Source organism: Staurois parvus, unplaced genomic scaffold (genome assembly GCF_062004578.1).
Source record: "Staurois parvus isolate SC_StPar_1 unplaced genomic scaffold, SC_StPar_1.0 ptg000006l, whole genome shotgun sequence".
Classification (NCBI taxonomy): domain Eukaryota; kingdom Metazoa; phylum Chordata; class Amphibia; order Anura; family Ranidae; genus Staurois; species Staurois parvus.
The window spans coordinates 18,986,110-19,058,198 of record NW_028317802.1 but is presented as its reverse complement, the minus strand read 5'-3'; positions in this window follow the sequence as shown (position 1 = coordinate 19,058,198).

Below are 72,089 nucleotides of genomic sequence, written 5' to 3'. Positions count from 1 at the left end.
GACATGTGTAAATCAAAAGTCTCTGTATGTCAGAGATCATTCTGAACAGCCCAGCTGTCTCCTGGCTTGGATAAGGCATATTTGGAATTTCATAGTGAGAAATCTGTGCAGGCTCTGAGCTCACAATGTCAGTGGAGAGCTCCCACAGTGATCACTGGAGGAGCTGATGTCAGTCATGTAGTTAGTACTGTCTACATGACTGGCAGCATGCCTATGACATGAGCCGCTGAGAGATGGAATGGGACACATCATTCTGTGCAAAGGATTGGCTTTTTTTTCTTTTTCAGAAACAACTAATAGATCAGTAATGAGCAGGATTAACAGATAGCTTTTCAATGCTGATTGCAGTTTCAAACAGGGGCCAAGTTAGAAGCAAAAATGCAAAACAGACTCAGGATGGTAAATACATGGATACACTGTAGAATAATGCAAAACATATTATTAATTACTGGTTGCCAGCTGAATGACAGGGCATGGATGCCTCATGAGTTGGTAGGAAACTGGAGGCTGCTAAATGTGTCCCTGGAGTAGGATCTGGGAGTTCTGGTAGATCACAAGCTTAATAATGGCATGCAATGCCAAGCTGCAGTTTCTAAAGCAAGCAAAACCCTCTCTTGTATTAAAAGAGGAGAGAGAGAATGAGAATGAGAATGAATTTTACCCCTGTACAAATCATTAGTAATGCCTCATCTTGAATATGCAGTTCAATTTTGGGAACCAATTCATAAAAAGAACATTGGGGAACTGGAGAAAGTACAGAGAAGGGCAACCAAACTGATAAGAGGCATGGAGGAGCTCAGCTATGAGGAAAGATTAGAGGAACTTAATTTATTCTCTCTTGAGAAGAGGAGATTAAAGGGGGATATGATCAACATGTATAAATATATTAGTAGTTCATATGGTGAATTTGGTGTAGAGTTATTGACCCTGAGGTCATCACAGAGGACAAGGGGGCTTTCTTTACGTGTGGAGGAGAAGAAATTTGATCTCCAAACATGGAAGGATTTCTTCACAATAAGAGCTGTGAAAATGTGGAATAGACTCCCTCAAGAGTTGGTTCTGGCCAGCTCAGTGGATTGCTTTAAAAAAGGCCTGGATTCTTTCTTGGATACACAGAATATAAGTGGATACTAACATTTATAGGTAAGGTTGATCCAGGGAGTATCTGATTGCCCCTCGGGGGATCAGGAAGGAATTCTTTTCCACTGTAGGAGAAAATTGGATCATGCTTTGCTGCGGTTTTTTTGCCTTCCTCTGGATCAATTGTGGGTGTAGGATTACAACTTTTTTTTTAATGGTTGAACTGGATGGACATTTGTCTTTTTTCAGCCAGACTAACTATGTAACTATGTTTCATTTCATTTATTCATTTTCTAACAAATTTTTGGTACGATTAGAGAATGTATTCAACTGAACCAAATTCTGTTTGAAGAATAACTGGCTGCTAAGGAGCAAGCCGTCCGCAGCATCCTTAGCAACCGATGACTCATCAGCTGTCTGTGGGGTTCCCCATTGACAGCTAAATATATATATATTTCTGGCAATGAAAAATTGTGGAAAAAACTGTGTGTGGGTCCCCCCAAATCCGTACCAGACCCTTATCTGAGCATGCAGCCTCCTGAACCATACCAGACCACATGCCCTCAAAATGGGGATGGTGCTTTGGGGTAAGGGGAGGATCATCTCCTCAAAGCACCTTGTCCCCATGTCAAGGAGGACAATGGCCTCTTCCCCACAACCCTGGCCCAGTTATTCTGGGGGTGCAGGAGGTGACTTTCATGAATCTGCAAGCTCCCTTTAGCAAGGGGGCCCCCAGATCCAGCCCCCCCATAGTACCCTCTACTCATTCACCAAAAATTAAAAAAAATGAATAAAAACACAACAGTTTTTGATAAGTCCTTTATTAAAAAATCCAAATGAAGTGTATATTCTGCTCAGGTGAGGCAAATTTTGCATGGGTGCCTGCCCCGGACACTGTGCAAACTGAAGAAAAGAGTAAATGGCCACACACCACCATGGAGCTGATGCAAAACAAAATCTAATATCTTCACAGTCGGAGACACAATACAGGGCAAATTGTTAACTTGTTTCACACTAAAATAACATGCTTATTCATAATAAAGATTGTGTCAAAAAGCACAACTATTTAAATACTCAACCAAGCGGCTGCACACCTGTATCAGTTTAGGCTCTTAACCCCATTTTGCCAACCATCTTGACACAATCGTTTAAAATCATTAATTAATAAATTAACCAATGCTCAAAAAATAGAAATAATATACAAAAATTAAATATAAAGAAAAAGAAGAAAGAAAATGAGACCAAAAAGAGCATAAACAAAAATAAAAATGAAAGATAGAAAAGACAAGAATGTAATTAAATATAAATAACAATTGTTAACCAAATTGACAAAGTTAAATTCACATACATGTAACCAAAATAAATAAAAACTAAATATTTACACACTAATATAATGTTCATACCTTTTGGGTCTAGTCCAGTGGTGGGCAACCTTTTTTTTCAACTGAGCCAAATCTTGCCAAAACCACGATTGAAATTTATTTTGAGAGGCACATTTTTAAAACTGAAAATACATCCCCCATATAGTAATTCATCCCCCATATAGTAATTCATCCCCCATAGTAATTCATCCCCCATATAGTAATTCATCCCCCATAGTAATTCATCCCCCATATAGTAATTCATCCCCCATATAGTAATTCATCCCCCATATAGTAATTCATCTCCCATAGTAATTCATCCCCCATAGTAATTCATCCCCCATATAGTAATTCAGCCCCCATAGTAATTCATCCCCCATATAGTAATTCATCCCCCATATAGTAATTCATCCCCCATAGTAATTCATCCCCCATATAGTAATTCATCCCCCATAGTAATTCATCCCCCATATAGTAATTCATCCCCCATATAGTAATTCATCCCCCATATAATAATTCATCCCCCATAGTAATTCATCCCCCATATAGTAATTCATCCCCCATATAGTAATTCATCCCCCATATAGTAATTCATCCCCCATATAGTAATTCATCCCCCATATAGTAATTCATCCCCCATATAGTAATTCATCCCCCATAGTAATTCATCCCCCATATAGTAATTCATCCCCCATATAGTAATTCATCCCCCATATAGTAATTCATCCCCCATATAGTAATTCATCTCCCATATAGTAATTCATCCCCCATAGTAATTCATCCCCCATATAGTAATTCAGCCCCCATAGTAATTCATCCCCCATATAGTAATTCAGCCCCCATAGTAATTCATCCCCCATATAGTAATTCATCCCCCATAGTAATTCATCCCCCATATAGTAATTCATCCCCCATAGTAATTCATCCCCCATATAGTAATTCATCCCCCATATAGTAATTCATCCCCCATATAATAATTCATCCCCCATAGTAATTCATCCCCCATAGTAATTCATCCCCCATATAGTAATTCATCCCCCATATAGTAATTCATCCCCCATATAGTAATTCATCCCCCATATAGTAATTCATCCCCCATAGTAATTCATCCCCCATATAGTAATCCCCCATATAGTAATTCATCCCCCATAGTAATTCATCCCCCATATAGTAATTCATCCCCCATATAGTAATTCATCCCCCCTATAGTAATTCATCCCCCATATAGTAATTCATTCCCCATATAGTAATTCATTCCCCATATTATTTAATCCCCCATATAGTAATTCATCCCCCCTATAGTAATTCATTCCCCATATTGTGTCAATTCACTTACCTTTGCCCCGCGCGTTCCTCTCGCCGTGTTCCCGTGCCGTTCCGGTCTTCAGGGCGGACTGTGAGAGGAGAGGAGTTCGTCACGCTGCCCCGCCTACATCCTGACATCCAATGTTTGCCACGCTCTGCGGGATTAAAAGGTCCGTCTGGCCGTATACGGCCCGCGGGCCGTAGTTTGCCCATTGCTGGGCTAGCTGCAGAGTCCTGACTTTTGGGGCGGCCGCCCGAGAGGAGGGAGGGGAGCGGGTGCCCGACACACAGAAGAGCCGCATTAAAATGTGTAAAGAGCCGCATGTGGCTCGCGAGCCGCGGCTTGCCGACCACTGGTCTAGTCCAATTGCTGAGAGTAACTAATGACACTCATAAAAAAAAAAAAAATGAATATGAGTAAATGAATATAAATAAAGGGTGTATGCCACTAAACAGCAAATAGACTAATAATGATCTGAATACCGAGCCACAGAAAATGGAACAAGAAACAAGAGGCAAACCGAGGGGAATGTCCTCAAATGGGGGAGAACCATAAATTCCACTCACTCATAAACAACATCCAAATGAAGTGTATATACTGTTCAAGTGAGACACATAGTTGCAATTCTCTGTGGGTGCCCTCCCGAGCTTACCACCGTACAAACTACACACTAGTGTACTTTTCATACCTCTGGGTCTAGTCCAATTGCTGAGAGTAACTAACCACTTGCCCTCCAGAGGATTTACCCCCCTTCCTGACCAAGCTACGTTTTGCGTTACGGCGCTGCGTTACTTTAACTGACAATTGCGCAGTCATGCAACACTGCACCCAACTGAAATATTTACGTCCTTTTTTCCCGAGGAATAGAGCTTTCTTTCAGTAGTATTTGATTGCCTGTGCGTTTTTTTTTTTTGCGCACTAAAAAAAAGACAATTTAGAGAAAAAAAACAATATTTTTGACTTCTTGCTATTAAACATGTCCTGTAAAAAATATTTAAAAAATCTAATTTCGTCATAGATTTAGGCCAAAATGTATTCTGCTACATGTCTTTGCTAAAAAAAATCCCAATATGCGTAAATTAATTGGAAGTTATAGCGTTTACAAATGGCGGTATATATACTGGGATTTGTTTATCATTTTTACTAGTAATGGCAGCGATCAGCTACTTATAGCGGGACTACGGCAGGCATTCTGACACTGGGGGGGGGACTGACTTGGTGTCACTGACATGCCCAGTGGCACCAATACAGTGATCAGTGCTAATAAAAAGCCCTGACACTGTACTAATGGCACTGAGCAGGAAGAGGTTAACATCTGGGGTTATCAAAGGGTTAACCTGTGTCCTGTTTTACTGTGTGCTGTGTGTGTGCTTTACACTGTAATCACATTGCTTTGCATGGAACTGTGCTCGAGCAGACAGGGGAGAGAACTGTATTTTTTACATACAGTTCTCTCCCTCCGTCGGTTATGCTCCTCGATCACCGGGTGCCGGCAAGTAATCACCAGCCAGGGCCTGGTGATTGACAGCCGAGGTCGCGAATAGCGGCAGGTTTCCTACAAAGAAATGTGAAATCACGTATATATATGTGATTTTGCGCACCCGTGCTGCCCTGTAGCAGTATTATTGCTATAGGGCAGACGGGAAGCAGCTAATGCCACCCACAAAAGAAAAAAATAAACAAATGAACAATATGAGTAAATGAATATAAAGGGTGTACATCACTAAATTGGCCTAAGTAGTGCACCAGTTGGGAGGAGAAGGAAACAGGAGTGAGATTGAGCTGACTGACACACACTAACACACAGCTTACAGCTTTCAGCTGCCAAGCCACTCTGAACTGTGAGCAGGGGCGATCACATGAGGCTACTGAAACTCAGTTGCACAAGTAGTTTCTGACTATTTTAAGCACTTGTTAGCTACTCACAGTAAATATACTGCGAGCAGGTGGCAGGTACAGGCACAGCCATCTTCTGGGTTAGGGGAGCACATGCAGCAGATTTCAACCAATGATTTTGGCTGAAACCTGCTGATCGGCTGTGTCCAATCACAAACATACAGAACTTTATGTACACAGGAACAGCAATCTAAAAAACAGGGAGAAAAAACAGCCAGATTAGTAAGTAAAAGCAACACACGTTACACTTGTTAGGCACACAGTTACCTCCTTGATTGCCCCAAATGTAAACCCCTTCCCAGCCAGTGTCATTAGTACAGTGTCAGTGTACAGTATTATCACTGATCACTGTATTAGTGTCAGTAGCGATGTCAGTGACCCTCCCAGCCAGTGTCTGTTAGCACCAGATTGCCCGCCATCCTATCACAGTCCCAGTATATGTGATCAATAGTCATTACAGTATAGAGCCTACAGCTGAGTAAACTCCAGTTATTGTTTTTTTGTTTTTTTTTGCCAAAGACCTGTAGAAGAATAAATGTTGGCCTACATTTAGGAAGAAATTTGATTTTATGGAGGTAGAAAATATTGTTTCTTTTTTCACGATTTGCAGTCTTTTTTCATTTATAATAAAAAAATTAAAAGCTAGTGTCGGTCAAATACCAGCAAAGAAAGCTCTATTTATATGAAAAATTATATAAATTTAATTTGTGTACAGTGTTGCATGACCCCAAAATTGCCCATTAAAGTATCACCATGCTGAATAGCAAGTAATGAAGGGGGTAAAAGTGGTTAAAAGTGGTTAATGAAGTTCTTTTTTAATATAGACTCAGAAGTAGTCAGGAAACTGGATATTGCATTTTGAGAGACCCTAAAATTCTAGAAAGTTGACTTTATTAAACAAAAGTAAAAAAAAATAGAAAAAACAAAAATATTTGTTTTATTGAGTTAATGTTCTGTTGTTACTGTGTTTTATTGTTAACCATTGTTTTCTTAGCAGAAACGCCAACTTGTTCTGACAGTAACAGGGCATGCTCTCAGAATATACGTCAGTGAATGTAGCGCTGCTGGATGAGATTTCTCATCTGCAGTTAAAAAAAAAATCAAAAAAACATGGGGTCCTGGGGTCGTCAGTGGGTGGAACACTCCTATGCTTCGGCATATATTTAAAAAAAAATATATTTTTTGGCAGAGATTTCTTCAACTACTGTATATTGATCAACGTGAATGGAGGAATCTGTTAGGTTATTTTTTTTCATTCAGCCTGTGGGCTAAACATTTCATGTATTCCCAACATTAGAAGTGAGTGGATCTAAGGCAGTATATTGTAATGGTAGGCATACCACACACTTTTTCTGGCAGATATTTCTTCTTTTTTCATTCAGCCCACAGGCTGCATAAAATAAGAACAACTTATAAACCCAACAAGGAACAGCGACATACTGGTACATCACTGGACTTTGAGTGGTTATACCAGGATGATGCCTGAAGCTGCAAGCATCATCCTGGTATCATTTTTTCCAGCTGGCAGTTGACTTTCATGTAAAAGCAATCCTAGTGAATACCTGTCACTGCCTATTGCTATGACAGGTGATATTTACATTCCCTGTGACAACAATAAAAGTGATCAAAAAAAAAATTGAAAGGGACAGTTTAAAAATACAAAAAAAAAATGAAAGCACCCTTGTCCCCCTGCGCTCGCGTGCAATGGCGTACGCAAGCGCTGGTCCTGTGTTGATATGTAAACAGCGGTTGCACCATGCATGTGAGGTATTGCCACAAATATTAGATTGAGGGCAGTAATTCTAGAACTAGACCTCCTGTGTAAATCTAAAATGGTAGCCTGTAAAGGCTTTTAAAGCATTACCTATGGATATTAAAGATGTATGTAATTTGTCGCCCTTGCATGGGGCGTGCATAGTTTTAAAGCATGTCATGTTTGGTATCTATTTACTTGGAATAACATCATCTTATTTTTTAAATCAGGTAAATTTTATTAACCAGATTTTTACAAAGATATAAAAAAAAAACAAAAACTACACAGTATATATAGAAAAAGAAAAGTAAAAAAAAGAGACAGTACACTTCACATTCCAAATGATAAACGTAAAATCTAGCACATAGATGGATATTGTCAGGAATGGACTTGCCAGTGGTGGTGGGACTCACCTACCTTGTGGGCTGCAGTACCAGGGCTTGCCAGCGGGTGCTCTCAGCAACCAGAGGCTCACTCCTGCAATGAGCCATCACCTGAGGCTGATTACAGCAGGTGTATTTAAGGAATGGCCAGGCCTGTGATCAGGGCCTTGGTGTATGTTTCCCATGAGCCCCTGTACCTGCATCCTGACTGCTTCCTGCCTGATCCTGATTCTGCTTTAATCCTGACTCTGCATGAACTCTGCCTGTCCTGACCTCGGCTATTCCTGACTACGCCTCCGCCTGCTCCTTGTACCTTGCCTGCCCGTTTGCTACCGCCCCGACCTGCCCGACTACGTTTAGTATTGTTCTTATTGTTATCTGTTGGAGGTTTGGTTGCACTGTGTTTATGTTTAGTCTTGCACTGCGTTTATGTACTGTTTAGTCTTTAATAAATTGTATTGTTTATACTATACCTGGAGCCTGTGTTTCCCTGTGTCAGTCCACACATTTATGGTCTTACCCGGATCCCTAACAGAACACCAAGGCCATTCCTGAGCAGAAGTGGCTGCACAGGGAAGCCATGTTGGCTTATTGTTGCTGGGAAGGATGCATCTTGATGAGGTGGTATATTTGTCTCTGCTAGTCTTTGATGACAGAGATTATGCTTATCAGACTCTGAAGGAGTATACCAGGGATCAACTACTAGAATGCATAAGGATCGCTCATTGCCTAGTAGATCAGGGCACAGAGTTCTCTGAAGTGCAACCATTGATTCAGGTTTGTGCAGAGTTGGCTTCATCTGGTACCCCCAAATGCAAGGATGAATTTTTGCCGCCATTTAGTGCCGACCAGGTAGAGTCCCTGGTGTGGTTATTGGAGGATGATGTGGATTACTTCTTGGAGCGTTATTCTGCATGTTCACAACAGGTGCTAAGAGATTGTATAAACACAGTGCAGTCTTTGACCAGACAGGCTTTGTGTAAGCTGAGCTTTGTTCAACCCATACTGCAGACATGGTCAGGCTTGTTGCACCCAGCCTCAGTCAGCTTGCAACGTCATTCCTCTGCTCAAGGCACTCTTCCTGCATCCCCGACAGCACCCCCAGTGACGGCCCAGTATACTCTGCTAACTACCACATATCAGTCCCCTGCTCCCACTCGCTGCACCTATCTTATCTTTAACCCTGTAAAGAAGTCCTCTGTAGCAACTGCTCCCTCCTTTGTTCCATCCCTCAGCTCTTCTCTGCCTACAGCTGCTCTATCCACTTACAAACCTGCGCTTACTTCCTGCGCTCCAGTAAACCAGGAAAAAGCGCAAATTCTTTCCAACCAATACCATCCTGCCAGTATCCAAACCGGTCAGCCTGCCGTCTGAGAACCCGCCTTCCGTGGTTCAGCCTGATACCCTGATGCCCGATGACCCAGTGTACCCTACCCAGCTTGATGTGTCTACCCAGCCTGATGGTCCTATTATGCCAGATGACTCGGTGCCCACTGTCGAGCCAGATGACCCCATGCCTGATGACCCGGTGCCCGCTGTCGAACCAGATGACCTGGTACCCACTGTCGAGCCAGATGACCTGATGCCAGATGACCCGATGCCCGCTGTCGAGCCAGACGATCCAATGCCTGATGACCCGGTGCCCGCTGTCGAACCAGATGACCCGGTACACGCTGTCGAGCCAGATGACCTGATGCCAGATGACCCGATGCCCGCCGTTGAGCCAGATGACCCGGTACCCACTGTCGAGCCAGATGACCCGATGCCTGATGGCCCGCTGTCAAGCTTGGTGACCCAGTGCCCGCGGTTCTGCCAGATGACTCGGTGCCCGCTGTCCTGCCAGATGACTCGTGCCCGCTGTCGAGCTTGGTGACCCAGTGCCCGCGGTTCTGCCAGATGACTCGGTGCCTGCTGCTCCGCCTGATGGCCCGGTGCCCGCTGCTCCGCCTGATGGCCCGGTGCCCACTGCCCTGCCTGATGGCCCGGTGCCCGCTGCCTTGCCTGCTGCTCCGCCTGATGGCCCGATGCCCGCTGCTCCACCTAATGGCCCGGTACCCGCTGCTCCGCCTGATGGCCCGGTGCCCACTGCCTTGCCTGCTGCTCCGCCTGATGGCCCAGTGCCCGCTGCTCCGCCTGATGGCCCGGTGCCCGCTGCTCTGTCTGATGGCCCGGTGCCCGCTGCCTTGCCTGCTGCTCCACCTGATGGCCCGGTGCCCGCTGCTCCACCTAATGGCCCGGTACCCGCTGCTTTGCCTGATGGCCCGGTGCCCGCTGCTCCGCCTGATGGCCCGGTGCTCGCTGCTCCGCCTGATGGCCCGGTGCCCGCTGCCTTGCCTGCTGCTCCGTCTAATGGCCCGGTGCCCGCTGCTCCGCCTGATGGCCTGGTGCCCGCTGCCTTGCCTGCTGCTCCGCCTGATGGCTTGGTGCCCGCTGCTCTGCTGATGGCCCGGTGCACGCTGCCTTGCCTGCTGCCCAGCCTGACGTGCCTCTGCCTGCTGCCCCGCCTGACGTGCCTCTGCCTGCTGCCCCGCCTGACGTGCCTCTGCCTGCTGCCCCGCCTGACGTGCCTCTGCCTGCTGCCCCGCCTGACGTGCCTCTGCCTGCTGCCCCGCCTGACGTGCCTCTGCCTGCTGCCCAGCCTGACGTGCCTCTGCCTGCTGCCCAGCCTGACGTGCCTCTGCCTGCTGCCCAGCCTGACGTGCCTCTGCCTGCTGCCCAGCCTGACGTGCCTCTGCCTGCTGCCCCGCCTGACGTGCCTCTGCCTGCTGCCCCGCCTGACGTGCCTCTGCCTGCTGCCCCGCCTGACGTGCCTCTGCCTGCTGCCCCGCCTGACGTGCCTCTGCCTGCTGCCCCGCCTGACGTGCCTCTGCCTGCTGCCCCGCCTGACGTGCCTCTGCCTGCTGCCCCGCCTGACGTGCCTCTGCCTGCTGCCCAGCCTGACGTGCCTCTGCCTGCTGCCCAGCCTGACGTGCCTCTGCCTGCTGCCCAGCCGGACGTGCCTCTGCCTGCTGCCCAGCCGGACGTGCCTCTGCCTGCTGCCCAGCCGGACGTGCCTCTGCCTGCTGCCCAGCCTGACGTGCCTCTGCCTGCTGCCCAGCCTGACGTGCCTCTGCCTGCTGCCCAGCCTGACGTACCAGCTCCTGATGCCCAGCCTGCTTCTGGAAATCCTATGTCTAGCAATCTGCCTTCCTGCAGTCTCCTACAAAAAGATAGGCCTATCAGCAGGAGACCCAGCCAATCGCTTGATTCCGGCAGTGGGATGTCCAGCCAGTTGCCGGACCCAGGCGGTGGAACATTTGGGCCATTACGGACTGTTTGGAGCGTCCTGAGGCCGCTCCTTGAGGGGGGGTACTGTCAGGAATGGACTTGCCAGTGGTGGTGGGACTCACCTACCTTGTGGGCTGCAGTACCAGGGCTGGCCAGCGGGTGCTCTCAGCAACCAGAGGCTCACTCCTGCAATGAGCCATCACCTGAGGCTGATTACAGCAGGTGTATTTAAGGAATGGCCAGGCCTGTGATCAGGGCCTTGGTGTATGTTTCTCATGAGCCCCTGTACCTGCATCCTGTCTGCTTCCTGCCTGATCCTGATTCTGCTTTAATCCTGACTCTGCATGAACTCTGCCTGTCCTGACCTCGGCTATTCCTGACTACGCTTCCGCCTGCTCCTTGTACCTTGCCTGCCCGTTTGCTACCGACCCGGCCTGCCCGACTACGTTTGGTATTGTTCTTATTGTTATCTGTTGGAGGTTTGGTTGCACTCTGTTTATGTTTAGTCTTGCACTGCGTTTATTTACTGTTTAGTCTTTAATAAATTGTATTGTTTATACTATACCTGGAGCTTGTGTTTCCCTGTGTCAGTCCACACATTTCTGGTCATACCCGGATCCCGAACAGATATGCTGGACAGGTACATAACACTGTTTCAATATATGCATATTGTGCAATACATATGAGACACTGAGCAGTTATCAAAGAAAAGGAGAGGTTAATCACAGACCACTCAATTTGGCTATATCAGAAGTACCAAGATTTGCTTGCTGTCTTCACTCTCTACCCCTATTTTATGTTGGCTAAGCACATAACACGGCTCTGCAGCTTACGCATGTATTTGCAAATGTGTGCTAACTAAACCCCTATTTTTAACGCATACTGTTAGAGAGGCTCATTCAGTTTGCTTGCAAGCTGGTTGGTAAGTTGAGCTGGGAATTTTTATCTCTTATTGTTTGACATGCGTCGCCCTTCCATGTGTTCCTTACTGTGAAGGCTAGTTATACTATGCTAAAACTAAAAAAAAAGTACTAAAACTGGAGCTCTCAGAATCTGGTACAGCTGTGCATGGTAGCCAATCAGCTTCTAACTTCAGCTTTTTCAATTGGAATGGATGGAACACATTGCAAGTGATTACGTCCAGATTGGGTAAAGGGATAGGCACATTGTGAGCTCACCTACTGTGAGTAATTTTTATTTTTGGGTACTTACAACACTCGCTCTGGAGTGAATAAGGAGGATTTTCCTATAAAGAGAATATGACATATAGAGACGGGTGAAGACAAGACAACTCAGCAGTTTTTGAAAGCCTGTTTTGAGCGTTGAAGGGTAAGAGTATATAGAAAGGGACACATGAGCAGATTAATTGAATGTGAGCACCTTTAATGGGATTTTGAGCACATTTATTTTAGTGTGGAAAATATAACACCATATAGTTTTTTTTTTCTAGCGTGGTCATCATGTCAATGGGATTTGCATCCAAGGATCAAGGGAGTGGAAGACTTTTATGATTGGTATAGAGGTACTTAATTCGATATATTAGATATAAAAGTTAATGAAGAATATTCTAAGGGAACATAGTGAACTAACTTAAGAGGCATATGGGTCTATGAGAGCTGGTTAACATTAACATTTTTTTCTACGGGGGGCAGAGTGTTTCCAGCTGCTGTGACTATTGGAGAGATCATAGCTCTAGTGGGCTGATACCAGGGGTGGACTGACTATTTGACCACTCGGGCACTGCCCGAGGGCCCGGGGTCAGTAGGGGGCCCCATGAGATGCCTCTGGTACCTTTTATTGGCTTTTTCATAGGCTTTTTTGGGTGTGGGCGAGGACACAGGGGCCCCATGATCCCTTATTGCCCGGGGGCCCCACGAGTTGTCAGTCCACCCCTGGCTGATACTTAACGTTTTCAGCATGAGTTAAACTAACCTGGGTTAGTTTTGAGCAGAGCCAAACCTGAACCCCTTTTGAAATCAATGGGAGGTGAGGGGGTGTCAAAAATAGGATGGGGCTGTGGGCAGGCAGGAGCAGTAATTTTTAAATGCTTAACCACTTGCTGCCCACATGCCCGAATTGTACTGCGGATGGGTGGCAGCTACAGGCAGAGTGACATACCTGTACCTTGCTCTGCTCTTCCAGATTCACGCACAATACAGGCACAGGATCTAGCTGGATCTTCTCTCCCTGGAACCTTTTCATTCCAGCTAGAGAAGAAAGAGACACCACACTTGAGTAAAAGCAGCACATTTGCACCCACACGTTAGACACATTTTAACTCCCTGATTGCCATTTTTAACCCTTTGATCACCCCACCACCCAACCAGTGTCATTAGTACAGTGTCAGTGTTTAGTATTTTTCACCGATCACTGTACTGCCACTAGCAAAATCAGATAGCGGCAAGGTCAGTTAGCGACGCTCCCAGCCAGGGTCAGTTAGCATTAGATTGCCCCCACATTATCGCACTCATGCTATAGGTCACTGACCACCACCATTACTAGTATACTGTTTGTATAGATCAATATATTGATCATGAACAGAACTATACTAGTGCCTCCTTAGTATTAGTGTCCCCAAAAATGCAGTGTAAGCAGGATCAGCCCCGTTCACTGTCAGCACATGCATTTAGCCCCTTTGCCCCCCCCTCCCAACAAGAAGTGCAGTGTCAGTGTATTTTTTCATCACTGTCACCTGTGATACATTGCACACAAAACAGTATTAGCAGAATCAGACCTGATCTCTGCTAGCACTAGCAGGGGATTTTATTGGTAGCATTTCAAGCAGTCCTTGACAGCCAGGTGCTCTTTTTCCTGTGAGTAGCTAGGTACCTGTAAATTTAGTGCCCAAAATGCCCAAAAAGAGGTACAATAGTGAAGAGGCCTACAGGACTCTAAGCATGTCAGATGAGAGCAAAGGGGAAGCCTCTCTGACAGAATCTGCAACACCCCAACAGGTAGTTCGGACGATGGAGAAGAGGTCCCTGTTAAGATCAGGTGTACCTCGACCCCATGTACTGTAGCTGAAGTGCTAGGAATGCATGACTTGTCTCAACAGGAAGTTAGTACTAGTGCCACACTAACTTTTAGTGAAGTGGTGAGCACCAGCGGCCTAGTACATCCTGTCATTTTACATACCAGCACGGCAGTATCACTTAGTGATGTGGCGAGTCCCATAAGTGCATTACAAGCAGCGTCCCACAGCCACCAAGAATTCTTACTTCTCCCATTCACTGCCCAACCCCGAATTCAGGTGGAATCAGCAAATGTAACTGCTCCCCTTTTTTAGCTATTTTTCACAGAAGATTTGTATACTTTGATTGTGGGCCAAAGCAATTTATATACAATATATCACTGCCAACCCAAATTCAGCTCTTGCCATTTGCATGGAAATATATTGTGGTTTCCAAAGTGAAAACTTTATTGGGCCTAACCCTTAACATGGGCATTACAAAAAAAATAAGTTGCGGTCATATTAGTCCACAGACCCAATTCATCATATGGCCATGTTTTTTGTTGCCATGGCCAGGAGACGATAATGCTCTTCATGCATTTCAGTGACAACACACTCTGTTGTCCTCAGGATGACCCTGAACAAGACCAGCTCTACAAAATTTGACCCTTCATAAACAACCTCAGTGAGAAATTTGCAGATGCCCCAGCAAAACATCTGTGTGAATGAGTCCCTCATTAATTTTACTGACCATCTTGCATTCAAACAGTGCCTCTCCAGCAAGCCTGCCAGATCTGTGGTTAAACTGTATAAGCTCTGTGAGAGGGCCACAGGCTATACATGTAGTTTTAGGGTTTATGAGGAAAAAGACAGTGAAGTAGAGCCCCCCCCCCCCCCGACTGCCCAGACTGCATGGGAAGCAGTGGCAAGATAGTATGGGACATGGTGTCGTCTTTGCTCTGCAAGGGGTACCACTTATATGGACAACTTCTATATAAGCGTGCCACTATTTGGACATTTATACAATCTTGAAATTGGCTCATGTGGCACTGCATGACCCTATAGCCGGAGCTTTCCCCAACGGCTTGTAAACACCCGACTTAGAAAGGGGGAGAAAGCCTGCTTGAGTAATGATGAATTGCTCTCAGTAAAGTGGAAAAGCAAATGGAATGTTTTCGTTCCTGTCTTCCATTCATGCAGACGTGATGGCCAAAGTTAGTATGGCATCTGGCATTGTTGAAAAACCCCTCTATGTCCACGACTATAACCCTAACATAGGAGGGGTGGACCTCAACGACCAAATGATGAATTCATGCCTAGTTTCACACAAAGTGTCTCGACGCTGGTACAAAAAGGTGTCAATTTCAATTCGCTACATATAACACTTTTGTCATTTACACAGCAACTGGATGAAGTGGATCCTTCTTAAAATTTCAGGCAGAGATCACCACAGTCCTTTCATATCCAAAAGGTGCTGTGGCCCAATCCCCAAATCCAGATGTAGTGAACTGGCTGCATTAGAGGCATTTCCCTGATGTCCTCTCTGGTACCCCAACCCAAAGAAGATGTGTTTGTAGCAGACACAGAATAAGACATGACACCTGCATTTTTTGTCCCTCCTGTCCTGCCCAACCTGGTCTCTGTACCGAGGACTGCTTCTGTCACTAAAACACAAGTGGAGTTTTAGTATAGGGTACAGCATGGCAAAGTCTAGGGCACATTTTCACAATTCTCACACAAGGGTCTCGAAAGATGTTAGATAGTCAGGAAACTGTTTATCGCATTTTGAGGGACCCTAAAATCAGAGGCTCTTCTTCAAAGATACAAAAAAAGGAAAATGACTGGCATGACTTATTGAGTGGCAATCATCTCCATAGTCTGGAAACTGGAAACTATGAACATTTCATCCCTTCAGTTTTGTCAGATATAAACAGTGCCATATTTAAATTGGAAAAGTATCTGATCACACTAATCTTGGTATGATCAGATGCTTTAAGGGCAGAGGAAAGATGTAGAATCTAATAGGCCCCATTTACATTCCCTGTGATAACAAAAAAAAAAGGGACAGTGTAAAAAGAAAAAAACAAACTTTAAAGCTCCCCCCTCCCCCATGCTCGTGCCTAAAGGTGAATGCAGCCTCGGTCCCATAGTGGTATGTAAACAGTGGCTGCACCATGCATGTGAGGTATCACCACGAATGTCAGATTGAGGGCAGTAATTCCAGTACTAGGCCTCCTGTGAAAATCTAAAGTGGTAACCTTTAAAGGCTTTAAAAGCGAAGCTTATGGATATTAAAAATCTACTTAGTTTGTGACCATTGCACGGGTGTGCACAATTGTGAGATGGGGAAACAACTCTCATTGTTTGAACACTGTTTTTGTGCAATAAATTATTGTGTGGAGTGAATTAAATGTTCGGGATTGACATTCTGCGGTTTGGCCACAAGATGCCACTGTTTTCCTAACACAGCCTCAAACTGCATAGATATTTCTATATTCATGAAGAGGTGGGGTTTTCACACAGAGTTTAGAGAACAGGAAGAAGAGGAGAGACAGCAGCCATGTTTTGTGGATGGTGAATGCAGGAGCCGTGTGATCAGAGAATCTGATGGCATCCAGGTGTGAGGGCATCCCTCAGTAACCAGAGCTGCAGCTAAGTGAAGCTGATCGTGTCCAAGACCCTGATCCTGTTCAGAGAAAGGAAGATTGCTGCCAGGAATGCTGATGAGAGCAGAGGAACAAAGCAACATACACTGCGATATCGCATGCTTGTTGGAGAGACATTTGTTCTGTTCAGAGTCACCAGCGGGTGAAAAGCAGACCCGGGTCGGTAAGATCGTGCACGCACCTCATTTCAGTGTTGGCGCCTAGAGACTGAGTCCAGGTCTATAGTTAGTTAGTTAGGGTCTCTGTGTCAGGCCACAAGTGTTATTACTGATCATTGGAAGGACTCCATAACTTAAAGTGACATTTCACATTGGAGAGCTAATAAAATTCCACAAACTCAAGCCAGACTGGCGTTTGCTCAGAAGGAATACTCAGGCACGTGCTACAGGACCAATTATGAGAGGGGGAATAATGTAGATTTGTGTAAGATTGTAAGCTGTTGTGCTGCACCGCAGGCAAGCCCATACCGTACACCCATACACTGGTTCATGCTCTTTTAGGGTAATAACGGGTAAGGTGTGGCAGCTTAGTTTTGCCCGCCACTAGGTAAATTACTACACCTTCTACTTTCATCCATCAGGAGGCGCTGTGCAGCACAAGGGTCTCAGCCTTTGGGCTGGGTGTATGTAAATTTATTGTATGTTTTCAGCATTTGTGGTTGTGTTTATTTGCCACATCTAAGTAAAATTCTGTTGTGGCAAAAGCTGGTGTTGGGGTTGCTTTCCTCGTTCGTGACTGTATCCTGGGGAGCCCACCCTGGTACACGGCTTACACAATTTTAAAGCATGTCATGTTTGATATCAATGTACTCAGCATAACATCATTTTTTATATTTTACCAAACAATTAGGCACTATATAAGTGCTGTGCAAATATTGTGTGACATTAAAAATTTCAACACCCACCATTGTATTCTCTACATCCTCTGCTTTAAAAAAATATGGATGTAGCAAACCACAATTGCATTTGTTCAGTCTTCTCAGAAATAAATTAGACTAACAATAATAAGTTGGGAAATCATATTGGTTCTAGTAATGATGGCTCATTTTTAGGATTTCCTGGGACAGCAGAAGAACTGGCTTGGTTAAAGATTAATAAATCAATGGGCCCTGATGGTATTCATCCCAGAGTTCTAAGAACACTTCGAGTGCCAGTTGTTGGACCATTAACTGATCTATTTAATCAATCTCTTCTAACAGGAGAAGTTCCCCATGACTGGTGGACAGCTAATATTGTACCTATCCACAAGAAGGGCACCAAGGTAGAAGCAGGCATTTTCAGGCCAGTGAGTTTTACATTGGTTGTAGTCAAGTTAATGGAATCACTCCTGAAAAGAAGGATCATTGATCACTTAAAAACACACAATTTGCTGGATCCAAAACAGCATGGCTTTACTGTGGGCATCTCATGTCAGACTAATATGAATGGATTTTTTTACTATATTATCAATGTTTTGGACTGGGGGGTGCTGTGGACATAGCATATCTTGATTTCAGCATGGCATTTAATACAGTTCCATATAATGATCTAATACAAAAGTTGTACAAGCTAGGATTTAGGCCTTGGGTGGTTCAGTGGATATGCAGCTGGCTAAAGGATAGATACCAGAATGTGGTTGAAATGGAGTTCACTCGGAGAAGAGACAAATGGTGGTGTACCACAAGGTCCTGTTCTATTTAATCTATATGTAAGTGATATAACTAAAGATTTGTTGGGTAAGGTATGTCTTTTTGCTGACACAAAGGTGTGCAATAGGGTTGATATCCCTGGAGGTGTTTGTAGCATGGCACATGATTTGGCATTGCTGGAAGATTGGCCAAAAAAGTGGAAATTGCAGTTCAGTGTTTCTAAATGTAAAAAACTGCACCTAGGGAAAGAGTCCCTTGAGAGAGTACAACATCGGGGGTACATTGTTGGCCAGCACTACAGAGGATAAGGTCACCAGCAGGTGGAAGGAGGTCCTGATTCCCCTATATATATCTTTTTTGTAAGACCACATTTAGAATACTGTGTTCACTTCTGGAGACCTCACTTACAAAAAGATATTGATAAGATAGAACAAGTCCAGAGACAGGTAACAAAAATGGTGAAAGGCCTGGGGGATAAAACATAACAAGAGTGACTTCATGAACGTAACGTGTATAGTCTGGAGGAAAGAAGGGAAAGGGGAGACATGATTGAAACCTTTAAATACATCAATGGGGTGAATAAGGTTCAGGAAGGCAGTATTTTCAACATGAAACCAAAATCAAGAACACAGGGACATGACCTTAAACTAACGGGAAGTTCAAAACTAATCTCAGAAAGTATTATATTACTGAGAGAGTAGTTGATGCTTGGAATAAACTTCAATCAGAAGTAGTGAGCCAGTCAACAGTAAACAGCTTCAAACATACATGCACAGATCTATATACTATAGACAAAAAAAGTTGACAAAAAAAACGAAACCCCCCCCCCAAAAAAAAAAAAACAGGCAGACTCGATGGACCACTCGGTTTTTTTCTGCCGTCACTCTTCTATGTTTCTATGTGTCAATAATGTTTGGGTTTTAAAGTAATTTTCTAGCAAAAAATACACATTTTTTTCCATGTTAAAAAAGGGGCCAGAAAAGGCTTAAAGGGTTACAAAACCCAGGACCCTGTATTTACTGTATCTGGTCTCCCACAGTACACAGAATATGAAAATGCAATTGTTTTAGTAAATATAAACTGCTAAATACGTTTTCTCATCAGAAGTTTATAGCAGTATTGTGACTTCTTTCAGAGCACTGGTTAAAGCTTGTAGGAGGAGTATTCATTCTCCCCTGATTGTCTTTTGAGGCTGCAGGACCCTTGACTCTCTATCTGGACAGCACTGATTGGCCAAGTGCTGATCACATGCACTCTCCAAAGAAAAAAAAAAACTTCTCTAGCAATACACACCAAACTGAGCATGTGCAGCTTGCCCCCAATACTCTGTTCTATCAGCAGATGGATTGGGGTCAGTAGAAGGGGAGGATCAGAGAATACAGGATCAAACAGCCTTTTTACACAATGCTGAGGATTAACCACTTAGGTTCCACAGTGAGTATAACAATCATGCTTTACTGCATATACAGAGTGATTTTACTGATGTGGGTTTAGTAACACTTTAATATTCGAGTGGTTAGTAGAGTGGATGATGCGTGGCATAAGCTTCTAATGTTGGGCATAAAATGGCAGGACAGTTCAAACACCCCCCAAATTACCCCTTTTTTGGAAGTAGGCACCCCAAGGTATTTGCTGGGAGGCATGTTGAGTGCATAGATTTTATTTTTTGCCACATGTTTTCACTTCAATGACATATTTCTCACACATGTCATGGGTATATGTTGAATTGCACCCTGAAACACATTCTACTATTTCTCCCGAGTATGGGGATACCACATGTGAGAGACTTTTTTAGCAATCTAGCCACATACAGGACCACAAAATCCAATAAGCAGTTTCAGGCTTTTAAAGGGCGTTATTTCCTCAGTACACTTCCTGACTACCTATCACAGTTTCTGGACACTCCAAGGTTTTTGCTAGGAGACATTGAGAGTATTTTGCAGATCTCATTTGTTGCCACAAGTTTTTTGAAAATGAAGAAAGAAAACAAAAATTTATTTTTGGTTTTATTTTTTAAAATCTTGTTAGAGGAAATAACTGCAAAACACTCACCATGCCTCCTTTTCAATTCCTTGGGGTGTCTACTTTCCAATATAGGGCAATTTGGGGGGTCTGCGCTATCCTGGCATTTCAGGGCTGCCAAAACTATGATATATAGTGAGGAAGTGACATAAGGAAATGTGGCCTTTGAATTCCTGAAGGTGGTCATTGGATTTTGGGGGCCTGTATGTAGCTAGACTGCCAAACAAGTCTCTCACATGTGGTATCCCCATACTACGGAGAAGTAGCAGAATGTGTTTTGGGCTGTTATTCCACATATACCCATGGAATGTGTGAGCAATTATTATTATATGGGATTTATATAGTGCCAACAGTTTGCGCAGTGCTTTACAATATAAAGGGAGACAGTACAATTACAATACATTACATACAGAAGGAATCAAAGGGCCCTGCTTGTGGAGCTTACAATCTAAAGGAGGTGGTACAAAATGTGATAGCTGCAGGGGATGACCTGATGGAGGTGGCTCATGTATAGTACTTAGGTGGAGGTGAGTTTTCAAAGATCATCTAAAGGCAGACAGGGTGGGGGCTGCCCCGAAATACTGGGGTTAGATCCAGAAGTTTCAGAGGATGAGAAAGGCTCTGGAGAAGTCCTGGAGGTGAGCATGGGAGGAGGTTTCGAGGGAGCTAGAGAGCAAGATGTCTTGGGAGGAACGGAGCCGCGATTTAGGCAATATCTGAGGATGAGGTTGGTGATGTAGCTAGGGGCAGTGTTGTGGCTGGATTTGTATGTTGTGGTTAGTATTTTGAATTTTATACGTTGGGCTAGTGGAAGCCAGTGAAGGGATTGGCAGAGAGGAGCAGTAGTCACTGATCGGTTAGTAAGGTGTATGAGTCTAGCAGCAGCATTCATAATAGACTGATGGGGGGATAACCTGTGTAATGGTAGACCAGTGAGGAGAAAGTTGCAGTAATCAAGGCGGGTTATAATCAAGGCATGGATAAGTTGTTTTGTGGTGTCATTGGTAAGCAAGGGTTCAGATTTTGAAAATGTTCCGGAGGTTGAGATGGCAGCATTTAGTCAGTGATTGGATGTGGGGCCCGAAGGAGTGGTCTGAGTCTAGGATTACACCTAGTACCATGGCATGAGGGGAAGGACCAATGGTTGTGCTGTTGATCTTAATGAGTTATGAGTGGGAGATTGGGGAAGAGGAAATATAACAAGCTCGGTTTTGGAAAAATTGAGTTTAAGGGAATGGTGTGACATCCATACTGATATGTCGTTCAGTAGATTTGTGATACGTGAGGAGATTGAGGGGGTGAGCTGGGGAGTGGAGAGATAGATCTGGGTGTCATCAGCATAGAGGTGGTATTTGAAGCCATGGGATGTTATCAACTGGCCCAGGGAGGAGGTGTAGAGAGAGAAAAGGAGGGGCCCAAGGACAGAGCCTTGGGGTACCCCAACGGAAGGAGGAAGAGAAACGGAGGAGTTGTTGTTCTATGTGATATGCTGAAAGTGCGCTGAGAAAGGTAAGAAGTGAACCAGGAGAGAGCAGAGTCGCAGAAGCCAATAGAGTAGAGTTTACTGAGGAGGAGCAGATGGTCATCTGTGTCAAAGGCAGAGGAAAGGTCTAGAAGTATGAGTATGGAGTAATGGCCATTGGTTTCAGCAGTTAGTAGTGAGTTTTAGTAGGGCAGTTTCACTGGAATGTTGTGGGCGGAAGCTGGATTGTAGAGGATTGACTAGGTTGTTGTTGGTGAGGTAGCAATTCATACGGTTGTGAACAAGATGCATGAGAAGCTTAGACGCAAATGGGAGCAGGGAGATGGGTCTTAAGTTATTCAGCAATATATAATGTAAGTGACAACTTTGTGTAGAATAAAGGAAAACTTTTGTCATTTTTTTTAAAACTTGTGACGAACAATTTAATTTTCAATGGATTCTACATGACTCTCAATAAATACTTTTATGTGTCTATTTTTCAAAAATTGGTAATTTGGGTTATTTTCCACTGCCTTGGCATTTTAGCATCTCAGAATGTAAAAGCTGTGAAAATCCCAATCTATATACCATAGTTGGTAGACACTATAACTTTCACACAAATCAATTATTTTACACATACAGTGTTGGGATTTTTATTTACCAAAGACAAAGAAGGCAGTGAACACTGCGGTTTTGTGTGCAATATACCAAGTGACAGTTATCTACTGACACTGCACTTGCTGGGGGAGAGGGGGGGGGGGGGTAAGTGTAGGGGCTAAACACAGGTGCTGGCAGGTGCCAGGGCTGATCCTGCTAACACTGCATTTGTGGGGATGCTATACTAATGTGAACGCTGGTATAGTGCTGATCTGATCAAAGATATTGATCCTTTCAGACACTATACTAGCAATGGAGGTTTATTGTGTATGAGTGTGTTCCTGGCCATCAAGGGGTTAAATGTGATTAGTGGTGTACTGATTGGCAATCTGATGCTATCTGGGAGGGGCGTGAAAACCACGGGAGCACAAATCACGTGTATACATATGTCTATCTATATATAGATATATATATATCTAGATATCTATATATATATAGATATATGTGATTTTGCGCACCTGTGCCACCCTGTAGCAGTAATTCTGCTATAGGGCAGTCAGGAAGCGGTTACATAAGCATTTTGTGCTATGGCGCTGTGTTACTTTAACTGACAATCGTGCGGTCATGCAACACTGTACTCAAATGAAATTTACGTCCTTTTTTTCTCCATGAATTGAGCTTTCTTTTGGTGGTATTTGATCGCTTGTGCTTTTCTTTTATATTTTTTGCGCTATAGAAAAAAAAGACCAACAATTTTGAGAAAAAAAAAACAATATTTTGGACTTTTTGTTATAAAACATGTCCAGTAAAAAAATTAAAAAATCACATTTCTTCATAAATTTAGGCCAAAATGTATTCTGCTCCATGCCTTTGCTAAAAAAAAAAATCCTAATACGTGTAAATTAATTGGTTTATGTGAAAGTTATAGCGTTTACAAATGGCGGTATATATACTGGAATTTATTATTTTTTTATACTAGTAATGGCGGCGATCAGTGGCTTATGGTGGCAATCAGCGACTTATGGTGGGACTGTGGGACTGCGACGGACATTCTGACACTGGGGAGGGAACTGACTAGGGGTCACATCCCCAGTGACACCAATACAGTGATCAGTGCAAAAAAAAAAAAAACTGACACTGTACTAATGGCACTGGGGAAGAAGGGGTTAACATTTTTAGGCAATCAAAGGGTTACTGTGTGAGGGGAGTGTTTTACTAGGGGGCGGGGTGTGTGTTCTTCACTGTAACACACTGATCCAGAAAGCTGTGCTCTGCTATCTGGAACAGTGTGCTCAAACTGACAGGGAGGAGATCTGCAGTGTAGACACCGGCCGGGACCCGATGATTGATACCTGCGGCCACGATCGGCAGCGCGGGTAGGGGGGGTCATGCGCCTATTACCCGCAATTCAAAATCATGTATATATACGTGATTTTCTCAGGGGTGGTGCCCTGCTGCAGTATATGTACTGTGGCTGGTCAGCAACAGGTTAAGCTTATAAAATATTTTTCACATTTTGCCAATCCAATACGTATTTATTGATAGAGGGGAGAAAAAATAAGTAAAAACTCCAAATCAAAATGTTTCCATCGAAGTTTTATTTATAAATCAATCATATTTCCTTAATGAAAGGGCAAAGCTAAAAGAGTCATTCAGTCCTGGGGGGACAGTGGCCCGCAGTTTATAAATCCATCCAAACTCTATTGTAATTGATCAAAATCCCCACCATGTAAGTGGGGATGTATTCTAGCTAAAGCAAAAAAATTGGAGTCTAGTTTATATGAATGTTGTTTGGCAAAATGCCTACCTATTGGACTCTCTAGGTTGGCTCCTTTTATGACGGCCACATGTTTTTTAATGCGTTCCCAGAATTTTCTATGCATTTTGCCTACATAAAAGGTACCGCAATTACATGTAAGCAAATAAACAATCCCCATACTATTGCAGTTTACAAAGTGTCTGGGGTAAAATTTAACCTCACCTGGTAGGGTTGTGTCCTTGGTTATAGATACAAATTTACAAAACTTCAGCGAGTGTCCATGCCTGAATGTCTGTCAGACATGGGCATTCATCAACAAAGTGTTTGATAACTGAATCGTCAGTGAGAATGTGCCAGTGTTTTTGCATAATGCTTCTAGTTTCATCAGTTTGATTATTAAATTGTATAATAGGTCTTATTTTCATGTTCTCTTGTGTATCTTCCCCCTCACAAAAGGATCACGTGGACTTGATTTAACCTTCTGGTATGCTCTTTTCTGGGATTTTTTAGTACAGTATATCTTTGGCTAAGGAACCTATCCCTTAACAACTGAGCTTGTATCTCAAAGTCAGAGCCGCTAGAACAGTTTCTGCATAATCGCACGTATTGACCAACCGGGATACCCCTTATAACATGCTTAGGATGTGCTCTATTTGCATGTAACAATGAGTTCCCAGAGGTAGATTTCCTAAAAGTAGAGATATCATTGCCAAATATGGTCATAGCATGTCCCCAAGGAATTCCCTTAATTTCCCTCACTTCCTGTTTTGGCTATGGGAAAGGAAGTGAAGGTAAATCTCCCCAATTGGACACAGATGGCAAAAAATAGACTGACAAAAGTGAAAAAAAAAGTTTTCCTATAGTTCTACTTTAAGTATAGAAGGACATTTGAATGTGAACATTTGTATTATTTTGTTTTTTATGAATAATTGTTTTAGGTTTGAATCACTGGAAAGGCTAGATATACAATCCTGCTCCCATAGGTTTTTCAGGAATCTCTTTGGCTATGTTCTCACAGCATTGACATTTTTTACTGTTCTTTAGCGGAGAATAGTGTACCTACAGTATAACATTAATAAGCATTTCAGATGTTTTGCACAGGCATTCAAGTTTGCGTCAAACAAAATTCTTCAATTGCCCTGTGGGATATTCTTTTATTTTTTACAATGCTAAAAGGGTAAATGAGCACTTTTGATGCTTTGCAGCCATATCTTAAACCCGCTGTAAATTGCGGTTGTATCTTAATAGAAGTGAATGGAGGCGGCTGCAAAATGTTAATGCCTGCCGAACTCTGCAGGCAGGGTTATTTTTGCACACCTCAATCTGTTTTAATAATTGTGAGTGGTGTTAGTAGGTGGTCAATTAGCGGTAAAAACATGACCCAAGCTCATATTTTCAATGCCTTTGTGAACAAGACCTTGAGACATAACCTCTGCTATTTACTGGTTTTGGTGATGTTCATAACTTTAATGTTGTGCTTTATGTGTTTTTTTTTTCATTCATTTTCCATTTGTTTTAGGAATATGCTAGCAAGTGGTTGTAACCCTAAAAAAAAAAAATCATGCTCCTGTCTCTTTAAGGGAGGCTAAGGTGCATAGTGATCTTGCATTATTATTTAGTCTGTGCGATATTTTACAATACCTGGTTGATCCGGCCTCTTCCTCTCCAAACTGACCATGCTAATTTTGGCTGCTGATCCATGATAGTGTGGTCAGTTTTTGTCTTTTCATCATCTGACTCTCTCCTCAGGGTGCCTGTATCTCAATCTCCTTCCCTCTCTCTCTGTCATATCTGTGGTTTGTGTCTCCATCTGTGTGAAGCTGATAAACTCTCTTCTCCCCAGGCTTGAATAACTGATCATTCAACAACAGCTGCTCCTCCCCTGCTCATTTTTTTTTTTTTTTTTTTACATGTGACAGACACATCACCAATCAGCACTGTCCTGACACTATGTCAGGGGGCACAGATTCCTGTTCTTCCTCTCCTCCTTCTGGACTCATAGAGAGAAGAGAAAAGAAGACGACAGTGCAGAATAAATGTATTTAGAAAAGATTAAAAAAAAAAAGTTTATTTTGACCTACAAGAGAAGATCTGTGATAGCCTTTTGCTATGAAGGCTCTCGAGACTTGATCCTGTGAATGGACGTTGTCCATTTACACACAGAGCAGATCTCAGCCCCACCCCCGCTCTCTCCTCATTGGCTCACTGACTGTAATTGAAAGAAGTAGGAGCCAATGGATCATTGCTGTGTGAGCAAATGAGGAGAGAGAGAGATGTGAGAGCCGTGGATCTCATGAACATCACTGGATTGAAATATGGCTCAAATAAGCAAAAGGAGGGACTGAGGGGGGAGCTGCAATCAGAAGGTTTTTTTTAGCTTAATGCAAGGTTAAAAACCTCCTGCCGTTAGAACCACTTTAAGCAAATTGCTGTGCTTTTTTTTCCTTTTTGTGTTTTTTTTTATTTTTTTTAATTTTAGGAATATTTTGTTGTCAGCAGTATCTACACAATTACATATCAGACTAAATGTCCTCCTTGTTTCTTTAGTTAAATATACTGCAATTTTATATAATATATTCAAATACTGAATATTTTTCTGCACTCTTAAATGGTTAAATAATATATTCCAACATTTAGCAATGAAACTGAGCAAAATGTATCTATAAACGTTACCAATGTAAAACAGTGCACTAAAATAGACATACAGTATGTGTAACCAAAACTAAAAAGCATATAAAGGTATGAGAGATACAATGAATGTTCCTGTGCAACTAATAAATTATATGAAATATGAAATACCAACAGCTTTTCTCCAAACTGCTAGCACTAAACATTGGCAAATTTCATCTGTAAACAATACAAAATAGTGCAATGCTGAAATGAATCTATATGTGACCACAAATGAGATGCTAATCATGAACATTATAACATTAGGTGAATATCCATGTGCACCATGTTCTAATAAATAATATGATATACAAAATAAAACAGACTTTATTGGTGATCAGTAATCATAAAACGTGTCCATGTAATCATGTAAATGTGATAGTGCTAACTGATTAGATAGATGTCCAACATGAAATCTATGGGATAATTAATTCATTAATTTATCTATTTTTGGAAAGAGGGTGTAAATTTTACTTATCTCTGTGTTTCCATAATGCAGCAATGCAAGGGAGCAAAGCATGAATCTCCTCCTGGTATCTCTGTAAGGTAGTGTGCTTAGAGCATATTAAGTTACTATACAATGGTATTTATTGCTGTGGGTTTCTTTTCATACTTTCAACTATGAGACTGTTTGTTAACCTCTTTTGTGCCAATAGTACGCAAATACTCTGCAGATGGGCCTTGTTGCCAAGAGGCCGTATATTTGTGCACCCAAATGTAAACAAACATGTGCCGAGAGCACGTGCCCTCCACTCTCCTGGCACAGTTACGGGTCACCAAGGGAAAGCTTTCTGATCATGTAACCGCTGTGACAACCAATCATGGTGGTCACATGATCATAAACCCTGCCTGGCTTCCCATCATCAGAAACTCCTTAAAAGGCCAGGAGGTGTGGCGTTAAGGGGTTAACTTTAAAATGTATAAAGCTGATATTAAAAAATCCAGTGAGCAGAGAGTGGGGACAGGGCCAAGCCACAATGTTTCTGTCTATAGATGCACAGAGCCCAGCTCGGGAGCGAGCCTGCATGTCTGCTCCCATAGCAAGCGGCTTGCTATAGGGGCAGACACAGAAGAGGAGGAGCCAAGATCGTTAGTGAGCAACCCTATAATAGGAGGTTTGGAGCCGCACTGTGCAATATCATTGGTATGTATAGCATGTTTATTATTTTAATAATAAAAATAGCCTTTAGAATTGCTTTAAAGTATTAGTAAACTCACATCCGTAAAATCAGTCTGTATAAGCAGTAAAGCATGCTTGTTATATTTGCTGGATCAACCTAAGGGGTTAATCCTTCACATTGTGTAAAAAGGCTGTTTGATCCTGTCTTCTCTGATCCTTCCCTTCTTCCACAGTCTTCAATCCATCTGATAGCACAGAGTTCTCGGAGTCACATGCTCAGTTTAGTGTGTATTGCTAGAGGGCTTTTTTTTTTCTTTGGGAGGATGCATGTGATCAGCACAGGGTCAATCAGTGCTGTCCAGACAGTGGGTTACAGGTCATACAGCCTTATAGGACAGTCAGAGCAGAATGAAAACTCCTCCTACAAACTTTAACAACTGCTCGGCTGGACTCTGACAGACATCATACTGCTGATTAGAAAAGGTATTTAACAGTTTATATTTCTAAAATAATTGCATTTCCATGTTCTGTTTGCTGTGGGAAACCAGATATAGTGAATGCAGGGTCTTGGGTTCAGTAGCACTTTAACTATATATGTTTTAGGTTTACATATAATTATTGCTAATATACACAAGAAGCTTTTAGACCAATGTTCTTACTCATTGTTTGGACTTCTGGCAACAAACTTGCAACCTGGGGGATGCATGCGGTCCTTTAGCTTTTATTTATTTATATTTCAAGGGTACTATATGTAACACAAATGCAAAGCATTGATTTGTAAAGGAGTAGTATTTGTAGTAATCTCAGACAGTTGCATGTTACCGTTCTGTAGTCTTTTACTGTCTCTTGAAGTAAACACCCTGTCTCTGACCATCTCTTGTAGCATGCCTATGTCTCTGGCCATCTTCTGTTAAATGTCTGCAGTCTTTGACAGCATTCTGTTGCATAATTTTTACTGAATATTATGTACAGGCCTTTGGTGATGTCAGGGCTCCTATTTTTAGTAAAATAGCAAATAAGCTGTGTAAGATGTCTGTATCAGGGCAGTTGTTATTTGTGACTAAAGCTGGATACACACATTGCAGTCTGATTGTACAAGCTGTCTACAATCTCATTTAGATTTACCAACAGGTAGGAATTACGAAGGTCTTCCTAAACCATCTATTCCAATTATATCAAATTGGGTAGGCTTCCAAACCATCTAGAGTCACTTTGTAGGCCATCTTTGCAGCTATAACTGCTCCTTGTTTCATGCTTAAACCTCCTGGTCCGGTTGCAAGACAATAAAAACCAACCATTTTGTCCACCAAGTATTTTACACATGCACATGATTTCAATAATTCCAGTACCATGGACACCACAACCGTAGAGTCTGGAAGGGCTTCCTGGAATGAATAGCTGAGTACAGACTTCTGTGTTTCATGAGTTCAGTTTCATACTGCACTGACCCAAGTTGAATGGATCGTTGAATGGATAGCAGTGGCCTGTACTGGTGGACAGTGTAATCTGGTGGACTAGTGCCTTCTCCCTCTAGTTTTCTGTAGTCTACCCCTGCCCATGGATCCCTTGCTGCTGTTCTACTTCTTACTCACTTTTCTTGTCTCCAGTTTTTGGATGTGCAATCTCATCCTCCTCACCCTCCTTATCACTGGAGCCCTGTGGCAGGAAGCTGCAGGAAGATCACTGCTTATCGCTTCTCCTAATCTGATGTCCCCTCCCTATGTTCCCTCTTCCCCAACATTTGATAACAATAACTCTTGTGCATCCTCCTGCTTGCTGCAATTATTTTGAAGACTCCTCCATGCCAGTTTGCTGTCTATGATGGGATTAGCAGAAGAGAATGAAGAAAAAGAAAGTTCACTTGCAGTGGTTGTAGAAACTTGCTGCTCTGCACCAAGGAGGAGGAAGATGTGAAAGGATCTGCCAACTACTCATCAATCCCCTCCATGTGCTCTGGTTATATAGCACCACTTCTCTCAGAAAGAAATTCAGACATGCCCTGCTCCTTGATGACATGACCTTCTTTGTTCTACAGGACCTACATTCTCTCTACTATCTCTGCTTGCAGTACCTCAGCCTGTCCCTTTGTGTCTGACAGACATTTTGAATACAGTATATTGCCTTTATCTTTGCCAATAGGTGGAATAAGGATGCTGTTCTTTGGTGCACTAAAGATGTGGTTATTTGGTGAACAAAAAAAAAGGGATCATACTTTCCCTACCAAAATTAAAACTAAAACACTAAACCTTCCTTACCCTCCCAACACACACTAACAAATGATTTCTGGGAACCCTGCCTTTCAGTTAGGGGACTAGCACATATAACAGCCCCCATAATTGGTCTTTCTAGGCCACCTGACCACAGTTCAAAGGTTAAAAAATGCATTATTAATAGTTGGTTTCTATGGTGGTGAACAGCCATATTCGTTCTCTATGTCTGTGGCCTGCAAATGGGTTTGGTTTGAAGCAAACCCTTGCTCAACCTAAACTTGAAGTTAATCCCCAGTCATCGGTTCTAGGTCTACTAAACAGCTGTTTTCCTTAACTGCAGCCTTGGTGTCACGGTGTAAGGTCAGGTTCAGAGACCAGTTGCTATAGCAGTAAAAGGCTTACCTGGAACCAGCAGGATAGGTACACCAGCGGATCCCCCTGGGAATGACGCAGGCTCACCTGAGGTGCGGGGTCTAAGTATTAACCGGTATTCACCAGAGCTCCTAATGGTGGAGATGGATTGGGCTGCGTGTTAATACCAGGTCGCAGATCTCAGGATCACCCCACCAGGGAATGAGCAGACTGGGAACCAATAGCGGATCAACAGGTTAGGGATCAGACGAAAGCAGAGTCAGTCACAAGCCAAGGGTCGGTCACAAATGGTAGCAGATCAATCGTGGTCAGGAACAAGCCAAAGGTCAGTAGCGGAGGTGTAGACAGCAGCAGGAACAGTAGCAGGATATTGGCTGGAAAGGCACAATAATCTGGCAAGGAGGAAGTCCAAGGACATGGCTTATATAGGAAGTTCATGGGAGGAGCAAGGAGTTCAAGGTTCAAGAGCAAACAAGGCACAAGGCAGGATTATCCAATAGATGAGGCAAAGTGTTGTCCAGCATCCTAGGTAGCTCAGTGAGTAGAGTTACTGCCTGACACAGTAGAAGTCCCAGGTTCAAGTCCAGGCCCTGACACTTGGAGTGTTTTGTGTAGTATTGAAGTTTTCCAGTTAGCTGGAGAAATGGAGGGGTAGAACAAGACAGTTTGCTTGGAGAAGCAAGAATATAACTATAGACTTTTATGGGAGGTAAATAAAACCTGCCCGCGGGGGACACAGGCAGCAAAAATAGCTTACAGAAAATGTAACCCATTATCACATCCAAACCCACAGCTAAAAATGTTTTTGTTTGGCATTCTACTTTACCTCTACTAAATCTATATGGTAGCACAAAGGCAATGCAGGCAGATAGCAGTACCTACACATACACTATATTGGGTATTGGGACACCCCTCCAAATCATTGGATTCAGGTGTTCCAATCACCTCCATGGCCACAGGTGTATAAAATCAAGCACCTAGGCATGCAGACTGCTTCTACAAAGATCTGTGAAAGAATGGGTTGCTCTCAGGAATTCAAGTGTGGTACCATGATAGGTTGTCACCTGTGCAATAAGTCCATTCGTGAAATTTCTTTGCTACTAAATATTCCATGGTCAACTGTTAGTGGTATTATAACAAAGTGGAATCAATTGGGAACAACAGCAACTCAGCCACCAAGTGGTAGGACACGTAAAATGACAGAGTGGGGTCAGCGCATGCTGAAATGCACAGTGCGCAGAAGTTGCCAACTGTCTTCAGAGTCAATAGCTAAAGACCTCCAAACTTTGTGTGGCCTTCAGACTAGCACAACAGTGGTTAGAGAGCTTCATCAAATGGGTTTCCATAGTCAAGCAGCTGCATCCACGCCAAGTGCAATGCAAAGCGTTGAATGCAGTGGTGTAGCATGCCGCCACTGGACTCTAGAGCAGTGGAGATGTGTTCTCTGGAGTGACGAATCACTCTTCTCTGTCTGGCAATCTGATGGACATGTCTGGGTTTGGCAAATTCCAGGAGAATGGTACTTGCCTGACTGCATTGTGCCAAGTGTAAAGTTTGTTGGAGGGGGGATTATGGTGTGGGGTTGTTTTTCAGGGGTTGGGCTTGGCCCTTTAGTTCCAGTGAAGGGAACTCTTAAGGCATCAGCATACCAAGACATTTTGGACAATGTAATGCTCCCAACTTTGTGGGAAGAGTTTGGGGATGGCCCATTCCTGTTCCAACATGACTGGGTACCAGTGCACAAAACAAGGTCTATAAAGATATGGATGAGCGAGTTTGGGGTGGAAGAATTTGACTGGCCTGCACAGTCCTGTCCTCAACCCGATAGAACATCTTTGGTATGAATTAAAGCGGAGACTTAGAGCCAGGCCTTCTCATCCAACATCAATGCCTGCCCTCACAACTACGCTTCTGGAACAATGGTCAAACATTACCATAGACACACTCCTAAACCTTGTGGACAGCCTTCCCAGAAGAGTTGAAGCTGTTATAGCTGCAAAGGGTGGGCCAACTTAATATTGAACCCTACGGCTTAAGACTGGGATGCCATTAAAGTTCATGTGCGTGTAAAGGCAGGCGTCCCAATACTTTTGGCAATATAGTGTACATCCAGTTGCCTTCAGAGCAAACCAGATTCCCCAAGACTTGGAGTACTCAGTTATGCAAATACCAAATAAAGATTGAAATAAGATCTTTTACCTATCCCTTTCTACCTCACTATTGGTTTGTTATTGTGAAGACCTGTTCAACAGTGAAGCATGGGAAAGGGGAAAAAGTGCATTACCTAAAGCCAGTATTTACATAATAACATGCTCTGGGTTTTGAGGGTAAGTACATCCTAGTTCCAGCATTTTTCAGAATATAAAATTTTCTTTTTTTAATACTCTTTACATGTTGCTGTCTTCATAAGTTCTTCATTCAGTGTAATCATGTATTTCGTTTTCTTCTCACTCAAATTAAATCCCCTCATTTTTTACTCCTCTTCTAATTCAAACAAACCATCTCTTGAAAAAGCCTCATGTTCTACTTAAAAATGTAATAATTCTGAGCCTATGCCATCTTCTTCCAAAACTTTATTCTTTTGTTCAGTTGTTTGATGGCTGTTCTTGGTCGTTGCAAGAAGACTTCTTCATTTCCATTTTGTGATTATCCATAACTTTGAAATTTTAATAACTCTTTAAAGTATTCAGACCAGTGTTCTAATATTTTTTCTTCATTGACAATTAAGTTGCTATTTTCATCTTTTACATTATCATTTGTTGTTCTACTTAAAAATGTATTAATTCTGAGCCTACGCCATCTTCTTCCAGAACTCTCTTCTCTTGTTCAGTTGTTTGATGGCTGTTCTTACTTATTCATATAATGGTGTTTCCAGTTCTTTTTCTTGGTCATTGCAAGAAGACTTCTTTATTTCCATTTTGTGATTCTACATAACTTTGATATTTTAATAACTCTTCAAAGTATTCAGACCAGCATTCTCATATTTTTTTCTACATTAAGTTGCTGCTTCCATCTTTTACATTGTCATTTTGTTGTTAAATCTCTTTCTCCTCTACTCTAACCTAATGGAACAAATTTCTTATTTCTTTTTCAAATAGCATTTCTATTCTCTGTAGCTTTTTGCTTTCTTCCTCATTGTTTTATTTCCCCTTTTTCTTTGTCAGAACATTCATCTGTACTTGCCCTTGTTTGTCTATCTAACATGTTAGATATGGTCATGTTCATTTCTATTTTGTCTATATAAATAATCCCAGTCTACTTGTTTTATTCTATTATGTGTGCGGTGTTTTTCAGATTTTGTTACTATATTATCTGTCATCTTACTACTGTTTCTTGATAATTTTCCACAATTTCTGGTATTATATTAATAATAAATATCTGTCCCTGTTCCTTCTTCATAATTACATTTGTATTCGACTTAACACCCAAAGTCTTTGCCTTCTCTCCTTCCCAAATCTTCATTGTGGTATTTTCTGGTTCTCTTTAATGGCAGGAAGATAGGCCTGGGAACTACATCTCACTACTGCTGAGTGTAAACATCTTATACATTTGAGTTTATGATGTAAGCTGTAATAAATATACTTTTGTTTTAATCACATGTGAGTGCCAAGTCACTTTCATCTTATGTTACAGAATGTATGTCTTTGAGGGATATACTCAGGCTGAGTCTTTCTTCTGCAGATGTAATAATTTTTCTTCCCCTCACAAAATCAGGTTTTTGCTTTTGAGTTGTCTTTTTATTGCTCCATTAGAGAAGCCAATTATAGTCTTAATATAATGTAAAGTGAAATAGCCCTTAAAACTAACTTGTGCAGAACTCCATGCTTTTGCCATATTTTAAAGAAAATCTTTCATCTGTGTATATTGCAGCTGCTATTTTATAACTTAAATCAATATTGACAAGTTTGTAGTTCACTTAATTAGCAGGCATATGTTCTTAGATGTTGGCCTTGTTTTTTTTTTAAATGGTCATTAAGTGCTGGTCTCAGTAAATTGACCAGCTGCATCCTTATTGCCATTGGTTCAACATTCCAACATTGTTAAACTTTATGATAATAATGCATTTTTATCTCTAACGAAAAAATTAAAAACACCCAATGGAAACATGATAAATTGAAAGCAAAGTCATTTTTAACTGAATATAAAGTTTAAATAATTAAGGTTTTACAATGTCTGTTATGCCCAAAATAATTTTTGTTTTTTATGTATCTATTTTTTGTCTAGATTGAGGCATTGAGTTAGTAACTCTGCTAGTTCTGTGTTCTCAGAGACACAGCAGGAATTAAGAGGAGATCACTACAAAGTGAGGTGATAAGTTCTCCTAGACAGTAATTATCAGAACACTTTTCTCCACTGAAAGATTTACCCTCACCTTATGTTCCTGTAGCAGCTAAAAATGTTGGATTTCTCATCATTTTCTTTACCAGAACCAGCAGCCTCTAGGATCAGCAGAGAGGGTGAATCTCCCAGTGGGGGACATTGACAGCAATAAAACCCGACAGAAGTTCTAACCCTTTCCACATTCTAAAGTTAAAAGAGAAAAAAGTTTCCTTTTCTTACACGTTAAAACATTTTGATTTTTAACAATTTAAAATAGAATTAAATTGTTTTTGCTTAGAAAAAAAGGTTACAGTTATGTAATTCCTTCTCAATGCCACTTTTTCATGATAAGTGCAATCCAAATAGTAACCACAACATTTTGTTGTTTTGGTAAAAATATACTGTATATGTGCAGTTTTTTCATAAGGTAACAGATGATTATGATGATTGATCAATATTTTAAGTGATGTGATATAAAAAATAACCAAAATAACACCTGCCCACCACCTCTCAATTCAAATTAACATATACAATCAGTCTCCAGTTAGCACAAAGAAAGGTCTACCCTCAAACAAAGTAAATAACCAAAATAGTGCAGCACTGCCATAAAATAAACATCAATAGTGTGATATAAAACCCAATCAATGAAAAGACTTGTTCAAATAGAACAATGTACATACAATACATAAGTGCACCCAATAGAAAGGTCCCATTAAAGTGAACCTGTTAAAAAAAAGTCCATTAGTTTCACAAAAGTCCTTAATCCAAATCAATCTTGTGTGTGTTGAAACAGACAAATCCAAAAGTATCCACAATCAATAATCCTTCTGGTGTACGGATAGTGAACCTCCTACTCATGCATACACCCTTGTGCATTCTCCACCAGTGGTAAAACCAGCAGCTCATCTTACATCCGGACCTCAAGGTATTAAAGAGGTGAAATGGAGTTGTGTCCCTTTAAGGATAAATAAGGGAACTGATGCAGCCTTTATAGTGATTCCTCAGAAATATTCAACACTCAGGAGTAGATATGAACCAGATGTAGTACGCATAAGACATAACAAAAACACATAGTGCTCACCATTGCTTTATTAAGTTAAGTAAGGGGTTAAAAACACTTGCATAGAAGTAATCACACTGTTGATGTTTATTTTATGGTAACACTGCACTATTTTGGTTATTTAGGTGATGTGATGGCTGCTGCAGAGATGCATAGGCATGTTTCCTTTAACATCCAACACAGTGCTGAAAAATGTATAAAAAGCATAATATTCTAAAACAAGAAAGTGTGAATTTCACAGTCACATGTATTTCTGTTTGCGCTTACATTATCTTCCAGAGTAAACAAGCTAAGTGGTAAAGGTATTTAACAAAGGTCCTAACATAAGATCTTACTCAATTAACATTAACAATATAGCAAGCTTTAGAACAATCCTGAGTATAAGGGTCGAACCAATAGTGTATCCTGTACAAACAAGCTATCCAACAAGTCATTTTTATGAAACCTTATGATGTAAAAAAAACAACTGTGATTAAATAAATATAACATACATAGTACTAGAACATTGTGGAGTTTGCAGTATTCAAATATGTGCTACAATTATATTATTTTTAGCACATATTTGAAGTTTAGAACTGGTTGTGTATGTAGATATAATAATATAAGGGTAGAATCACTACCAAACACACAAAGTGGCCTGTAAAGACAGAAGCAAGGTTAGGAGGGGATGGGGCTAAAAGTGGTGCTTGCAGCAAAATTGGATTTTAGAGTTAAAACAGGGGATGAGCAGGTGGTATAAGGATCCCTGTGAGAAGCCATTCACTGCAGATTGCTCTTCAGCAGGTTACCACAAGGCTAAATAAGCCTTACAGTAAGTGTAGGAGGAAGCTAAGGGGTCTTGGGGAATTTATGAGGAGGAGGGGGGTTGTAGGGCTGGGTTGTCCCCTTCTCCTTCTCATTTTTGGTCATTTATCACATTACATGGGGAGATGGGAACAAGAGCAGTCTGCTCTTACTTCCATGTGACACTGTGCTGATACTATATGATCTCAGTCTCAGTGCCTGATCAATCTGCTGACAGCAGGCTGCTAATGGAGGGAGTAGAGATCAGAATCCTCCCTCCAGCAGCTATAGTGCCCTGTTCCTTACTTGACAGGAGAGATTCAGAGAAAGCTGTTAAGCAGAGGTGCAAATGAAACTCCAAGAGCACCAACCCCCAAGGGGGTTGCTAGGATTGTAATAGACAAGGGATACTTTCAAGCACCATAAGGAGAGCGGTAATGTGACATGCTATGCATGGAACAGAAAATAATGTGTGTAGCCAAACTTTTACGAGTGGGAAGGGTTAAAGTCATGGTTAAACTAAGACCAGGTCTCCTTGTGCCTATAAAATAATTGCTGTTCCACAAGTAAAACTCAAACAAAAGCATATAAATCTCAGCACAATGATTAAAAAAACACTTCCATTAGATATTCTTTTGTGCACACTGAAAATACAGAGAGCTAACACTTTGTCTGAGCCTACCTTAAAATGTTACTAAACCCACAACAGTAAAATCAGTCTGTATATGCAGTAAAGCATGCTTGTTATACTCACTGTGGAACCTAAGTGGTTAATCCTCTGCATTGTGTAAAAAGGCCGTTTGATCCTATTTTCTCTGCCCCTCCTCTTATTCAAATATCCACCTGATAAGACAGACTGAACCTGTAGCCACATGCACATGCTCTGTTTGGTGTGTATTGCTAGAGAGTTTTTTTTTTCTTGGGGGAGTACACATGCTCATCAGAGGGCCAATCAGCACTGTCCAGACAGAGGGTCGGGGCTTTTGCATCTTCCTAGTAGTGTGTACTATGGGAGACCAGATATAGTAAATGCAGGGTCCTAAGTTTAGTAACACTTTAAAGATGAACCTCATTAAAATAGTCAGGGACAACTTAGCATTTAGCACCTGTTGAGACAATTAACTTTTTGGTGAGAGGTATACAGTGGGGATTGAAAGTTTGGGCACCCCAGCTAAAAATTTGTATTAATGTGCATAAAGAAGCCAAGGAAAGATGGAAAAATCTCCAAAAGGCATCAAATAACAGATTAGACATTCTTATAATATGTCAACAAAAGTTAGATTTTATTTCCATCATTTACACTTTCAAAATAACAGAAAACGAAAAAATGGCGTCTGCAAAAGTTTGGGCACCCTGCAGAGTTAATATCTTGTACTGCCCCCTTTGGCAAGTATCACAGCTTGTAAACGCTTTTTGTAGCCAGCCAAGAGTCTTTCAATTCTTGTTTGAGGTATCTTTGCCCATTCTTCCTTACAAAAGTCTTCCAATTCTTTGAGATTTCTGGGCTGTCTGTCACGCACTGCTCTTTTAAGGTCTATCCATAGATTTTCAATTATGTTGAGGTCAGGAGATTGTGAAGGCCATGGCAAAACCTTCAGTTTACGCCTCTTGATGTAATCTCCCGTGGATTTCGAAGTGTGTTTAGGATCACTATCCATTTGTAAAAGCCATCCTCTCTTTAACTTCAGCTTTTTCACAGATGGCATCAAGTTACCATCCAAAATTTGCTGAAATTTTATTGAATCCATTTTTCCTTCTACTCGTGAGAGGTTCCCTGTGCCACTGGCTGCAACACAACCCCAAAGCATGATTGATCCAAGCCCATGCTTAACAGTTGGACAGAGGTTCTTTTCATTGAATTCTGTGCCCCTTCTTCTCCAAACGTACCTTTGCTCATTCCGGCCAAAAAGTTCAATTTTAACCTCATCGGTCCACAGAACTTGTTTCCAAAATGCATTAGGCTTGTCTATATGTTCATTTGCAAAGTTCAAACGATGATTTTTGTGGTGAGGACATAGAAGAGGTTTTCTTCTGTTGACTCTTCCATGAAGACCATATTTGTACAAGTATCTCTTTATAGTGGAATGGTGTACCACAACTCCAGTGTCTGCCAGATCTTTCTGGACGGATCGTGCAGTCAAATGTGGGTTTTGAATTGTTTTTCTCACAATCCTGCGAGCTGTTCTGTCTGATATTTTTCTTGGTCTTCCAGATCTTGCTTTAACTTCCACTGTTCCTGATGACTGCCATTTCTTAATTACATTTCGAACAGAGGATCTTGACATCTGAAAACGCTTTGCTATCTTCTTATAGCCTTCTCCAGCTTTGTGAGCGTCAACTATTTTCAGTTTCAGTTTTCTAGACAACTGCTTAGAAGAACCCATGGTGCTGATTGTTGGGGCAAGGTCAGATGAGTCTGGGCATTTAAAACCTTTGAGATTGACATCACCTGGTCTTCCCAGATGATGATTGAGAACAATCCATGACACTCAGCTTTGCAAAGGGGGCAGTGCATGCTATAAATTCTGCAGGGTGCCCAAACTTTTGCAGACGCCATTTTTTTTTGTTTTCTGTTATTTTGAAAGTGTAAATGATGGAAATAAAATTTAACTTTTGTTGACATATTATAGAATGTCTAATCTGTAATTTGATGCCTTTTGGAGATTTTTCCATCTTTCCTTGGCTTCTTCATGCACATTAATACAAATTTTTAGCTGGGGTGCCCAAACTTTCGATCCCCACTGTAGTATGTAATGTACAATACAGTGTATATCATGCAGGAGGCTTTTTAAGGCTGCAAGGTGTGCAATGTACAGAGTGCAAGGGTCAGGTATATGTAACGCATACAGCAGGGCCGGGATGAGGCAGGGGCATGTATGTGCAGTAGAGAATGCATGCTGGGAGCTCCCCTCTATCTGCCTCTCACTGACAGACAGGAGTGACTGCAGTGTCACTCCTGTCAGTGGGGATTTTTTACTTTTGGAGCATGGTGGCACTCTGTACCACTACCTCCAGCACTAATCCTCTGCTCCTCGCCGGCTGCTGTCACTTGCAAACATTGAAGCGGCTTCCTGTGCCCACATATGACACAACACACCTCAAGTGACAGCACCTCCTCAGTTCAAGAGCAGCAGCTACCAGGAGGCTAAGCATGGGGTGATACACACTGTAGTGGGCAGCTGCTGGGAGGAGGTAGGAGCTCTATGTACTGGATGGCCACCAAAAGGAAGGCTAGTAGGCGGTTGCCAGGATGAGCTTTGTGTACTGGGCGGCTGCTGGGAGGAGGGGTAGGGTCTGTGTACTGGGAAGCCAGGAGGAGGGGGGATATCTGTATATTGGGGAGTAACAGAAGGTGGGGGGGGACCTCTGTGTATTGGGGGTAGGAGGTGGGGGGAAGCTCTGCATATTGGTGTTTCTAGTTGGTTGGGGGGAGCTCTGTGTATTGGTGTTGCTAGGAGGTGGAGGGGTAGCTCTGTGTATTGTTAGTAGGAGATGATGGGATGCTCTGGGTATTGGGGTTGCTAAGAGGTGGTGGGTGCTCTGTGCATTGGGGGGCTAGGAGGTGGAGGGGAGCTCTGTGTATTGCGGGACTAGGAGGCAATCAAACTCATGCCAGATTTAAGTAGGCATTATAATGCATTATTTTCATTAGTATCAGCCTGCAGGCTATATCTTTTAGAAGCAATCTAGTGGTTATACAGATTTATGCTCACCTGCTTCTCCTGGAAACTGGGCACCAAAAGTAAACTTACCAGGATGGCAAGTAGGGAGATATGGTGGGACATTTGTTTTCTCCATCTCTCCTGTGAAGTATGAACCTGCAAGTATTTAGCACAACCAGGTTCAGAGCTGTGAATTTCTGACTGGGAGAGCAGAGTGAAACAGCAAACAAGGATGCTGTGTTAGGATGTTTTAGTGGTTCAGAAGACAACTGTAGACTCCATAAAGGGTACCCATTACTAAAAAAAGAGTGGTTTCACATAGGGGCTTATTAGTGTTATAATGTTAAAAAAAAACAAATGTATAAATATAATAGAAAATAATAGAAAAAAAGAAAAAATTAAACTCCTCACACATACACATGTTGGGTATTTCAATGAACATCAGAATGAAAAGAATAATTCTAGGGCCATCATATATGGGTAAATCTAAGTTGACAACCTGGGAAGAATTTTACATGTCACCTATTTCTTTTTTCGAAAGTTCAAAGATTTTATTGTGTTTACATAAGCTAAAATATATTTTAATTATACAGTCATGTTTAAACTACCATGATTTTATTCTATTGGTACTCTGCTTTGAGCAAATATATGGTATATTTTGTCATGTATAATTGTAATGTAAAATGTGACTATAGCAAAAAAAATAAAAAATCACCCTGGCAACGAATGGGCTAAAAGTCAACTTCAGGTTGCCAAAACAAAAATAGTAAGAATCACACCCTCTTCTTGGTTCTTTGCAATGTGTGGCTCTGTTAATGGAGTTGTTGAAAGAGTATTCATTGAGCTTTTTTACGTGGATGGTCCAGAACTGTGTATAAAGGTACATAAGGCTAAAACAGATAATAAAATATATAGTGCATACTACTGCATTATATGTTTGCTATACCTTTTACCTAACAAATAGTCTGCAATATTAAACACAAATGGGTCAGAGTCTATCATTTTACTTTGCAGTGCTTCAGGATGGGAAGGAGAGGAATATGACATAAACATTACAAAATAGAGAAATACTATGAAACTGGAGATAGGCTTTATAAAAGAGGCATGTTAGTAAGAAATATCCATTGCTCACTTAACAAATGCCACAGGCATGTGAATTACTGAACCCATAACATATTTTAAAAAACGGTCTCAGAAATGGCCAATAACAGAAAAAATATGAGGACATGCAATTAATGTCATACTATGAAGCCTACTAACATCTAATAGCTACCTATCCCATAATGATTCGCTGTAGGCTTCCTTAATAACACATTCCGTCTTTCTTTAACCTGCATTTTGGATTCCCCTTACTATATGTTACAGAGCTCAAAATTAAATTTATGGAAAAGCCACATAAAAATCAATATACAAATTTCAGTCAGGTTGCACAGTCCTGCAATAATTTTTCCTTTTTCTATATACTGTATGAACATCTATTTTGCAAGGATAGAGCATATATATATACAGTCATGGCCGAAATTGTTGGCACCCTTGATATTTTTCCTGAAAATCAAGTATTTCACACAAAAAAGGTATTGCATTAACACATGTTTTGCTATACACATGTTTATTCCCTTTGTATGTATTGGAACAAATATAAAACAGAGGCAGAAAAGCAAATATGACATAATGTCACACAAAACCCCAAAAATGGGCTGGACAAAAGTATTGGCACCCTTAACTTAATATTTGGTTGCACACCCTTTGGAAAACATAACTGAAATCAGTCGCTTCCTATAACCATCAATAAGCTTCTGACACCTCTCACCCGGAATTTTGGACCACTCTTCCTTTGCAAACAGCTCCAGGTCTCTCTTATTGGAAGGACACCTTTTCCCAACAGCAATTTTAAGATCTCTCCACAGGTGTTCAATGGGATTTAGATCTGGGCTCATTGCTGGCCACTTCAGAACTCTCCAGCGCTTCTTTGCCATCCATTTCTGAGTGCTTTTTGACGTATGTTTGGGGTCATTGTCCTGCTGGAAGACCCAGGATCTTGGACGCAAACCCAGCTTTCTGACACTGGGCCCTACAGTGCGACCCAAAATCCTTTGGTAATCCTCAGATTTCATGATGCCTTGCACACAGTCAAGGCACCCAGTGCCAGAGGCAGCAAAACAACCCCAAAACATCATTGAACCTCCACCATATTTTACCGTAGGTACTGTGTTTTGTTCTTTGTAGGCCTCATTCCGTTTTCGGTAAACAGTAGAATGATGTGCTTTACCGAAAAGCTCTATCTTGGTCTCATCTGTCCACAAGACGTTTTCCCAGAAGGCTTTTGGCTTACTCAAGTACATTTTGGCAAACTGTAGTCTTGCTTTTTTATGTCTCTGTGTCAGCAGTGGGGTCCTCCTGGGTCTCCTGCCATAGCGTTTCATTTCATTTAAATGTCGACGGATAGTTCGCGCTGACACTGATGCTCCCTGAGCCTGCAGGACAGCTTGAATGTCTTTGGAACATGTTTGGGGCTGCTTATCCACCATCCGGACTATTCTGCGTTGCAATCTTTCATCAATTTTCCTCATCCGTCCACGACCAGGGAGATTAGCTACAGTGCCATGGGTTGCAAACTTCTTGATAATGTTGCGCACTGTGGACAAAGGCAAATCTAGTTCTCTGGAGATGGACTTGTAACCTTGAGATTGTTGATATTTTGCCACAATTTTGGTTCTCAGGTCCTCAGACAGTTCTCGTCTCCTCTTTCTGTTGTCCATGCTTAGTGTGGCACAGACAGACACACAATGCAAAGGTTAAGTGAACGTCTCTCCTTTTTATCTGCTTTCAGGTGTGATTTCTATATTGCCCACACCTGTTACTTGCCCCAGGTGAGTTTACAGGAGCATCACATGCTTGTAACATTCTTATTTATCCGCAGTTGTGAAAGGGTGCCAATACTTTTGTCCAGCCCATTTTTGGAGGTTTGTGTGACATTATGTCGAATTTGCTTTCTTTCCTCCCTTTTTTTGTTTTGTCCCAATACACACAAAGGGAATAAACATGTGTATAGCAAAACATGTGTTAATGCAATACGTTTCGTGAGAAATACATGATTTCCTGGAGAAATATCAAGGGTGCCAACAATTTCGGCCATGACTGTATATATGTATATATATATATATACACACACAGATACATACAAGACAGAAAAATAAATATAATTATGAGAATCGCTTTGTAATTGTGGTTTATTAAAATATAATTAAATCTAGCAATGACAGAGCTATAACACCTTTATGGAGCTCAAACTCTATTCTATACCTGTTATTGGAATAAGAAATAGTTGTACTTAGCCAGAAGATGGCAGTATTGTTCTGTATGAAGATGTGACCTACTAATGTACCCTATGTAAAGTACTTTTTAAAATGAAGAAACAACTTTTATTAACTCCATGTGACTCAAACAGAATCCTGTGCAGAATATTTAGTTTTACTCTGCACTAAATATCTCCACTTAATTCTGTTTCAATACACTTCACTGTTGCTAAATACAGGATATCAAGCACCCAAATGCAGTAGAGTGCTTCAGTTACCTCCACAAGTAAAACCTCTTCATCTAAACACTGGCAAAGTGGTCCATAGAGATACACATGTGATCGTACAATTATACATAAAAATGCTGGGAACATCAACATATAACACACATATAAAACATCCCCAGTAGAAACAAATTCGCAATTCCAAACAACTTCAAGAATAATCACATTTTGCTATTCAGTTGTCAGTAGTTGGAAAATGACATTAAAAGCATATACCTGCTTGATAAATGTGTATATATATTGTACAAGGATAAATAGGGATTTATAAAATGTAGACTTTTTTTTTGATAACAGACAAGTTTATATACAGTAAGTCAGGCTTCCCAGGAAGGGACAACACCCAGTCAAATATACAGCAATTCATAAAAAAAGTAGCACACTCCTGCAGAGGCCACTCATTTGGTAGTCCCTTTAGAGTTATTCTTCTCTCTCTGAACTGAGTGGTGTAATGCCTCGACCACTCTGACATACCCTTTACAAAATGAAACCATTTCAGTTTAAAATGACCTTGAGTAAATTGAAGGTAAGTAAGTAAACAAAGACAAGGTTAAACAACTATAATCACAACCTTGTAGTAATTTACTACTATGCAATACAGCTGCAAAACAGACAGGAGATTTATTTTTTACTAATGGAAACTAGGCCCAGATTCCACCACATTTATAACTTGACCTGTAACAGGACCACCAGAGTCCAAACAGAGTAGCTAAATGAATATAAAAAAAACTTAAAGGAACTAAGCTACCTCAATGACTCAAGGATGGCCCTGCTAAATCCATGTTGCCTGAAGAGCATTGATATATATATATATAAAAAACATGATCTTTAAAAAAAATAGTGAGAAAAGTGCTAATAATCAAGGAAAGAGGATATTGTCCCCAAATTGTAATCTTTACTTTTGTTTTTGATAGCTTAGTTGGGGCCCTTCTTTGATGGTGCACAGGTGGTGAATCTTGGTGAGGTCTGTCAATCCTTCTAAAGGTGTTTGTAAGGTGATACTTTAGATATGAACAGAAACACTGATGGGTGAAGATAATTTGAAACAAGCTCCAATGGAAGGAGAGTAGGATGAATTTTTTTTTCTGTTGTATATCCTAAAACATGTTAGTATCTGTTTGTTTTTGTAATTTGCATATACTCTTTTATTACCTTTTTCATTTTTCAGTGGCATTTAGCAAGCACTGAGTATTTTATTCTTTACTATACAAATTAAAATACCAACATTTGAAAAATTAAAACAGTTTAAAAAACAACTGTATTAACTGATGCAGCTTCAGACCTATCTCTCGCTGCTTTTTTTTATCCAAATCCAAACATGCATCTAACTGTTTCATCTGATCCAGTTTCAAATGTTGACTTGTGCCAATATCTATATCCATTCTTTTTTCCACCATTTTGCTGATTATTAAAAGTAGAAGACATTGTGCCCAGGAGAAACATAAAGGAGTGAACTGCTTTCAGGAGAGGAAAAGGAGGCCTGGCTGCATGTAAACACAGGCAGTATTTACACTCGCGATCACTTTAATTGGTTCTCAGCAATCACAAGGTACAGAATACAATTTTCCCACTGACAGCGTGATCACATGCTGTAAACACAAGGCCATTTTTTTTTTTACTATGGGGGTTATTAAAGTGGTAAAAGTAGTTCAGAATGTAGCAGTATGATCACATATGTTAATGGGTGGGGATTTTTATACCATTGTTGTCAATTGCTCTATTCTTGAGTGTGAAATCTAATTCATAGGAGTGGAATGTATGACTTGTGGGATGATCAACACTCAATGTTTGGTTTTTGGTGTCTAAATGAAAAGTACTTTGCATTATTATATCAATGTTATTGGTAATCAGAATATAGCTAACATTGGGATTTCTACAGATTGCAGATACAGGGGCAGCCACTGGTTGTCTAGGTGGAAGAAGAACAGTGGAGCTGTAGAGATGAAAGGAGGAATAAGTTAGGGGTGAGAGGGTAGAAAATGTAAAAAGAAGCTAAAAGAGACAGAGGTAAAAGGGAGAAGACAAAAATGGATGGAAGAAAAAGTCCCTCCACACTGTTACCAACACTAGAGATTTGAGTAATAGGTGAGTTAAGGTTTTCTCTAAATTATGGTGTAATTTTCTTTTTCTATCTTACTGTCTTTCTCTGTGTCTCAATCATTCATTCAGTAAGAGACTATGAGTCATCACAATGAGGCATTTGAATCCTACAGAGCATCAGCAACCATTAGATCTAAAATTCAGTTTTCAAAAGTGTGGAATCTGTGACAGCAAAGATAGAGATGCATCATGTTTACCGAATGATTAGTAATGAGGGAGAAGTTCTACATAATTAATTTTAGAACATGAATGCTAAAATAACTTCGAGTACCATAACAGATTTTCTCTCTAGCCAGTAAGAGGGAAAATTGCAATACACATTCACATAACTGGATAATTGAAGTCAATGTTCACACAACCTATTGTGTGAAGATTGTCAGTTATTTTAGTGACCTGCCCTCATTGTATGTCTTGTGCACTTCATCCACTATAGTGCTTTCTTTTAATTTTGCATCTTTATTTCTTAGACAGTTTGTTGAAATTCAGAAGAGATGCTTATTTTGAACAGCCCAGCCAATGCGTATCAGGAACCCCTATTGCAATCTTCATTTCCTGAGAATAACATGAACAATCTGGTAAACCAGTGAAATGCAAAGTATTTAAGCATTTATCTCTTGGATTACTCTTGTGACTTCATTTACATTAAACCTGACTTCACATAAAAGGACTTGCATTTAATAAATGTTATGACAGGTGTTGTGACCCTAGGCACTCTTTAAAATGTTTAGAAACACTGCAGGTCTTCTATGAACAGTACACAATTTAGACAGATATAGAATATTTTTGTTTTCTTTATTTTAACTCTCTTGCCCTTCTTTCCCTTTTTTTTGTTTGAACAGGGGTTCCTTGCCATCACCAATGTTATGCCTCATCAGGCTCAGACTGGCCCATCAAAGAACCAAAGGATCCTCCAGTGGGCCCCTGCTGCATTTGTGTTACTGCATTCCTAATTGTTGAATATCTTTCTCTATTGAAAGGAATGATATTCTGTCCAACAGATAAATTATTGTTCTGACTCTGCCTTAAAGGCTGAGGTGGCAGGACGGGAGAGATGCAACATTGCTGAGGTAAGCAACCATTGAACATCAATTATATACCAAAGTATTTTAATGCCAAAATTTGCTTTTAGTTTTTAAATGGAAAACAGAAGTATATAAACCCTGTCAGGGCTTGTTTGTGTCCTCACTGGGGAAATTCACCCTCTCTTTTTACTCCAATGACCTTCTCAGTGGAACAGAAAATTAAGTGAAATCCAAAATGTTTTAGTTGTCATAAGAACAGGAGCAGTAAGTAAAGTTTCCAATGGGAACCCCTTTTGTAGTGGTAACTGTTTAAATCTGGAGTTTTCCCTCAGTTTAGATAGATTTACTTTCACTTTATGTATCTGAGACCTCATATGATGGCAAATCTCAATGAGATAAAGAGAACAACAATCAATCAATAAATAAATAAATAAATAAATAAATGGGTTTTTAACTATTCCCTACTATCTAAAACTAAAAAAAAACCCAACCCTCCTCAAAAGAAAAACAAAAAAAAACTAGAGATTTAGCCATATTACTTTATTAAATTAAGTATGCTGCTGTTAAGGAACTCAGCTCCTAAAAATGCTTTTCTCTCTCTTCCTAGATGCCTAACTTTCACAGGAATGTCAGACACCCTTATCAGCTACTTATTTTTCAGTGACTTTAGGCTGATATAAATAGCCTTTTATTTACTTAGGAACTGCCTTTCTCCCCACATAGATCTATGGGAATGTAAAAGTAGCCAAAGCATGCCAAATTCAAGTCAACTATAGGTCAACTGCACCTGCAATGAATTTTGGATGTTCTTAGAAGTGTCCAGTGTTGCCCACCGTCTGTAAATTTCCAGACAGTTTGAAAATTTCACCAGATTTACAGACTGTCCGTAAATGCCCGATATGGACAGCATCCACCATAATAAATATGGCTGGGGACGGCTTTGGAACTGCTCATGCGCACTTCCAAAGCCAAATGGACTCGAATGAGAAGAGAGGGGGAGAGCCAGACCCAGCACACATGCACAGTGATTTTGATTCCTTTTACAATTGACTGAGGGGTGTGTTTCTGGCAGCAGGGATGAGATTAGTGAAGTGCTGGAGCTGCCCTGTCAGTCCTTGCTTGATCCTGCCAACACAGCATACCTGACTGGTTCAAGGCTACCACCCGCAGCATACCTGCGGCCATCCCCTCTTACCTGCCATCACATCATGTGCACACAAGAAGACAACACAGAGTCCACTGTCACCCCAAAAATCCTTCCTTTACTAAGCCCAAACCTACTAGTACCATCAAGGAGCACTTTGCTGGCCCCCACTGTCCCTCTGCCAAGCAGCTATTGCTACAGCCTGCTGCTGTGGATCCCATACAGGATCCCTCCTGGCAGTCTCTGACCATGTCCTTTGGTATGTCTGCAGTCTCTGACCATCTCCTATACTATGTCTGCAGTCTCTGACCCTCTCCTGTACTATGTATGCAGTCTCTGACCCTCTCTTGTACTATGTCTGCAGTCTCCGACCATCTCCTGTACTGTGTCTGCAGTCTCTGCGGAGGAGCCTGAAGAAGAGTCAAGAGTGGAAGTACTGCAGGGATGGGGGTCACAGGAGGAGTCAGATGTGTGTGGAGAGGAGAGTATAGGATGATATCAGAGCCACCAAGCTGGAGCCAGAGAGGACTGTCTGACTGAGCTCTACATGGTGTTCCTTTTTACACCAAAGTCTGCAGCATTCCCCATTACTTCATGATCTGCATCATTCCCCTTTGCATCAGAGTTCCCCTTTACATCACAGTTCCACTTGCACTATAAGGGGGAATTCTGGAGACTGTAATGTAAGGGGGAACTCTGGACTGGATTATATTATTCTGACCTTTATGGAAAAATGTTCTTTTGACTTTTGTTATAACTTAAACACATTGCTAATAGCAATAGCTACGTATTTGTGGCTTAAATATTGATATTTGCATTGTTTTGCATGTAAAACAGCCATTTTGTGTACTTTTTTAAAGTGTCAGTAAAAATTGGGTGCTGTTTATAAATTTGGGGCATTCTGTCAGTAAATTTCAAGGGGGGTTGGCAACACTGGAAGTGTCCCAAACTCATGTCAAAGCAAATGTAATTTGCCAAGTAGCTGAATGATGGCATATCAGAATCAGCATACAAAAAGGACTCTGTTACATCATTTAGATATTTTAAACATTTAAACATTCATCTCTTGGAATACTCTTGTGGCTTCATTCACATTAAAAGGACATACTTTTGATAAATGTTATGACAGGTGTTGTAACCCAAAATGTAGATATACATTAAATATTTTAATTTTCTCTATTTTCACTCCCTTGCCTTTCCTTCCTCTATTTTTTGAATAGGGCTTCCTGCCATCACTGATATTACACCTCATCAGGCTTGGACTGGCCCATTGGAGAACCAGAGTGGGCTCCTGCTTCATTTGTGTTACTACAATCCTTGCTGCTGTATATCTTGGGCAGGGCTGCTGTTAGAAACCACGGGGTCCCATACAGCCAGCCAGCCTGACAGCCCCCCCAAAAACCCCCCACAGCTTATGAATGAACACAGTGGGTGATTGGTACTGATCACTCATTGTGCTCATTCAGGAAAGGAAGGCTGAAGGATCCCATTGTGTTCTTGCAGCTGTCGGTGTAAAGGAGAGGAGGGAAGCCAACATCATTGTAGGGGTGGGGGCACGGGAAGTAGGGATTGGTTCCAGTAACTGCCTCCCCCCCACCATGCCAGCCACCCTCCCTGCTCACATCCGATTTACCCAGCTGCCTGGACCTCCTTGCTGGCCTGGGCCCTGTACGGGAGGACTGGTTGTACCCCCATATCCACAGCCCTGATCTTGGGCATAGTGATCTCTTGCTACTTCTTATTTTTCAGAGACTTTAGGGCTGATTTCAATGGGCTTTTGTTTTTTTGGGAACTACTTTTTTCCCAACATACATGTATGAGAATGTAAAGTCAGCTAAAGTAGGTCAAGTTCAGGTCAAATGCTAGTCACAGTGGGTATGCACATACCTGAATGCTTTGGCTTCATAGGGGTGGGTATGCACATACCTGAATGATTTTGCAGTTACACTTTAAGCTGCCTTATTTGCATTGAGAGCATGGCATATGCATTTTGATGCTCCTTTGGTGAATTCTCATTTTATACCTTAGTAGGCAATTTTAGAAATTGTCACATTATGGGGTTTTTATTTTTAAAACAGAATCTTATCTCACACTTGCCTGACAGAAAAATATCACTATATACCAGCCTTTTTTTCAGACTTTCTTCCCTGGAGAAACCATGGAAATAACTTTCAGGTCTCAGGGAACCCCTGCTAATAATGATAATAACTATAGCTAAAATTCTATAAGCATAATCAATGAGATGTAGAATTTGTTTTTTAAAGGTTAAATAATGTGGGGTACTTACTAATGGTAATTTTGTAATGCAAAAATTGTGGTGTCTCCCAAAACTAGTGGTCATTGTAGAAGTAGCCCCCTTTCACTGGTGATCAATGTAGGTGGGAGATCAGTTTGTCATTACTTACTGCACCCTGAACCCCTAGCAACTTCAGTAGGTACCCCAGTTGGGCAAGTATAGAATGTGCTGTATGACACAATAAGGGCCTTTGGAAGTTTGTTTCACATAGCAAACTTTGACTGAAACATATACATTAACATCTGTGTACGGTCTACCAGATCAGTTGAAGGATCATGTCCACTGGGTGCACAATGCTCCACACATTAATGCAAATCTGTATCTGTATGATTATCCTGCCTATATTCTTTATATCAATTTTACCCTTCTCTTGTGAATTTCCTTATTGGCAGTAGAACGGTAAGCATGATAGATATGCACCTACCATTTTTTAAAAGGATAGAGATCAGCAATTACAGCCTCCATGGTTCCCTTATGTTTCCTTCGAATTCAAGATTCATTATAACAAATGACAGTTATGATGAAAAAAATCTACAGAAGTTATATGCTATCTGTGATTTTCTTAAAATGTATGTTCTGTCAAAATGTTTTGTTTTTTTTGTCTAAAGGGGAAACCTCTTTAATGTTTTACTACTGTCTGAGGTTCTGTTAAATAGATTTTCCCTCATGCACTGTTACAGTGACAATGGTTTCACTAGATAAGAAGTGAGAGAAAATCTCCAAAGGCAACACTGACAAAATTATTTAATTTTTTTTTTGTTAGTAGAGTAGGAAAAGGCTAGCATCCCAATCAACCTTTAATTGCTGTCATTCTCACTGCATAGTTTCACTCACTTCTTCTTCCTGTTGCGTAAATCTCAGCAATAGAGCCCTGAATATAAAAAACTGATAGGAACTCTATTTGTTCCTCATGCTATCAAAACCAAAAGGTTTGGGCTAATTGCCACTGAACTGGATTATATATTGCTGGCAAGTTGCAAAACTGAAAGATGGAACAACTGCAGCAGAAGCAGCCATAGTTTCCTCTTATGAAACACTAGCAAACCTAATTCAAAGGAAAAACCTCAACACAACATTATTTATAGCCTACAAAAAATGTAAAAATGTCTCTGAAAATTCAATAAAGCTGCTGCTCCACTTTTCTGGCATTAATCCCTCCTGTTTATGTGTTGTATGTCATGATATCATGAAACATCTGCAACATATTTGGTTATGGCAAGGACTTCAATTTCAGGTATTTCTAAAATGCACCACTTTTGCATTGTGGTGCAATACATGCACCAAAATCAAAATAAAAAAACAAAGGTTTGTATCTTATGAAAGTGGAGCTAAATAAGACAAACTCTTTTGCGTATAGAGAGATCTTATAGCAGATAGATTTTGCAAAAGTGTTTCACATGCGTGCTAAAGTGGCACAGCATGCGCCAAAATCAAGTACAAGTTCTTGATAGGTACATGAATTTGGTGCACGCTGTGCCACTTTTAGAAGGCATGCAAGACATTATTGCAAAATCTGTCTGCATTAATCTTTATGAATTTCAGGGTATGTCTTCAACTCCATCCTTCATCTACTCAGGTAGTCTCATCCAACAATCCCATTTGGTATAATCCCACTTTGGAACACTTCCCCTTTATCCCGCATGGCGAACTGTGGGCTTAATCAGGGGTGAAATATATTCATCAACTTTAATCCCAGGGTACTTCTAAATTGTTTGAGATGCTAAAAGAGAATTTCAGATCTCAGACAATTGGTTTTATCAATACCTTCAAATTAGACATGCTGCCAGCAGTAGGTCTAAGGGGAGTACACTTTGAATCTCTACTTTAGAGCAATTGCGCCTTCAGCCTAACCACTCAAAAATAATCTCCAGATCCTATTTTACCCTTACTTAAAATCCCACCCAAAACTTGAAGTACACCATAAAAAAAAAAACAGCCAAAAAATATTCCAGACTGAACAAAACTGGAATTGGTTTAATAATTCTTATTGTAATTTTGGCCAACATTAGACTTGTTCAGCTTGGATACTTTCACATATTTTATCCCACTTACATTACTGAAAATTGACAGGCGGGATAATTCTACTGAAGCTGAAGGTGACTTGATATTAATGATATAGAGTTGTAGCAAAATTTGTTTTTTGGTAAAAAAAAACATTTATTGGCAATAACTTAGTTTAACTGAATATATGCAACCCTTACAGATGCATCCTTGGCATTCTTGGGACCCAGAGCATTGCGAAAAAGACTTTTCTGACAATAAATATACTTCTATGCTAGAAAAACCATATTACTGAACCAGATATATACTGATCTCTATGCCCTATGGCAAAATCCAGTCAATCAGATGTTACCAATGCACAAGCTGACTTATAAGACTGGGGGTTGAGTTTGTCCAATATAGGTGACTAGACTCTCAAAGAATTTCCTATTTACCTTGTCTAATTAAGATGAAGGATAACCTTCTGAATGATTTAATGGATTTATAATAAATGAAAACACACATCAACTTGTGGTTCATGTATGAACAAACCACAAATTCATTTGTGTGGTTCATTCATAGATGAACTATGCATACTATTTTAAATTATACACACAAATGCAAACAGGGGTCAGGCTCGGAAGCAAGTTGCTCTAGCAGTAGAGAGGTTCCCACTGACCAGCTAAATAAGTGCAGCAGCACGTCACTCTAGTGGATGACATGGGCTCACCTGAGATGCGGATTCTAAGCACTCACCTGTGTTCACCAGAGCCCCTGATGGTGGAAATGGATATTGCTGCATGTTAGTATCTGGTTGCTGTCCTCAGGATTGCCATCAGGAGGTCAGCAAGTTGGGGGTCCAAGAGCAGATATAGCAGGTAGGGAGCAAACAGAAGCATAGTCAATGTCAGGAATGGAGATTTTTTATTATGTATTGATGTCATACATATCCATCAGACTTATGTATAAATATAAATAAATAAATAAATAAATACAAAACTCAACAGAAAGGAAACTAAAAAGTCCCAACAGTCCCTGGGGAGAAAAAAAAAAAAAAACACTCAAACATAGCCTGAACGGCTCATAAATAAAAGTCCATAACCTGAAAGGAAAAAACGGAAACTGTATACAATATTTACAGTACAAGGCCTTTATGGCCGAGACCACATGACTAAGAGCCTTTATGGCTCAGACAAAAACATAAACCATATGCAATTTCCATATTCAAACCTGCTGCTTACGGCCTATATGGCCTAAACTATATACAAAGGACCTAACCATACTATTATATACACCACAGGGGAGGGCTAAGGAACCCGCAGATCTTCCACGTCTGACCCCTACAACCTACCATGCAAAAGGCTACCAAAAAGATCCGAACGCAAAAATCTAGGGAGTGCTGAAGGCAGAAACTAGGGACAGATCCCACCACCCGAGATCAACAGACCGCAGCAACAGGCTTGATGTTCCTCCATGCCTCCATCCAAGCTCTGCTTCGCAGCCTGTCTTTCTCAAGACCCCGAATTTTCCCCACCTCACCAAGAATGTCACTCGCCACCACCTAAACAGGGAGGACCTTCTGCCGAATGGAGACCTGACACCGTGCCATCCAAGTGTAATAACGGACAACTAAGCTGACTAAAAACAGGGTGTCCAAATTAAAACCCATGCGATTCTCGAATGCTCCGCACACCCACTCCGCATACGACATGCGATGGAGGAAAGGAACACCCAGAGCCCCTCCCACCTGTTTATACACCTCTACGTTAAAGGGGCACTGAAGCAAAAAGTGGTCCATAGTCTCCACTTCACCCCCACACTCCGACCTCGGACAACCACGGTCATCCGCAGGACGGTACTTCAGGTTAATCCTCACGTAGAGCCTGCCATGGAAGGCGAGCCAGGCCTGGTCCCGCAACTTCAAGGGGATCCGCTCCAGATTTATCAACCGCAAACCCTCCTTCATAACATGGCCCGGGCAATCTCTCAAGGCCAGCGGCGTATGGAAAGCAGATGCCACAATCCTCTCACCCAGGAGCCTCCTGGGGAGGGACCGGACCTCCTCCGCAGTCACATGCCACCGCCGGAGTAACTTCAGGCACGGGGCCACATAAGCCGGGAGCTTACCATGCTTGACCCGCAGGCTTCTCACTGGCCCGCCACTCTCCCAACTGTGCAGAAAGGGTCCAAACCAGATCCGGAACAGTCCTACCCATGCAGGCGGTCTCTCTGCCAGCATGTTACCAAAGTTATGTTTCAAGAACATCAGAGAGAAAAAGACCACCGGGTTGACCATACCTAGGCCACCCTCCCGCCTGGATGAGTAAGTCACGTCCCTCTTGACGAGGTTCAGCCGATTCCCCCATAACATCTGGAAGAAACAGCTATAGATCCTCGTATAGAGCGATTCTGGCAAGAGGCAAACGAAGCTGACGTACAAAAAGACTGGGAGCAGGAAAGTCTTGATCAAATCAACCCTTTCCCTCAAGGAGAGCAGCCACCCCTTCCAGCATTTCACTTTGACCTCGGCATCCGACAGCTTGGATTCCTAATTTTGCTTGCTGTAATCAGCAGAGCCAAAATTGATGCCCAACACTTTGATGTTCGGCTGAGGCACCGGGAAGGTGTCCGGGAGTGAGAAGCTCTCATCCTCCCTACCCATTCAGAGAACTTCACATTTGTCCTGATTGACCTTGGAACCTGATGCCTCGGCATACTGATCCATTACTGAAACCACCTCCTGCGCCTCCTCCGGTCCAGAAATGAAAACAGAAACATCATCAGCATAAGCCACAGCTCTCAAAGGCGGATCTCCAGTGGCACCCACCAGCACCCCACTCACCGCCCCGCCATCTAGCCTCCTGACGAAGGGGTCGATGGCAAAGGCATAGAGCAAGGGACTCAGCGGGCACCCCTGGCGCGCCCCAGATCCAACCTCAAAGGGCTCCCCAACCCAACCATTCACCAACATGAAGCTCTCCGCCCCTTGGTACAATGTCTTCAACCAGCCGATGGACCTCCCCTCCAAACCATACCGGTCCAGGAGATGCCAGAGGTACTTGTAATCAACTCGATCAAAGGCCTTTGCCTGATCCACCGCCAGCAAGTACTTTCCCCATCCTTCAGCCTTACATCGCTCCAGAGCCTCCCGGACAGCTAATACCGCTGTAAAGGTACTCCTGCCCTGGACCGAGCAATGCTGCTGACGAGAAAGCAAACTGTCTGCCACTGACGACAAGCGCCAGAACAAGATCTTCGCCAGAACCTTTCTATCGACATTGAGGAGGCTGATGGGGCGCCAGTTCTCAATAGCCGAAGAATCTTTACCCTTTGACAGGAGAATAACTGCAGACTGTCTCATGGAAGGAGGGAGAGATCCCTCATCCAGACAGCTGTTATACACTTCCGCGAGACGAGGTGCCAGGCGGGATTTAAAAGTCTTAAAAAATTCGGCTGTCAGACCGTCTGGCCCAGGAGTCTTTTTAATGGCCAGACTATCAATCGCTCTGGACACCTCTTCTGCAGTAATCTCCCCAGTCAAACTCGCCAGAGGGACATCACTGTCCAGACCAGGCGTGGATTCCAAAAAGCTCGACATCCCTGTCCGGTCAAGGTGTTTCTCACTCAGTAAATTCGCATAAAAGGACCTGGAGACCTCCAGAATCCCTGACCTGGATTTAGTCAGGGACCCTGTACTATCCCTCAGAGCAGAGATCGTCTTAACTGCTGCACTCTGTTTGCAATTCTGGAAAGGGTCAGGCGAGTGGTATTTCCCATAATCCCTCTCCAGAACCAAAGAGGCACGCCGATCATACTGGAGTTTCCTAAGGAGAAGCTTCACCTCCGAGATTGCCCCTGAATCTCCACCGCTAGAAACAAGGCGGTCGAGCTTCCTCCGCAACCGCTGGTAGGCGTTATACTGTTTAAACTGCTGTCTCTTACCAAAGGCCTTGAAAAACCTGCTGATCCGCACTTTGGTGAGCTCCCACCACTCAGACTTACTGCCGCAGAAATCCAGCACCGTCTCCTGCGCCTGAAAGAACTCCTCGAAAGATCGTCTCACCTCCTCGTCCTCCAGCAGAGACGAATTCATCCTCCAGATGCCCTTTCCTCTCAGCGGCGTGTCTGAAATATTCAAGGTGACAGCATAAGGTGATCGGAAAACTCCACCGCCTGACACTCAGGTGCCGAGAAGGCAGAGTTCTCCTTCAAAAAAAACCTGTCTATCCTACTCTGGCTATTACCTCTCCCAAAGGTGAAACCCGTGCCGTCTGGGACACTTTGAATCCAAGCGTCAACCAGACCTGCCTACCTGACTATAGCATTTAGAAAATTGCTATCATATCCCAGCCTGTCAGTGAAGCCTCTCCTGTCCTTGGGCCTAGTAATGGTGTTAAAATCACCTCCAAAGACTACCAGCCGGGATGTAAAGAAGTAAGGTTTAATCCTCGCAAAGAGGTTCTTCCTGTCCCACTTGGACTGTGGGCCATAGATATTAATGAGACGGAGCTCATGCCCCCTTACGAGAACATCCAGAATCAGACATCTTCCGATTTCTACCTCAATTATCCGCCGACACGTTACCATGCCGGTAAAAAGCACCGCAACTCCGCTGTAAAGCTCAGCCACAAGAGACCAGTAGGAGGGCCCACGCCTCCACTCACGCTTGGCCAGATGGACATCAGCCAAGGTGGGCAACCTGGTCTCCTGCAAAAAGAAAATATCAGCTTCCATCCCACTGATCAAAAATAAGGCTGTTTCTCTAGCACTTACAGACTTCAGGCTGGCAACATTAATGGTTGCCACCTTTATCGGAGCCGGAACTGCCATTAAGATAATTGAGAGGGACGTTTCTTAATCCTCCTCTTGACTTTCTTGGCAGGGTCCCTCACTCTCTTAAGAGACCCCCCAGCATCCTCGTCCTCCATCGGGGAAGCGGAATCACCTGACCCCTCCTCCTCCCCCGACAAAGCCCCAAACCTATTCCCCAGGGCCACCTTCCCCGCCTCTAAAGAGGACACCGACCCCGCTGAGGACAAAACTGGCTTACTCGCCTACCCACCAGGGACCACCCCTCCTCCACCTGAGCCCCTACTGGAGCAGAACCTTGGGACTCCTGGGACTCCCTACTGGGCCTCCCACTCCGCCGCAGCGGCAAGAGCAAGGGGGGAGCAGACACTGAGGGACTAGACCTAGCCTCAACCATCCCGGCCCCTTTAGCAGCCTCCCTCAGCTGTTTCTTACTCCTGGGAGGAGGAACCGGCACACAAGTGGGAACAACAGGGGACTTCAAAGGGGTAGACGAAACAGGGGGGACAGAGACAGGAGGGGCCACAGAAACCTCCCCTTCCCTCACAAGGGCCGCCGCAGGAACCAAAGCCGCTCTCTCCAATGCCGCCTCCACCTCTTCAGCATCTATCCGATCCAACTCTGCTTCAAGCTCCCCCACCGGAAGGTTGTGGAGGGCCTCCGGGCACTGGTTGTATGAATGCCCGAGCTCCCCGCAGAGATTGCATCGGATAACATTGCAGTCCCTGGCCAGGTGTCCTATTTCCTGACACAGGGAACATCTAATGACGAGGCAGGTGGCCGCAAAATGCCCCTTGCCCCCACACCGGTGGCAGACCCTCGGCTGACCCGCATAAAAAATTATCAGGCGGTCCTTCCCTAGAAAAGCGGAAGAGGGAATGTGCTGGAGCACATTTCCAACCACCTTTAAGCGAACGGTGGTCGTCCACCCACCTGTCCATATTCCCCTCTCATCCTTGATCTTCCCAAGGGGCCCCATCACATCCCCATATCTGCTTAGCCAGACCACAATATCTGATGCTGGGATGGATTCATTTCTCACCAGCACCGTTATTTTTTTAATCAGGGACTGGCGAGAGACGAGCCTCGGAGTTAGGCCCACCCACCTAGGGCTGGTGACAAAGGTGGCCTCATACCTCTGCCAAAAGAGGTCCAACAATTCTGGCCGCATGAAGGACACGTCATATTCTCCAGTACCAACTGGAGCAATAAACGCGAAAATATCCACGGCACGGAAGCCCATTTCTAATATGCGGTCTATGACCTCGCTCCTGCTAAGGGGGGGCCCTCCCCTGAGCATTTCAGCTGAACAACATTATGCCTTGCGGCGGAAGTGGGTAGGTTACCTGCCCTTGCCCGGGCCAATCCGACTGACCCCTGACCTCCCCTAACTGCAGCAGAGTAACTGAGCCCCGATCTAGCCCCAGGGGCACTCAACATCAAGGGGGCATGACCAGGGGAAGCCGCCACACCAGCAGCAGCAACTGAAGGGGCAGATGCTGATGAGCCATGACCTGGGGGAGCCCGGGGCTGGGGACCACCCATACCAGCAGGAGAACCCACCTGAGCCGGACCCGCAGGAGCCTGGACCTGAGAACCTGGAGCCCCCTGAGGAGAAACCGGCGGACCTGCTGGTTGCACACCAGAGGCCACCATGCCCCCCAAAGGTGCGGGGCCTAGTGGGACCACCACCAGAGGGGAAACACCCTTAGCCAGGACTGTAGGGCTAACCTGCACCTCAGACAACTTTGCAGGCTTTATACCCGCTACCCCAGTGTCCAGAACCATCTCACCAACACAATCAGCTGAGTCCTTCTCCCCTTCCAGTGGCTCCCCTGCCTTTGCCAACACGTCCTTGGGGATGCGTTGCAGCATGACAAAGGCAGCATGCTCTTTCACCACCGGCTTAGCTGGCTTGCGGGGGATGACATCACTTTCAGCTTCTTCCTCTGAGTCCTCGGATGTAAACCTGAAGTCGGCTCCACGCAGCTCTGCCAGGAACTGCAATCCGCCCACCATCTCCTCCTCCTCCACCTGGGTCCCCCAATCCACAGGCAGCTGCCCAGGGGGGAGGGACTCTGATGATCCTGCGACCACGCTGTCTTCCATTTTAGACGCCATTTTCTCTGAGGGTGCTGCGGGCTCAGCCTGCCCATGCTCGCCTTCCACCAGCCACTCCCCCGACAATTCCTCCACCGAAGAGGCCTCCTCCACCGGACCCCGCATCGCCGCAACACTGCGGCTTCTTGCAGCCTTAAATCTCGCTTCATTCAGATACTTCTCGCTTAGGATGCCGCTCTGGCACTGCAGCGCCGCCACATACCTCCCCTGCTGTGACACACGAAGTTCCAGCGTCTCCAGGTCCGGTTTCATGGCCTGCCGCTTAGTAGACCATACACGGTCGTAGGATGACCGGAGCTTCTTTAGCTCCAGAGTCAGCTTCTGGAGCTTGGCTTCCTCCTTCTCTATTAACCTGGCCCGAGCGGCCACACGGTCCCGGTAGGCAGAATAAACTTCCCCCTTCCTAGGGGCCATTCCCAGGTCCTCTACTGGTGGAAAAGAGAGGCCGGTACTAGGCCCCTCCAGGGCCTTCTCCTCGCTGGCCCCAGGCCCAGGATCCGCCATCCTGCCTGGGCTGGGCAGGGCACTTTAGCCCCAGGCTTCTCGGGCCTTTCTGGAGCTCAGCAGACAAGTGCAACACACCCTCTCTCAAGAATGAATTCACCAGTAATGGTGGGACTCAGCTGCCTTGTGGGCTGCAGTACCAGGGCTGGCCAGCGGGTGCTCTCAGCAATCAGAGGCTCATTCCTGCAATCAGCCAAAACACCTGAGGCTGATTGCAGGAGGTGCATATAAGGAATGACCAGGCCTGTGATCTGGGCCTTGGTGTATGTTTCCCATGAGCCCCTGTACCTGGTATCCTGTGTTCCTGCCTTGTTGCTGACCCTGCTTTGATCCTGACCTCTTCTGACCATCTCCTGTTGAGCCCCTGGCTTGCCTGACCATCCTTCTGCCTGATCCTCGGTACCGCGCTGCCCGCTACCTGCTGAACCTGGCTTGTGACCCCGACCATTCTCTGCTTGCTCCTCCTGTACCACGCTGCCCGCACGATACTGACCCGGCCTGTCTGACTACGCTTACTTCACCCGACGATCCATCCATCCCGCACGGATCACCTTTGGTAAGTCTGCCTGCCTCTTCCCATCAGACTCCGTTCCTGCACTCCCCTGCCAGTACTCTCTACCACAGCACTCAGGGTTTGCGACCTGGTTCCAGTCTGCACCAAGTCCATCCCCACCATCAGGGGCCCTGGTGAATAGCAGGCTGGTACTTAGACCCCGCGCCCTGGGGAAATCCGTGCTGTGGGCTGCTAGAGACACTGCCAGGTGGCACCTGACAGTACCTTACGGCCTGTCTGACCATTCCACCTCTCCAGCCTGACTACGCCTGTGTTCTTGAAGCCTGCTACTTCCCTGTGTCAGTCCACACATTTCTGGTCATACCCGGATCCCTAACAGAACACCAAGGCCATTCCTAACCAGAAGTGGCTGCACAGGGAAGCCATCTTGGCTTATTGTTGCTGGGAAGAATGAATCTTGATGAGGTGGTGTATTTGTCTCTGCTAGTGTTTGATGACAGGGATTATGCTTATCAGACTCTGAAGGAGTATCCCAGGGATCAACTACTAGAGTGCATAAGGATCGCTCATTGCCTAGTAGATCAGGGCACAGAATTCTCTGAGGTGCAACCATTGATTCAGGTTTGTACAGAGTTGGTTTCATCTGGTACCCCCGAATGCAGGGATGAATTTTTGCCGCCATTTAGTGCCGACCAGGTAGAATCCCTGGTATGGTTACTGGAGGATGACGTGGATTACTTTCTGGAGCGTTATTCTGCATGTTCACAACAGGTACTAAGAGATTGTATAAAAGCAGTGCAGTCTTTGACCAGACAGGCTTTGTATAAGCGGAGCTTTGTTCAACCCATACTGCAGACATGGTCAGACTTGTTTCACCCAGCCTCAGTCGGCTTGCAACATCATTCCTCTGCTCAAGGCACTCTTCCTGCATCCCCGACAGCACCCCCAGTGACGGCCCAGTATACTCTGCTAACTACCACATACCAGTCCCCTGCTCCCACTCGCTGAACCTATCCTTTCTTTAACCCTGTAAATAAGTCCTCTGTAGCAACTGCTCCCTCCTCTGTTCCATCCTCCAGCTCTTCTGTGTCTTCAGCTGCTCCATTCGTTTACAGACCTGCGTTTACTTACAGTGCTCCAGTAACTAAAACCAGAAAAAAGCGAAAATTCTTTCCAACCAGTACCATCCTGCCAGTATCCAAACCAGTCAGCCTGCCGTCTGAGAACCCGCCTTCCATGGTTCAGCCTGGTGCCTCGGCACCCGCAATTCAGCTTGATGTCTGTACCCAGCCTGATGTCTCTACCCAGCCTGATGTCTGTACCCAGCCTGATGAACTGATCCAGCCTAATGATCCTATCATGCCTGGTGATCCGGTGCCCGCTGTTTTCCCAGACGACCCGGTGCCCGCAGTCTTGCCAGACGACCCGGTGCCCGCAGTCTTGCCAGATGACTCGGTGCCCGCAGTTTTGCCTGACGACTCGGTGCCCACAGTCTTGCCAGACGACTCGGTGCCCGCAGTCTTGCCAGACGACTTGGTGTCCGCTGTTTTGCCTGACGACCCCGTGCCCGCTGTTTTGCCTGACGACCCGGTGCCCGCTGTTTTGCCTGACGACTCGGTGCCCGCAGTCTTGCCAGACGACTCGGTGCCCGCAGTCTTGCCAGACGACTCGGTGTCCGCATCTTGCCTGACGACCCAATGCCCGCAGTCTTGCCAGACGACTCAGTGCCCGCAGTCTTGCCAGACGACCCAGTGCCCGCAGTCTTGCCGGACGACCCGGTGCCTGCAGTCTTGCCAGACGACCCGGTGCCTGCAGTCTTACCAGACGACCCGGTGCCCGCAGTCTTACCAGACGACTCGGTGCCCGCAGTCTTGCCAGACGACTCGGTGCCCGCAGTCTTGCCAGACAACCCGGCACCCGCTGCTTCGCCTGGTGGCCCGGTGCCCAGCCTGACGTGCCCCTGTTCGGTGCCCAGCCTGACGTGCCCCTGTCCGGTGCCCAGCCTGACGTGCCAGTCCTTGATATCCCGCCAGTTACCGGACCCTGGCGGTGGAACATTTTGCCTATTTAGGACTGTTTGGAGCGCCCTGAGGCCGCTCCTTGAGGGGGGGGGGGGTACTGTCAGGAATGGACTCGCCAATAGTGGTGGGACTCACCTGCCTTGTGAGTTGCAGTACCAGGGCTGGCCAGCGGGTGCTCTCAGCAACCAGAGGCTCATTCCTGCAATCAGCCAAAACACCTGAGGCTGATTGCAGGAGGTGCATATAAGGAATGACCAGGCCTGTGATCTGGGCCTTGGTGTATGTTTCCCATGAGCCCCTGTACCTGGTATCCTGTGTTCCTGCCTTGTTGCTGACCCTGCTTAGATCCTGACCTCTTCTGACCTTCTCCTGTTGAACCCCTGGCTTGCCTGACCATCCTTCTGCCTGATCCTCGGTACCGCGCTGCCCGCTACCTGCTGAACCTGGCTTGTGACCCCGACCATTCTCTGCTTGCTCCTCCTGTACCACGCTGCCCGCACGATACCGACCCGGCCTGTCTGACTACGCTTACTTCACCCGACGATCCATCCATCCCGCACAGATCACCTTTGGTAAGTCTGCCTGCCTCTTCCCATCAGAATCCGTTCCTACACTCCCCTGCCAGTACTCTCTACCACAGCCGGACGCACTCAGGGTTCGCGACCTGGTTCCAGTCTGCACCAAGTCCATCCCCACCATCAGGGGCCCTGGTGAATAGCAGGCTGGTACTTAGACCCCACGCCCTGGGGAAATCCGTGCTGTGGGCTGCTAGAGACACTGCCAGGTGGCACCTGACAGTACCTTACGGCCTGCCTGACTATTCCACCTCTCCAGCCTGACTACACCTGTGTTCTTGAAGCCTGCTACTTCCCTGTGTCAGTCCACACATTTCTGGTCATACCCGAATCCCTAACAGTCAATAAACAAGCCAAAAATCAGTAACAAGTGGTAGTGGAGATACGGACGACAGCAGACCCAACAAGAACAAGATATTGGCTGAAGCGAGCTCAATAATCTGGCAAACAGGAAGTGCAAATGGATGGCTTAAACAGTAAGTTCATGGGAGAAGCACGTAGTTTAGGGTTCAGCAGAAACAAGGCACAAATCATGATTGTCCAATGAATCAGACAGGGTGCTGTCCAGACCTGAGGAGCGGTGGGGTGTCCTGCAGATTTAAAAGACTTTGTCCTAAAGAAATCTGATGTGTCTTCAGATAATGATGATGAAAAACCTTCTTTTCAGACTTCTGCAGCACAAGGGTCTCTCATATGGACTTTTATTATCAAGGCTAGGTGGAGTCTCCAGACTGTTCCTTTAGTGTGTGTGTGTGTGTGGGGGGATGGCCAGGACCTGGATCACCTGCTGGTGGCACTGTGGCGGAAGGGTGGATTTCCAGTAGCCACTAGTGGTTCTCTCCCAGTAGGCAGCTGATCCAAGTATTCAGTCTCACCTGAGGCTGGCTGCTTGGAAGGTATATAACTCTTTTCCCAGCTTCCTTCTTTGGCTCAGTACTTTGCCTGTGTGCCTTGTATCCAATTATTGATGTGCTGCTCTTGACCTTGATCCTGATTCCTGCCATGATTCTGTTCTAGTGCCTTCATCTTGTACCCTGCTTTTACATATCGACTCCCTTTTGTTCCTGATCCCGGTTCTGGCCTCCTTCCTGATCTAGCTTCTTGCATCTCCTGTCTTACTCTGTTTATCAGTGTTTTCCACCTATATATATTGTGTTATAGTTAGGTTGCTAGTTAGCTATTTTGTCACTTGGTTTATGGTTCAGAAATATATTCTCTTTTGCTGTGTATTCTGTTTTCTGGTGTCTATTTTCTTGTTTTATTATTAATAAATGTTACTTTCATCTATGCAGTCTGATTTCAGTTTTTCAAGTACAGCTACACTGAATTGAAGATCAGAGAGTACAGCTTGCATGTTTTCCGGATCTTTTCTGCATAGGTTTGCCACTCTTAACACCTAGCTCATAGGAGTAGTGATGCTGCTGTGAGTACTCCTGTCAACTCAGGGACATCATAAAAAAATCATGAAACCCGATAGATCACCCCCCCCCCTTCCTCAGTGAGAGCTTGGTAGAAACATACTGCCTTTGTGCTAGAGTACACCCTCTATCAGGCCCCCCTTCTGATAGGCTTGGTACAAGAGTGCTGCCTTGGTACAAGAGTATCACCTAATAGGAGTTATTGGAATAAAAGTACCTCTCTATCGGCTGGGAACCATGTAATGTGTAGTTCTGGGTTGGCAAAGTTATAAACCCTTAGCATCACATTGATACCTTTGCATTTGTTGGCAGTCAGGGTATGTGAGAAAGCAAATTAATAAGATAAGATGGCATAACATTAATACATTTTCATTTGTTGGCAGTCAAGATATGTGAGGAAGTGAATTAATAAAATAAAATAATAAACTCCAAACTAATTAGGTTGAGTTGAGCGTCTTTTTATGTTTGAGAAGCTTTTAGGAAACACACAAGCCATGTGTCTGCAGTTATGCTGCTTTACAGCAGGAAACATATTAAAATGTATCATACAGTGCTGGGGACAGGAGTGTAACATACAACATAGCATATACAATGCAGGAGGCATGCGTTTAATGTACAACATTGTGTATACAGTGAAGGGGATACAAATATAATGTACAACACAGTGAGTACAGTGCAGGAGACAGGAGTATAATGTGAAACATAGCTTATACAGTGCAGGGCCAGGACTATAACAGACAGCATAGCATATACAGTGCAGGGGACAGGCCAGGGGCGGACTGACAACTCATGGGGCCCCCGGGTAATAGGAAATCATGGGGCCCCTGTGTCCTCACCCACACTCAAACCACACCAAAAAAAGCCTATGAAAGGTACCAGGGGCATCACACGAGGCCTCCTACTGACACCGGGCCCTCTGGCAATGCCCGAGAGCCTAAATGGTCAGTCCGCCCCTGGGACAGGCATGTAAAATACAACATAACTTATACAGTGCAGGGGTGAGGCGTATAATGTGCATCATGAAGTGCACAGCATAGGGATCAAAAGTACAATGCACAACAAAGTAAATGCCGTTCAGGGGCCAGGTGTATAATAAACAACATAACAACATAGTGAATGCAACACAGTGGCCAGGATTATGTAAGATACAGTACTGTGTACAGCGTGCAGTGGTTAGAAATATTGTGCCCCTTACTACTGGTTAGTGATGGGCTGCATGTTATGTTCAACTCGAACATGGCTGAACAGTACGGGCATTCGACGATCTGTCCGCCTGCTGCACCCCACAATGCACTGCTCCCTGACAGTGTGACAGGTCAGGTGCAATGCTCTGGCCAATCATAGGACATCATGACATCACAAGGGGGCAGGGATGATCCTGTGCCCTTTTGACATCATCACCCTATTTAAGAACTGCCATCCTGGTGCAGCTGTCAGACAGTGGGAGCCAGCGTTGATGACGGAGCAGATTTTTTTCCTCTTTTTTTGGGGTTGACTGTGGTGGCAGGCATAGTGATTGACATTGGATCTACTTCGGAGGATATTTTTTAAATTTTTATGTTTAACTTCCCTGGCGGTATTCACGAGTGTGGCTCGGGGTAAAGTTTAGGTACCAAAAGCGGTAACCCCGAGCTACACTCGGGCTTACCATGCGGCGTTGCTCAGGGATTCCCTGCAGCGCTTACCTTGTCCTTTGCTCCCGCGATGTGTCCCCTGCAGCATCCCCGGCCATCTCCTCCGGCCGATGTTGGGATTTAGCTTCCGTGTTCCGGTCCCTGCGAGCATCGGGACGTTCGGGGGGCCGGAACCGGCGGCAAATTTAAAAATTTTTAGAAACTGTCATTTTCTAAGAAATGAATTTGACATAGTAAAACATTACTGTATCAAAACATTTCACATACATTTGTCCCTACTGCTTTGTCATGTGCCCTGCCTGCATTTTGACTGTTCCTTCTGCCTGGAAACTTAGAAAAGTCCATGGCGTCCAAAAAGTCCCTTTTGGTCAAAAGCGGTTTTAGACCGACTAGAGAACAGCGAAAGTAAATCAGAACCACTTGAGTGATAATGATTTGTGGGGAAATTCGTCATCAGACACTGAAAACGATTTTGCGACTTTGCTCAGCGATGTGTGAACTTGGCGCTATATTTCAAATTTCAGTGTTTTTGGTTTGATTATATTATTGAATTAAATTTATTATTATTATGTTATTAATTTTATGATTATTTATTAAATTATAATTTATGATTTTGTGTTTCAAGTTTTATCCTACCCGGAATGTTTACTAGACTCTTGTTCGGACAGATTTCAGCGAGTTATTTCTAAAAATTACAGGCCTACAATAAATAAATACATATTTCCATGCAAAAAAATTTACCGCTTTCAGCACAGAAATATGGGCATAATCATACCGCTAGGGAGGTTAATAAAGGACTTGTCAAAGACTGTCTCCTGTCTTTTTTTACACTACACTTTTTGTGTGAATGAGTAGTGGTACCATGTACCACATACTCATTCTCATGGGGTGGCGGGATCTGGGGGCTTGCAGACCCCCACAACCACTTGCTAGGGTAATAGGGAAGAGGCCCTTGTCCCCATCAACATGGTGACAAGGTGTTTTGGGGGGGGCCCTGCCCCAAAGCACCCCTCATGTTGAGGGCATGTGGTCTGGTATGGTTCCTGACCTGCCAGGCTGCATGCTCAGATAAGGGTCTGGTATGGATTTTGGGGGGGACCCCCATGCCATTATTTTATAAAATGTTGGAATTGGGGGTTCCCCCTCAAATTCCATACCAGACCCGAAGGGCTTGGTATGGATGGGAAGGGGGACCCTATGCCATATATTTTTAAAACATTTTTTAATTGTCGGGCAATGCCGAAAATCCTTTTGACATTCATCTGTCAGCAGGGAACCCCGCTGACAGCTGAAACATGAATGAATGCTTCACTACTACAAATACCGCATGACTTAAAACGTATGCGTTATTTTAGTAACTGAGCGGTTTCTTACCGCATACTCGTACTTACCGCTCAGTAAATTGTCCATGTTTGACGTTCGCAATCGAACTTTTGGTTGGTTCGAATGTTCGACAGCAAACCAAAGAGGGGGTGTTCAGCCCATCACTGCTACTGGTCAGTTGCCAAAAACACAGAGCAATGTGCTGAGTTGTCTTGGACAAAAAATAAGGATCTTCATAGAAATTATAATACTGGATTTTGTAATATACTAGAGAAGGGCTTCATATGAAAACACTGCACCTAGGGCAGTCGCCACTCTTGCACCCTTCTCATCCTGGCTATTGGGATATGTCATTGACTTTATTTGCCGCTTTTATTTTGTTTTTGCCTTCAGTGAAAATGTAGGTTTAAGATAATGCTAAGTTCTAACTTCATGTAACTAGTTTCTGTAAGACAAGAGCTGAGTACAGCCCTAGCAGAAATTAGTGTCCTTACCCACCCCTTATAGGATGCTCTCTAATTGTACAATGACAGGGCCATTTTGATGATCATTGATCAACAATGCATTTATAATTTTGAACATGTTTATAAAATATTACAGAAATGTCCACTTGAAAAAATGTGTGCAGAATTTGTACTGGGGGGTAGGCTTTTAGTTTTTCCATCTATTTAAAATATCATTAGCAATGAAACCAAAACATGTTTTTGTAGGAAAACTACCCTTAAGGGCTTTATTTTGTAAAGCTGACTCTTATCCATCAGGAGAATTGGTCTTAAATGTCAACAAAAGTACATTTCTGCCAGAAATCATATCCCAGTTACCTTTCATTCATATCAGGTTGACATTATTTTCAGGAACACTTTTATAATTATTTACATTACAGTGTTCAAGATAAATGCTTAGAAACAGAACAGGGCAAATTTCAATTAAATGCTGTAAAACTAAGTGAATACTGCATGACGTTGATGAAAAAAATGACTTTATAGATGTTAGGGATTTTAGGACGCAAGGATTAGTGTTCATGGTAGAAAGGTAAGACTCGCTTGTGGTCCAGTGATTTGATAAATGAAAAATCTTTGGCAGTTACTTTTTCCTGCAAATCATGCTGCAGATTCCTGCTTTTACACTAACCTGTATATTTGCAGCATCCCCAAAGATTTCTTAGAAACATTTTGTTTGATACCCTTTGAATTGCCTGACTGGGGGACTATTTTCTAACTATATGACTAGGGGAAAAAGAGATTTGTTAGTATATCATATTAAAATACATAACATAACTTTGGCAGGATAAAAGAATAATTGTTTTTAGGTGTATTGTGTGCAGTGAATTGTATCTATGTTGTACCTTTAAAATGTTACTAAACCCATGGCCCTGCATTCAATATATCTAGTCTCCCATTGTACACAGGACATGAAAGTGCAATTATTTTAGTAAATATAAACTGTTAAATACCTTTCTCATCAGCAGTTAGAGTGCTCTTATGACTTCTATCATTGTCCAGCCGAGCACTGGTTAAAGCTTGTAGGAGAAGTTTTCCTTCTCCTTTGACTGTCCTATGAGGCTGCATGACCCCTGACCTGCTGTGTGGACAGTGGTGATCACATGCACCCTCCCAAAAAAACAAAACTCTCTAACAATACACACCGAACTGAGCAGGTGCAGAGTGTCTCCTACAGCTCTGTACTATTAGCTGATGGATTGAGGACTGTGGAATAAAGGGAGGATCAGAGAAGACAGGATCAAACAGCCTTTTTCCACAATGCAGAGGATTGACCCCTTAATTTCCACAGTGAATATAACAAGCATGCTTTACTGCATATACAGACTGATTTTACTGTTGTGGGTTTCGTAACACTTTAAGGCATGTTTTAGATGTGCTGTAAACTGCATTAAAGAAAACTTACAGATCACCATACGGACATATCCGATGTTCCTGCAGTAATCTCCCCACTGTGCTATTTTGTTCTGACAAGGGGACCACCCCCCCACCACGACACACTGATCAGTGCTCACAGCCATTGGCTGTCAATGCTGATTGGATGCTGGTTTTCCAGTATGCCCATCCAATAGAAGCCAGTCATAAAACCAGCTTCTGTCAGACAAGGAGCTGTACACACTTGCAGAACTGACCGACCGTTGCTGTGGCCCACTAACCCATATCTCTTGCAGTGCTGAGGAACAAGGACAAAGTGTGGTCTCTGACAATTAAATCAAGTGAATGCTATGTTGGTCTATTTAATGGTATTATGTACGTATAAGTGGAGTGTGTGCCAGTTCTTAGCTTCATCACCAGAGATTGTACCAATCCACATCATTTTAAATAGAAAAAATCTGTAAAATGACCACTGAATGTGTGCTTGGTTTCTTTATGATATGTGTATTATTTACATAGCTGGAGGAGCTTAAAGGAGAAGTACAGCTAAAGCTCTTTTGGCTATACTTTTGTGAATCACAGGAGTGCAATTTGTTCTGCACTCCTGTGACCTGTTTTCAGCCGACAGGCGGTGAGAACTCGTGATTGCCGAATTCTTACACTTAGAGTCAGTAGGGGACAGATGCAGCATCGGAGCGGTAAGTATAAATGGGGGGAAAAAAATAAGTCCACACTTTTCTTTTAAACACAGCCTACAGACCACATTTTTGAAAAATGGCTTTTGACTGCTGATAAGCAATGTGTTCATTTCCAAACATCATCTGACTTCCATTACATCAAATATGTCCATGAAGTTTGCAGGATCAGCTTGAAAACAGGCTAACAAGTCAGATGATGTCTGGAAATGCACACATTGTTGATCAGCAGTCAAAAGCCATTTTTCAAAACTGCGGTGTATAGACTTTGTTTAAGTTCCTGCAGCGGCATAAATAACATGTGTATCACAATGTCAACCAAACACACATAAGATGGACACTTTACTGACTTTTCCTATTCTAAACTATGTGGATTGTTCCGCTCTGTGGTAATGAGGCTAAAAATGGTTCAATCAACCCTCGTATATTCCTGCTTGAAGTAGCAATGAATTAACCACTTCAATACCAGGCACTTATACCTTCCTTCCCAGGCCAATTTTCAGCTTTCAGCACTGTCACACTTTGAATGACAATTACGCGGTCATGCAACATTGTACCCATGTGAAATTTTTATCATTTTTTTCACACAAATAGAGATTTCTTTTGGTGGTATGTAATCACCGCTGAGTTTTTTATTTTTTGCGAAATAAAACAAAAAACACCTGAAACCTTTGAAAAAAAAAACCCACACTCGTTTCTGTTATTAAATTTTGGCAATAAATAACATTTCTTCATAAATTTAGGTCAAAATGTATTCTGCTACATTTCTTTGGTGAAAATAATAATTCAATTTGTACTTTTTTTCAAATGTTTCTATTATTTTTTTATTAATTTTTTTCTTTTTTTTACTATTTTATTTTTCAGCAAACTGTGACCAAAACAATACAATGTTACCATAGTAACATTGAACTACTCCTGGGCAAGTGATCAGGATTTTTTTTTAACACATTATAATTGCTAATACCAATGTATTTAATTGATATTTGCAATTATTGTTACTGAATGAAACTGATTCATTCAGTCTTTTGTTGTGATTAGCTGTGATTGGGCAAAGCTGACCACATGATACAGATGGGCTGTGATTGGTCCTGTCTGTATCATGTGACTGCCTTGACCAGTCACAGCTAACAACATAATTGTATACAATGGATGGCATGACAGGAAGCCATCCATTGTTTACAATTGACATGTGATCTGCTGTGATTGGTCACATGACACTGGCAACAGGTCGGTGTAGTGATATGTCATTGGCTGTGTCCCGTGGACACAGCCAGTGACAGATTGTGACGCTGGGTGGCTCGTTTTGACAGAACGTCATATGACGCCCAGTCACAACGGCGAGTGTCCTGCCCGGCTGTCAATCTGCTATAGGCAAGGCGGGAAGGTGTTAAAGTGTATGTAGAAGTAAAACCTTTTTTTTAAGAATAGAGAAGGGTAAAACCCCTGACAAGTTATTTTTTTACAGTCTGTATGCAAGGTATCCTTTCACTTTTTTTTTCACCTTGTTGCCTGTGAACAGTTAACTGCAAAAACATTGTTAGCCATTGCACTAGTCTCTAACAAACATACTTTCTCCTCCAGTTCTCTGAAATACACATGATATTTCAGTATGCGCCTGAAAAAAAGATCGTAGAGCAGCTGAAAACTATAAGGTGTCTGGCCTGTTAAATACTGGCTATACAGACAAAATAAATATCCCAGTGCTGATACAGCTAGTGTAATAGAGGCCAGTCCTTTATGAATCTTTATTGTTTGCCTATGTCCATGTACACAGGAAAAGGGCCTGCTTGGAGGTCTCAGAAATGGTTTTCTTTTGAATTATCTTTACTGACAGCTAAGCAAACAAACATACAAACAAAAAAACAATGTAAGGAGGCTTGTTTAACAAACATAATTTTGCATATGTGCACGATTCATTATTCTGTATTGATTTAATGTACAGAAATGTTCCTAGTTTTACTGTTGGGGATATGTAATAAACAGCAATGTACTTGGTGCAGCAGTTATGGGCAAGTGAAGGTTCCTCAGGTGACACCCAAATCCTCATGTTTGTGCTCATCTGCAGGAGTCCAGGTTTCAGCATGTCTAAAAGAGAATCAAATGAGGCAATGAGACTCTTTTTTGTTTACCCATTGAATTTTACAGGAAAAAGAAATAAC